The following is a 72089-nucleotide window of genomic DNA, read 5'->3' as shown; positions in this document are numbered from 1 at the left end:
ACAAACTGCTCATGGGCCAGCAGGAGAACTCACCTCCCTCTGGTGTGCAGCAAGACACAGAGAGGGGCTCTCCCAGCCTTAGGCCCCAAGACGGGGCACCTCTGATTGCTCCCTTCTCCTTGGAACATATTTCCACTCAGCCTTGTAACGACTGCACGGCTCGCTGATAGGAGGCCCCTGACGACTGCCACTGGAGCCATTTAACTGAAGCTGCTGCCAGCTGAGCTTAGCTGGGGGCCCTGCACTGTTGCTCCAGGAGGGGCATAAAAAGTCATTCTGTAAAATTGGCATATACATAGTCGTCGATCATAATCTGATCTTTAGTCAGCTCTCAAATAGGCTGTCGACTTATTTCTATGGTCACATTCTTCTTTATATTTTAGTTTTAAGAACTGTGTCTCTGTTTTTCTTTTCTCCACACTGACCCTCACGTTCCAGCCTCTGATACAGGCCCCGATCTGAGATAATGGCCCTTTCTTATCCCCTTTCACCCCTCTTGGGTCTGTAGTCCAAGCCCTTAATTCCAGCCCCCAGTCTGGACTCACCCACTGCTGCCGGATCTGCTGATACCCACGGCCTGCCCTCGTGGCCCTACGCCTGTTGCCAGGCCCCTGGGAATCCATTTGCCAATCTCCCTGGACATTTTTTGCTTTATTGCCAACTGCTAAGTCTTGTCGCAGTGACCTTCTCTGCCCCAGGGGTTCTGGTGTGTTTCTGCTTATTGTTCTTTTGTAGCCTGACCCATCCCAAGTGCCATTTGAGCTCGAGGTTTGTCAGCCTTGTCTCATCTGGAGCTGAGGTTTGTGATAAATTATCTGCCCATAGAATTTTGTTTTTATCGAGCTATATCACAGTTTTCCCCATTTGTCTTAGGATGGCTGACACAGATATCTCCTTTATTAAATGAGCAATTTCTAACATTGAAAATCCTTTATAAAACATTTAAAAACCTCCTTCGAACAGGGCATACCTATAAGCAGGTGCACAGTGTTTCTTAGGACGTCATTGGGCATCATTCCTTCCCATGCACTCAGCATCCCTCATCCGCTTCCGCCATCGTTGTCAGCCTCCACCCCAGGCTCATCCTTCCCTTCACCCCTGCCTGCCCTTCCTCACATCCCTCATCTGTCAGTTTCAATACCCATTATTCCGGCTGCGCCTGCATATTAGAGTCACCTGAATCAATTTTTGATTAATTCAGAATCTCTGCCAGCAGGGCCTGGGCATTGGTGGTGTTAAGGGCTCCTTTGGTGATTCTAATATGCCTCTAAGCCTGAGAACCTCTGACTTATGAAAATTTCTAAAAATTTCTGTTCTCTTATATGAACACCAAAAGGCTTTGCCACACAGAATTACACTGTATCTAATTTATCATTTTATTCCTAATATATAACATAGCATGTGGCATATCTGGGGAACAACGTGTGTTTGATGAATAAGGAAATGGATATTCTGAAATATGTTTATGACTTTTTCCTAAGGCTGAAGGCTATGATTTCTCTCCACTAAACCCAACTGGCTAGAAAATTTAAATAAACACATTCCAAGCAAGTTCACATCCAATTATAAAAATTTTAGATTTTGACGTTCTCGATCACTCTACTTTTTAAAATCCAAAATATTTTCCCCACTTATATATACTCATTGTAGGAAAAAATGGAAAATATTTATAACGAAAAAAAAAGTAACTAAAAAACATCTGTTGTGATACCACTCAGAAATAACCACTGTTAACCCTTTATCATCTCACATGAATTCTTGCCTATGTTAAATTGAATCATACCTTATTCATTCAGCAATATATTGCGTGAAATTTTAGTTTTATTAAGACATAACCTGTAGATAAGTCAGCTAAACATTAAGGAGGTTAAAACTTAAATGTGAAAGTTCCTTAGAAGGACCCAGAGACATTTCTGAGATTCAGCTACAATATCACTCTTGTGCTCCATCAGTGGTCGAATCCTTAAGTAACATGTGAGTTTGGAAGAATGAGCCTTAGGAGACTGGGAAATAGAGAAGTCACTCTCCAGTGACTACATATAGGGACAAAAAAAGAATTTTAATGAGAATGAAAACATTTCCTGAGAGTTTTGAGTCTTTAACTCATAACATTCTTTTAAACCTATGCTTGCTCTTTTATCTTGACAGAAGAAAATCACAATAATTAATGTTTATCAACCACTTTTTGTTAGACACTGAGACTGAGAATTTACATGAATTATTTTGTTTACTGCTCACAATAGAACCGTTAAGTAAGTATTACAATCCTCAGGTTATAGTCAAGAAAACTGAGGCTCAGACAGGTTAAGAAAGTCATCTGGGTTCTGCAGTTAGTAGGTGACAGAGCTGGGATTTATGGATAAACAGATTATTCCCTGACGACAACGTTCTGCTGTTAGTCTAGCAACACTTTAAAAAAAAGGGATACTTTGACAAAACTTGTTCTCACTAAAAACCTACGCTGATAATCTCACTCCCTTTACTAAGTCACTCTAGAATTTTACTGGTACAGGCCTCAAATTTATGGGTTAAAATGTCCCATTTTCCTTCTTGGGGAAATTGAGAATTTACCCATGTCTAGTCTGCATTGTTTTCCGTGGTCTTCTGATTTCCTAAAGATTTTCAGCAGTGGTTCTTCAGCCACATTGACTAAGTTAGCCTTCTTCATGCATTATGGTTCCACAGTCCACTGCTGATCTCCGTGCAGAACTGGAGGGGTCCACTTGAACAGCAGGACAACACAGCTGAGCCCCTTAACTTTCATAATAAATCCACTACCTGGTGGATACCTTGTGCCCAGAGCACACGAATCTCTTTCCAATCAACAGCAGAGATCACCTCATTTATCTCAATTTAGACCTGTTTCCTACAAAGCTCCTGTCCAAAGTCTGACGGGGACAACTGATATGCAGGGCTGGAAGTTTATGAGATATACATGGTTATACATTCTCTAAGCTTTCTCCTGTCAAGTCAAGTCACCAGAAAGCAGCACCCTGCATTTCATGATTCTGGTTCTCCGTACAAAGCATTTTATAGGGCTATGACTTGAATTACACCATAAGCTTGCATCGAGTTTGCTATCACCAAGGCGATATGCAGAATGTCCACTGCTAGTGAAGACACCGTGCGTTATGTACTTCAGCGTTTCTCATATAAAGACTAATGTGGTAAATTCCTCCCAAAGTTCAGAGCCAGAAGAAGACTGGTTTCTTCTGACATGCCAGTATGCCTCCTTTCTTTTTCAGATAATGAAGACTGCAATACTCCTTTATATTTTTCTTTTGGCCCTGACTCCCTCGTTGTCAGGAAGCTGGTAGCTAAACATTCTGCTCAGTTGCTGTAGCCTCCTGTAATCTGGGTTTGCTGGTATAAATACCTGCTCGGCTTTCTTTGTTACCAACCTCACGCCTCCATCTCCTCTCTTTCCTTCTTTTTGTTTTGTCATAATAAGTTTACAGCTTTTTGCTTGGTAATAAAGATAGTATGGGCTTAAGAGTCTGACTGCCTGGAATTTTGAGAAACAAACTAGCAGTTTTAGCTGTGCGACCTTGAGCAAGTTTCATAATACTCTCTATGCCTCCCTTTTTCATTTAAAAAACAAGGATAATAAAAGCACTTGCCTCATATGGTCATTGTGAAAATTAAATAAAATAATGCAAATAAAGTATAGTTCAAAGATGTTATTTGCATTTTTTTTCAGTTTTTAAAAATTGTGGTAAACTAAACATAACGTAAAATTTACCATCTTAACCATTTTGGAGTGTGCAGCTCAATAGTGTTAAGTACATTCACGTCGTGCAACCAATCTCCAAAACACTTTTCATCTTGCAAAACTGAGACTCCATGTCCAGTAAACAACAGCTCTCCATTCCTCCTCCCTGCAACTCCTGCAACCACTATTCTACTTTCTGCCTCTATAAATTTGACTATTCTAGGTAACTCACATAAGTAGAACCCTGCAGTATTTGTCTTTTTGTGATTGGCTTATTTCTCTTAGCATAATGTCCTCAGGGTTCATCCATATTGTAGCATGGGTCAGAATTTCCTTCCTTTTTTTTTTTTTTTTTTTTTGCTGAGGAAGGTTGACCCTGAGCTAACATCTGCTCCCATCTTCCTCTATTTTATATGTGGGACGCTGGCACAGCATGGCTTGATGAGTGGTGCATAGGTCCACACCCGGGAGTCAAAGCTGCGAACCCCAGGCTCCTGAAGCGGAGCACACGAACCCAACCACTATGCCACCAGGCCAGCCCCGGAATTTCCTTCCTTTTTAAGGCTGAACAGTATTCCATGGTATGTATATACAACATTTTGTTTATCCATTCATCCACTGATGGACACGAGTTGTTTTCACCTTTTGCTTATTATGAATAATGCTGCTATAAACATGGGTGTACAAATATCTCTTCAAGACTCTGCTTTCAATTCTTTTGGGTTGAATTGCTGGATCATATGGTAATTCTATTTTTAATTTTTGAGGAATTGCCATGCTGTTTTCCATAGTGGCTACACAATTTTACGTTCTCACCAACAGTGCACAAGGGTTCCAATTTCTTTACATTCTTGCCAACAGTTGTTATCTTCTGTTTTTGTTTTTTAATAGTAGCCATCCAAATGGCTGTGAGGTGGTATCTCATTGTGATTTTGATTGGCATTTCCTAATGATTAGTGATGCTGAGCATCTTTTCATATGCTTGTTGGCCATTTGGATATCTTCTTTGAAGAAATGTCTATTGAAGTCTTTCACCCACTTTTTAATCAGGTTATTTTCTTGTTGTTTGTTGAGCTGTAGGAGTTCTCTCTATAGTTTGGATATTAACCCCTTATCAGATATATGATTTGCAAAAATTTTCTCCCATTCCATAGGCTGCCTTTTCACTCTGCTGATTATGTCCTTTGACATAAAGAAGTTTTTCATTTTGATGTTGCCCAATTTGTCTATTTTTACTTTTGTTGACTGTGCTTTTTGCGTTATATCCAAGAAATCATTGCCCAATACCTTGTTATGAAGCTTTCCCCTCTATGTTTTCTTCTAAGAGTTCTATAGTTTTAGCTCTTACATTTAGATCTTTGATACATTTTGAGTTAATTTTTGTATATTTTATAAAGGTAAGGGTCTATTCTTTGGCATGTGATACCCAGTTTTACCAAAAACATTTGTTGAAAAGACTATCCTTTCCCCATTGAATGACCTTGGCACCCTTGTCAAAATTGACCACATATGTGAGAGTTTATTTCTGGGCTCTCTATTCTATTCCATGTGTCTGTATGTCTGCCTTTATGCCAGTACCACATTGTTTTGATTAATGTAGCTTTGTACTAAGTTTTTTTTTTTCCAGGTGTACATCATTGTACTTCTATTTCTGCATAGATTACATCATGTTCACCACCAAAATACTAATTACAACCCATCACCACACACATGTACCGAATTATCCCTTTCACCCTCCTCCCTCCCCCTACTAACTAAGTTTTAAAATCAGTAAATGTGAGACCTCCTACTTTGTTCTTCTTTTTCAAAATTGTTTTGACTATTCAGGGTCTCTTGAGATTCCATATGAATTTAGGATGGATTTTTCTATTTCTGCAAAAAACACTGTTGGAATTTTGATCAGGATTGCATTAAATCTGTCAATCACTTTGGGTAGTATTGACATCCTAACAATATTAAGTCTTCTGATCCATGAATGCAGGATGTTTTTCCATTTATTTGTGTCTTTTTTCATTTCTTTCAGCAACATTTTGTAGTTTTCAGTGTACAAGTCTTTCACCTCCTTGGTTAAGTATATTCCTAAGTATTTTATTCTTTTTGATGCTATTATAAATAGTATTGTTTTCTTAATTTCCTTTTGGAATTGTTCCTTGCTAGTGTATAGAAATATAAGGTAACTGATTTTTGTTTGTTGATTTTGTATCCTGCAACTTTGCTGAATTTGTTTATTCTTACAATTTTTTTGGAATCATCAAGTGTAATTATTTGTAAGCATAAATTATCTCCAATCTCTTATAGTAATTAATATGATATAAAAATATCCAGTATATAAAATTACATGATCTTATTCCCAAATTAGTGGACCTAGCTCTTGTCAACTTCTTGCTTTCAACATAGAAAGAGTCCTTTCTCTCTCTGTCTCTGTTTCTATCTTTTTCTTTTTCTTCTTTGCTGCGAGTACTTTTCACAAAAATCAATTTATTCTAGGTCTTCTTGAGATCACTATTCTTAGAAGTTTTTGTATCTGTTCTTATATATATCCTCCTTATAACTAAATGAATTTCTATTCTGTAGCAGAGTTCAGAATATTGATTCTATGTATCCTTATAGTATTGTGTGCCTGCCTTTCTTTGTTTTTCTCATTGTGATACTCTGCTACTATGTTGTCAGAAATTTAAATTTTAGAGCTTCTCAGCCCTCCTTAGCCAGTTTCTATTTTAGAAACTCTGACCAAGAGATCATACAGACCTTTCTAAATATCCTTAACCTAGTTTCTCGAAGCTTAGAATCCCTATCTGACTGTATGTAGCATGTCCTACCTCACCTCACACTCGGAGGTTAGAATACTCTTCTCAAGCTTTCTGTCACCCCCACCTCACCATCAACTCTTTCCTCATTGGTCAGAATTAAGAACAGAATATCAGTTCTCCCAGATACTTCTTCCTTCTCAGGGACAAAATTCTCAGCCAGGTGAAGAGAGTATTTACCATGTACTACGCTTTTAGGCTACATATACCTCAGTCAATGTCTAGTTAATACCCAACCTCTGACAATTTTGTAATCTTTTCTAAGGAAGACTTGATTATTGCACCCACTGACTGGCAAGATAAACTCTAGAACATTCCCATAAAAGTACCACTTGCCTCTTCTTTCACATTTATCCAAATACTTTCTCCCATGTTCCTACCCTCAAGAGTAGAGAGCTCTTCAGTGCTTCTCTTTCACTCGGTTAGCTTGCTTCTTTTCGAAAAGGGACCCTTTTCCAGTTCACTGTTATTTTCCAGGCGTGAGTATTGGCAACAAGTATCAGAAGACAATCCTACCTTCCCCTTTTTATATTTCCCAACATTCCCTATCTCTAGCGTCATCATTTCTACCTCACTGCCTTTGGGGAAGCTGTTCCCTCAGTGTGAAATAGTGGCCTTTCATTTCTACCTTTCCTTCTAGGCCCAGGTCACACCCTCCTTCCTCTATGCAGCATTTGTGGATCTGTCTTTGTTTGAACTTGTAGAACATGTCTTTTCTGCGTATGGATGTGGCACTTACCACCTTGCTTCAGGCTGTGGATATCTGTGTCCATTCTGCCTCTCCAACAAGAGGAGATTGGCAAACTTTTTCTGCAATGGGTCAGACAGTAAATATTTTCTGCTTTGAGGGCCACACAGTCTCTGTTGCAAATATACAACTCTGTCATTGTAGCATTAAAGCACCCATAGACAATATGTAAACAAATGAGCGTGGTTGTGTTCCAAACTTTTTTATTTTTATAGACACTGAAATTTCAATTTTATATGATACCTATGTATCATGAAATATATTCTCCTTATGAAAATGTTTCAACCATTTGAAAGTATAAAAGCTATTCCTTACTCATGGGCTGTACAAATACAAGTAGTGAACCATCTTCGGCCTGGGCTGTGGTTTGTGGACTCCTGAACTAGATTATGAGCTGCCAAATGCTGTGCTGTGTTTTTTGCCCTTGTGTGCATGCCACAGTGCTCTGCCCATCAGGAGTTACCTCTTAAGGGCAGGAGCTGGGTCTGTTTTTTCACCAAACTCCCAATAACAAGCACAGTCCTTGGTATACTGCAGACATCCATAAAGTTATTGAATGGAGGAATAAATGTTCATTTACTTTTTTGGTTTTCTAGCAGTAAGCAGAGATCTGAGGAATAGGGCCACTAAGGGTTTACGGGGTTGGGATGGAGGAGAAGGTCAGGAGTACTGGGAGTGCCCTGTGAGATCAGGCTTGTATTGCCTTAATAGGGGTATTTGCACTGGGATGGGGATTGGGAGGTGGATGGGTGAGGTAGAGTGGGTTGGGAGGATGGGGGAGTGAGGGTTAAAGAGGTATGGAGAAATGGTAGACACGAGGACTGGTGCAGTAGCAACAGATGGAAGAAGAACAAAGAGAGAGTTTGAAACTTTAAAGCTGAATTTCATCTTTTTTCAACCCTAACATCAATCAAGTATTATTTCAATTAAAATTCCCCTTCTCTGGCTCCACAGGGCTTTTCAATACATCCCAGGGAGACACTGAGAGAGCTAAGCTTTCCTTCTCACACCTCCCTGATTCTCTAATACTCCTTCACCTGTTTTGAAGAGTGTTGACTACTCAACACTCTTCCTAGGGCTGAGACATCCAGGGCAGCACTACTGCTCTCCATAGTAACATGTGTCCACATAGCACAAGGGATTGAATGTGGTGATACCAGACTCACTCCAGCCTCTAAGAAATCCTGAAAAAGCTTCTCTGGAACACCTGGGGTTAGGATTGGTGTGCAGCTTTGCTGCTAGCCTTCTTTGATCCCAATACCAAGAGCCAAAGAGATGTCTTCCATCTCTGCAGCTTCTATGCCATTTGAGGGCTGCCCTCTGTGACCCAAACCTTCCACCCATAGCCCAGAAAATCAGGCTCACAGATGTGGGCTATCACTCATACAAGGAGGCTTAGGTGGGCTGCAACCATTAGGAAATCTTCTTTTCTTAGGCTTCCTTCAATAGTCACAACATTACCCATTGCTTATCATTGCTTTTTGGGAATGCCAGACATTTTTTATATAATAGCATGAAACTGTTGCATTGTTTTTTACAATTGCTATAACAACATTCCCAGATGTTTGCAGTACCGTGTGGGTAGATGCTAGGGTTAGATTTAGACGTCCCCTGCATTTCCAACACCAGGTGTGGGTCAGCAGGTGGATTTCTGAATATTTACATTCTGAGATTTTATATTTCTCAGTTTTTATGTTATCTTGAAAGTCAATGAGAGAAAACAATGGCTACTGAATTCATATGAAATTTAAAAAAGAATTGGGGCAAAATTAGAAAAATGTAGGGTCTCTTAGTCTACTTGGGCTACCATAACAAAATATCACAGCCTATGTGGCTTAAACAACAAAAATTTACTTTCTCACATTTCTGGAGGCCAGAAGTCCAACATCAAGGTTTCAGCTGATTTGGTTTCTGAGAAGAGCTCTCTTTCTGGCTTTTAGATGACCACCTACTCACTGTGTGCTCACATGGCCTTTCCTTGGTGCGTGCATGTGGAAAGAGAAAGAGTGATCTCTCTCTTTTCCTATTCTTATAAGGCCACCAGTCCTATTGGATTAGGGCCCCATCCTTATGAACTCAACCATAATTACCTCCTAAAGACCCTATCTCCAAATGTAGTCACATGGGGGGGACACAATTCAATCCATAGTTGTAAGTGTACATTATAATACTTACATAATTATTTGAATAAAAAAAAACCTATGACAGTGGTGGGGGAGGTCAATGGACATAATGAGAATAATTTTCCATGAAATTTCAATACTTCTTTCTCAGTATCTGGAGAAATCACCTTGAATTGCAAACTTCTGTTGCAAAATGGGCAGGTGAGTATCCAAAAGCATGTTTCTAAATTTTTTTATTGCTGGACTTCCACGCCCACCTGACAGTAATGCAGTGGTATCCTCTATTCCCTTGCTGGAGAGATGCCAGCAGAGATTAACAAAAATAGAATTAAATTAGATTCAGAGGCTCATAACATAATACCTCAAATTTCCAGTTTTAATGGAAAATCACTCGTTATACCAATAACCAGTAACATTTCAACCTGAATGCAAAAAGACAATCAACGAGCATCAGATGGCAGAGATGTTACAATTATCTAACAAGAATTTTAAAGCAGCCATCATAAAAATGCTTCAACAAGCAATTAGGGTCACATTTTAAACAAGCCAAAAAAAAAAAAAAAGAGAAAAGAAAGTCTTAGCAAAGAAATAGAAGACATAAAGTAGACCCAAACAAAACTTTTGGAACTGAAAAATGCAATAACCAAAATATAAAACTCAGGGCCAGTCCGGTGGTGTAGTGGTTAAGTTCATGTTCTCTGCTTCAGCAGCCTGGGGTTCACAGGTTCGGATCCCAGGTGCGGACCTACACACTGTTCATCAAGCCGTGCTGTGGCAGTGTCCACATACAAAAAATAGAGCAAGATTGGCACAGAGGTTAGCTTAGGGACAAAGTTCCTCAAGCAAAAAGAGGAAGATTGGCAACAGATGTTAGCTCAGTGCCAATCTTCCTCACCAAAAAATTAAAACAAAATAAAACAATAAAATTCAATGGATGGGCTCAACAGCAGAATGGGGCAGAGGAAAGAATCAGTGAACTTTACGATACAAATACAGAAATTATCCAATCTGAACAACAGAGAAAATAGAAAAAAAAAAAAAAACCCCAAACAGCCTCAATGACTTGTGGGACTATAACAAAAGATTTAACTTTCATGTCATCCGAGTCACAGAAGGAGAGGAAAAAGGGCAGAATTGAAAAGAATGTGAAGAAATAATGGCTGAAAATTCCCCCAATATGGCAAAAGACATAAACCAACAAATTCAAGAAGCTTGGTAAACCTCAAAGAGAATAGGCCCAAAGAAATCAACACCAAGACACATCATAACAAAACGTCTGGAAACAATGAAAAAGTCTTGAAAACAGCAAGAGAGAAGTGACACTTGACCTACAGCAAAAAACAACTTGAATGATAGTGGATTTCATTATAAACCATGGATTACAGAAGGAAGTGGCAAAGCCTTTTCAAGCGCTGAAAAAGCAACAAAAACTACAACAAAAAATCCCTGTCCATCCAGAATTCTATATCCAGTAAAAATATCCTTCCGGAATGAATGAGAAATCAAGACATTCTCAGATAAAGGAAAAGTGAAGAGAATTTATTGCCAGCAGACCTACCCTAAAAGAATAGTTAAGAATGTCCTCTAAACAGAAAGGAAATGATAGAAAAAGGAATCTTGGAATACAAAAGAGGAAGAAATAACAACATAAAGAGTAAGAATATGGGTAAATACAATAGATTTTCCTTCTCCTCTTGAGTTTCCTAAATTATTTTTGATAGCTGAAGCTAAAATGAGAACACAGACTAATGTGGTTATAAATGCATGTAGAGGCAATACTTGAGACAATCATATTTGGGAAAGGTTAAAGGGACATAAAAGGAGGTAAAGTTTTTACACTTGACTCAAACTGGTAAATGTTGACACCAGTAGACTGTGATGAGTTATGTATATATAGTGTACTACCTACAGCATAGAAAAAAGATATATAAAGAGATACACTCAAAAACACTAAAGAAAAATCTAAATAAAATGCTAAAAAGTAATTATGTAACTCACAGTCAGGAAAAAGAAATTAGACAAACTAATAACAGAGAGATCAAAGAGAAAATAACAAAAAATAAATAAAATGGCCAACTTGAATCCTAGCATATCAATAATCGCATTAAATGTAAATGGTCTAAATACACCAACTTAAAAAGATTGGTAGAGTGGATTAAAAAAAAATGACCCAAATATATACTGTCTACAAGAACCTCAACTTTAATATAATGATATAGATAGCTTGAAAGTGCAAGGATGGACAAAGACTTGCCATGCAAACATTAATAAAAAAAAAGCAGGAGTGATTATATTACTATGACATAAAATAAACTTCAGAGAAAAGATAATTATCTGGGACAGAGAAGGACATTATATAATGATTAGAGAGTCAATGCATCATGAAGACATATCAGTCCTAAATATGCATTCACCAAGCAACAGAGCTACAATATATGCAGGACAAACACTAATAGAACTGAAATGTAAAATAGACAAATCCACAATTATAGCTGAAGACTCTCTCTCAAAAATTAATAGAATAGGTTCAGACAAAATCAGCAAGGAAATAGAACTCAAGCACATCATCAACCAACAGGACCTAATCAATGTTTATAGAACACTCCATCCAAAACAACAGAATATACATTCTTTTCAAATGCCCTTGGAACATATATCAACATAGATCATATCCTGAACCACAAAAAACCCTCAACAAATATGAAAGAATTGTAACCATGCAGAGTATGTTCTCTGACCATAAGGAAATAAAACTAGAAAAAAGGAAGACAACAGGAAAATCTTCAAACACCTGAAAACTAAATAACACACTTCTAGATAATCCATGGATCAAAGAAGAATTCTTGAAGGAAATAAAAAAACATACCGAACTGAGTGAAAATGAAAATATAACATATAAAAACTTATGGGACACAGCTAAAGCAGTGCTGAGAGGGAAATTTCTGGCACTAAATGCTTACATTAGAAAAGAGGAAAAGCCGCAAGTCAATAAATTAAGCTCCTACCTCAAGAAATCAGAAAAAGAGCAGCAAAATAAACTGAAAGCAAGTAGAAGGAAGAAAATGATAAGGGTAAGAGCAGATATCTATAAAATTGAAAATAGAAATAGGGGCCGGCCTGGTGGCACAAGCGGTTAAGTGCGCGTGTTCTGCTGTGGCGGCCCAGGGTACACCGGTTCAGATTCCAGGCACGCACCAACACACCACTTGGCAAGCCATGCTGTGGCAGCATCCCATATAAAGTGGAGGAAGATGGGCATGGATGTTAGCCCAGGGCCAGTCTTCCTCAGCAAAAAGAGGAGGATTGGCAGATGTTAGCTCAGGGCTGATCTTCTTCACACACACACACACAAAATATATATATATATATATATAATAAAGCAAATCAATGAAGCAAAGAGCTGGTAAACATCAGTAAGATTGCCCAATCTCTAACAAGACTGACAAAAAAAAAGGACAGAAGACAAAAATTACCAATATCAGAAATGAAACATGGGTTACCACTCCACACCCTGCAGACATCAAAAGGATAATAATAGAATATTATTAACAACTCTACACACATAAATTTGATAAATGAGGTTTATCAATTCCTCAGAAAACACACTGTTACAACTTACTTACAATTCCCTCAATATAAAATGGATAATTTGAACATCCCTATACCGTTAAATTAATTAAATTCATATTTTAAAACTCCTAAAAAAGAAGTCTCCAGGCTCAGCTGGCTTCATTAGAGAATTCTGCCAAACTTTTAAAGAAGATTTAAAACCAATTCTGCACAATCTCTTCCAGAAAATAAAAAAGGAAGGAACATTTCCCAATTCATTCTATGAAGCCAGTGTTACCTGGATACCTGTAAAGGAAAAACACACTCCTGTATATCTCTCTTTTACTCTCACACTACTACCACACTCACAAAACTTCTGACACCAGGTGTCAGAAGCAATTCTCGGACATCAGTTTTGTGTCCTACAATTTAACTCAATTCTGATACTACCTGCCTGGAGATAGTGTCCGATCCCACAGGTTAAGGGCTCAGTCCCACAAGACTGCTCCTTCTCAATTTCAGATGCTAATTGCAAGTCTCACATTGTCACCTGAACATCTGACCTACTGGCTATACATCAGGGTTCCTGTGACCCCCTCCTTGGACTTGATAATTTGCTATAATGACTCACAGAACTCAGGGAAACACTTACATTTACTGGCTTATTATAAAAGGATATGATAAAGGATATAGATGAACATCCAGATGGAAGAGATATGTAGGCCAAGGTACATGGGAAGGGGCACAGAGGTCCCATACCCTCGGCAGGCACACCATCCTTCCAGTACTTTCATGTGTTCAGCAGCCTGGAAGTTCTCAATCTTGAACTATTGGAATTTTTATGGAAGCTTCATCACATAGGCAAGAAGGATCATTAACTTCATTTCCAGCCTCATCTCCTCTCTCTTGAGAAAAGGGGATGGGGCTGAATGTTCCAAGATCCTAATCATGGCTTGGTCTTTCTGGTGACCAGCCCCCATCCAGGAGCCCACCAAGAGTCACCTCATGTGAACAAAAAGCATTCCTATCAACTAGGAAATTCCGAGGGATTTAGGAGCTTTGTGTCAGGAACTGGAATCAAAGACCACATATTAGAAAAAAAGACGCTCCCTGTGTTCTTATAACTTAGGAAATTACAAGGGTTTCAGGAGCTCTGTGCCAGGAACTTGGGGCAGAGACCAATGTATATTTTCTGTTATTTTATAATAACAAAGCCAGACAAAGGAAGTACCAAAAAAACTTATAAACCAATACCATCATGAAGATAGACATAAAAATCCTTTAAAAATAACAGAATTCAGCAATACGTAAAAATAATTACACACCATGACCAAGTAGGGTTTATTTCAGATACTCAAGGTTGATTCAATATTCAAAAGTCAATCATTATAATCCACATTAACAGGCTGAAGGAAAAAAATCATATGATCATATCAATTGAAGTATGAAAAGTATTTGACAAAATTGAGCATCATTTATGATAAAATTTCTCAACAAGAATAGAGATATTCTCAAATTGATAAAGAATATCGAGAAGCTAACATCAAATTTAATAGTGAAAGATTGAATGCTTTCCCCTAAGACTAGGGATAATGCAAGATGTCCATTCTCATCACTGCCATTTTACGTAGTACTAGAAACTCTAACCATTGCAATAAGGCAAGAAAAGGAAATATAAGGCATACAGGTCAGAAAGGAAGAAATAAAACTTCTCAAACAACATGATTGTCTATGTAGAAAATCCCAAGAAATCTACAGACAAACTTCCTAAAACTAATAAGTGAATTCAGCAACATTGTAGGTTTCAAAATCAACATACAAAATAAATCACATTTCTACATACTAGCAATGAACATATGTAACTAAAAATTAGAAATACAGTACCATACACAAATGTTAAAAAAAAAAAAAAAAGAAAGAAATGCTTAAGTGCAAATCTAACAAAACATATACAGGATTTATATGCTGAAAACTGCAAAATGCTGTTGAAAGAAATCAAAGAAGATCTAAATATATGGACATACTCTCTTCACAGATTCAAAGACTCAACATAGTAAAGATGTGAATTCCCATCAAAAGTCCAGCAAGGTTTTTTGTAGACATAGACAAGTGTATTGTAAAATTTTTACGAATTGGCCCAGGCCCTAGAATTATCTAAAATAATTTTGAAAAAGAAGAATAAAGTGAGAGAAATCACTCTATCTGATTTTAAGACTTACATAGCTAGAGTATTCAAGACTGTGTGGTATTGGAGGACAATAGACACATGGATCAAGGGAGCAGAATAGTTCAAAACGTCAAATAGAAAACCATAAAACTTTCAGAAGACATAGGAGAAAATTTTGAGGACATAGGATTTGGTGAAGAGTTGTTAGACTGGACATGGAAAGTATTATCAAAAAAGGAAAAAATTGATAAATAGGACTTTATCGAAATTAAAAACTTTGATCAGTTTTCCTGGTTTTGATTTCAATTTGATTTCTCAAATTCCTGGTTTTGATTTTTTTTTTTAATTACTGTAGTTAAGATGTAATCAATGGGAGAAACTAGGTGAAGGATACACGGGACCTCTCTGTACTATCTTTGCAACTTCCTGTGGGCTATAATTATTTTTTTTAACATAGAAAAAAAAATAAATTCTATTTTGGCTTGGCTAACCGTGGTCCACATTATTTCGTAAAAGGAGAAACCGTGAGACTGTGGACAACCCCAATACTCAGCTTTACGCCTAAGCATGACCTGGGACACGAGGGGTTGGGCGGCAGAAAGTGGGGAGCCAGGGATGGGGGTATGGAGGGGTGGGTGGAGGGTGTTCCTTCGCGCAGAGAGCGCGGGAGGCGGAGTCGGCGCCACTGAGCGGGGAAGTGAGCGGCGCGCGGCCGAGTTCCAGCCCCACCTTCCGCCGCTCGCGGAGCTGGGGCGGTGACCGCACCGCGTGGCCAGAAGGCTGGGGAGCCAGAGGCCGGGGACCCTCGCGCGGTGCCGCGGCGTTCCGGACGGCTGCAGTGCTCGGCCTTAGAGAAGTGCCAGAGAAGAACTTTCTTTGCACCGCGAACATTTTTGGTCAGTGGGATAGTCTCCCGTGCTTCGGCTTCCCGCTTCTTGATTGTAGGTTTGATCCCCTTGCTGCCCTCCTTCTCCCGAACCTCCCGGGGTGCAGCCGGGAGTCCTCCGGCGCACCCGAGTCTGGAGCAGAGGCTGTCCCGGCCTCCGAGGGAGGGAGGCGGCCGCCGGCCCGGTCCCCTCGCAGCCCGCGCCCCGGGCGGTGGACGCGGGGCGGTAGCGGGCGGTGCCTGGCGCTCGGGGCGCGCGCGGCATGCAGTCGCTGAACATCACCCCGGAGCAGTTCTCCCGGCTGCTGCGGGACCACAACCTGACGCGGGAGCAGTTCATCGCGCTGTACCGGCTGCGGCCGCTCGTCTACACCCCCGAACTGCCTGGGCGCGCCAAGCTGGCCTTCGTGCTCACCGGCGTGCTCATCTTCGCCCTGGCGCTCTTTGGCAACGCGCTGGTGGTCTACGTGGTGACCCGCAGCAAGGCCATGCGCACCGTCACCAACATCTTCATCTGCTCCTTGGCGCTCAGCGACCTGCTCATCGCCTTCTTCTGCATCCCGGTCACTATGCTCCAGAACATCTCCGACAACTGGCTGGGGGGTGAGTCCGCGCCTGCTCCTTCTCCCCTAATGCCCAGTTTTCCAGGGGACACTCTCCCCGCCACACACACCCACTCTATTCTTCTGACTTCCTTACATTTCTCTTTCTACCCAATATCAGTCCCCTTTCTTAGAACCTGCGCTCACTTGATAAGTTTGTTGCCGCTTTTGATTCGGTCCAGCGTTTTTTCTCCCTGTCGCTTAGAGATGCAGGTTAGGGAAACGCTTAGGACAGGTCCAGACAGAGAGACGAGGAGTCCAGTTATTTCAGCTCCCTTTTCCATAATTACCAGGATTTTTTCTATTTTTTTAATAAATGTAAGATAAAAATATTTCAAATAATAAAAACCCCAGCATCCCCTCGTTCCCCCAACCTCCAGGCTCACTCCCCAGTTGCCTGTGTGACTTCCAGACAAGTATTTCTAGTTCCAGTGTATATATGGACTTAAAACTTTTTAAAAACAAATGTAATACGTTTGCAGGAAAAAATATCATGGACTAGTCCTTCTTTTTAAAAATTGGATTAACAGAGTCACACAGGATGAAGGAACACAGAAAACCTATCCCCTCCTGATTGATAAAGGAGAGAGATTAATTTCTCCTCCTTCCTTAGAAGGGGGGCAGAAATGACGGAGAAGCCATTCGGAATCACTGAGTTGGAAGCAGTGTGTGGAGGTTGGGAATAAACAGACACTGCACTTCCAAAATGATCCAGTCTTTCCAGAGAGATACAGCTAGAGAGTGCATCCTTGTAATCCACATGCAGTAATGCGTTGTGTTCTCGCCAGTCTTCTGGTGTACCTTGGGGGGAAGCATGGGTGGTACCTGCATTTTCATGGGTGGGTGTATTCTGTGACCATGTCAAAATTCCTAGAAAGTAGTTGGAAATATAGAGAGAATGTGAGAGAAATGGGTCATTATATCTTCAAGCCCTGCCATTTCCACCTCTGCTAATTCCTTTTAATCTCATGGAGGGTGTTTCTTTCATCCCACCATTACTAATTTGAGATCTTCAAATTATTTCTGTGGCATTGCTTTTTTCCATTATTTGCACTAGGCTCATTGTTAGTGGATCAGGATGCTAAAATCTTTGATTCTCATCTCATCTATAATGTAAATATTTCCAAAAATGCATTAAATGTTAGAGTACATAGCGTTGACTTGAAAGTGACACATAATGCAGATAATTATAAATTGGTTTGTGTATTATAGACTCTCTTATGCACTCTGATGAAATCATTGTATTTAGGCGTTTTAAAGTTGCCCAGTGCAACTAACTCTATAAAATTGATGGGGAAACTTTTGATCATCATATATAAATTATTTCTTGAGAAAAAAGGCACAGGAGTTTTCATTTCTAAATGTTTATGAAGGCAGATTTGTGAAGCATATTTTTATTGCTGGATAATTATAGCTCCACTTGTAAAGGTGAACATATTTAAGCAAAGTGGGATCTTATACTGGGAATCATAAGACCTGAATTACTACTTTTGTTCTGATACATGTTAATTCAACATGTCTGGGCCTCAGTTTTTAAATAAAATATTAGAGATTCTGGAAGCTTGGAAGTGGAAGGAGGCCGATCTTGAGCACCTAGCCATATTGGAGAATGGGGCCTGGGGGAGACTGCCTGGTGGATCTTCCCTCCTGAGGACTTAGGTGGGCACTGCAAAGGTCTTTCTCAAACTTTCTGTTTTCCTTGCTTCCTAGTTCATGGAGTATGTTTCACTTTAGCTTCTAAGTGCTGAAAAAGGATAAAATGTTACGTATTTTACAGGGTCCTTGTGAGGATAAAGTGTATTAGTAAAAGTGCTTTGAAAAAAATTGACTATTCCATGAAAATGTAAGGTATTAATTCTATTAAGGAGTGTTTAATTGAAGGTAGCCTATGTTTATCTGGGACCAGATTTGTAGAATAAATGTTCTTATAAATCAAATAAACAACACAAAAATTGAAGTTCAGGGGAGGGGAGAGAGCTTGCAGAGGGACTGGAGACAGTGATGCAAAGAGAATTAACTTGTACTTTATTGGATAGGATAGTAATTACAAAACTCCTTTGATAAATTAACAAAAGAGAGTTCAAGGGACTGTAATCTAAGAGTTGAACATTAATTCACAATTTATTGTTTCCTGAAGCTATTAAGAGTCCCCTTTATGGCAAAGCGTTCTACCTTGGGAATAGAAAAATGAATAAAGTTCATCTATGCTTTTGTGTGTCTCAGAAAATAGGAAATACCTCAAAGGAGCAAAAATAGGATTTGACAGAAGAGGATCCACTCTGCTGTGGGATCATGGAAGAATCAGGAAGGCTTCACCAAGGCGGGGATGTTCGAGCTGGGTCTTGAAGAATAATTCAGACTTTCCAGCGGGGAAGGAAGGATGGTGGTGTCTAGGAACAGGGGTCAACCAAAGTTTGGAGGAAAGAAAGGAGGTCATTTATTTCAAGAACACTGTGTAAGTCATTTCAAGGGTATACAGTTTATATGTGGGATGGTGGGAAATGAGATGGAAAGATAGGTTATGCAACTGGGGAGGAAAATATATTTTAAAAGTTATATGAAACCTAAAACATGAATACCCCTCATATTCCTTCAGAGATGAAGTAGGAAACATAAAGCAGTGAAGATCACCAGGAGACAACAGTGGCAGAAGGGAGACTGGGTGCCCCCCTAAACGGGGCAGGATCACTGCAGGCAGGGTGCTGTCACATCTTTTGTTGTTGTTGTTATTGCTTTTATTTTATTTTTTTCCAGAGAAGCTGGGAATACAGATTTTTATGATGTTGGTATCTAATTCAAATTAAAAAAGTAAAATGCAGTTGGGTAAAAGAAAGCCTCTCTGTGAGTTTGGCCACAAATAATTCAGGACCACCAGTTTGTGACTTCTCCACAAAGCCTCTCTCTCAAACATTTTTGACAAGGGCAGGGCTGGAAATGGCTGCTTTCGCCTCCTTTTAGTCCACTAATTTCCGTTGCCAGGTACCAACAGCACCTGAGTTAGAACCTGCATTTTGGCAAGATCCCCAGGTGAATCATATGCACATGGAGGTCTGAGAGGTACCACTTTAAGTAATGGTTCTCAGACCTGGCTGCACAGAGAATCTCCTGAGGGGCTTTAAAAATGATGTGTGCCAGCCCCAGTCCTGGCTAGTTACACGTGACTCTCTGGAGCCAGCTTGCGCTGACTTACAGAGCCCACTGTGCACATCTCTACCCAGTTCCCCATTAGGGGACGTGTCATTGACTTGAAATCGGTCATGGCAGGAGTATCTACATGTGGAAATAAGCAGCTACAAATTAGGCCTTTGAAAAACACACACAGGGGTCCAGCCCGATGGCGCAGGGGTTAAGCGCTCGCGCTGTACTTTGGCGGCCCCAGTTTCACGGGTTCGGATCCTGGGCGCACACCGACGCACTGCTTGTCAAGCCATGCCGTGGCGGTGTCCCATATAAAGTGGAGGAAGATGGGCACGGATGTTAGCCCAGGGCCAATCTTCCTCAGCAAAAAGAGGAGGAGTGGCATCGGATGTTAGCTCAGGGCTAGTCTTCCTCACAAAAGAAATAAAGAGGAGGATTGGCGTGTTAGCTCAGGGTTGATCTTCCTCAAAAAAAAAAGACACACAGTTGTTTTCCAGCATACCACTGAGCAAAGACATTGAGTTTCCTTTTGTACAGTGATGGCACCATGAATGACAGGTGAGACAAAGTATATTCTTAATCATTTAGTTTAGTTACACGAATTACACTCAAGTCAGGAGTTACAGCTGATCCTCAGCATCCAGCTGTGGGCCAGCGTTGAGCCACGCGGATGTATAGTCCCTTTGATATACTTGCGTTACCATCCTGAGACCAACTGTCTTTGACCTACCGGTTGACTCACTCCCACACTACTCTCCAGAACTTCTTCTAACACGGAGCTAGCAGGAGTGGAGATTCTCTTCCCCCAAGAATAATAAATAGCATTTGCTTATGATTTTTCTTTTGTCACTAATATGAAGATGGGGTTGTGTTGCCATAGGAATTAGGAACTGGGCCTTGGAAGTTCCGGCTCCGTCCTACTGTCTGATCTGTTTGGTCAGATTCCAGCAGTGACCTTGCCGATTGCACTCTTTGGGCGCTGGAATTTACCTACCCTTATCTGCAGCCTATTCCTCCTCATTTGTCTCTGTCTTCCTCCTCCTTTTATCTCTTTCTTCACAATATCTAACTTTTCCTCCAAAATCACTGTCTGAACACGTTCTGTTTTTTCCAGCTAAATTCAGGAGAATCAGATTTTGCTTCCCAACGATGGTCCAGAACATTTTGCTCTCTTCCCTAGGTTTCCATGAAGTTCTCTTTTCCTTCTTTTCTTTATGTCCCTGTCTCTTTCTTTATGTTCTGCCTTTTGATGGTTCTCACACTTCCTGTTGTTTTTGGAGTGTGTGCCCACTTAAGCCTAGCATGCAGTCTCTTCTCTTTCATCATTCGTTTCTGAATAGATGCTACAGTCAGGACTCTCACTTTTTTGCTGATGATTCTGAAATCAATATCTAGTCATTATCTTAAGCCATAGTCTCTCACCTGATCTGAAGCCTGGGCATTTACGCATGGATATCTTATCAGCGTCCAGCATTCTCTCGCCCTATCTTGTTCCTCTGCCCAGGGTCTAAACTATTGTTAATAGTACTGTGAGTCAGTCTTGTATTCAGCGTTTCGTGGGTATCTGCTGTGTGCACTGGGATATTGTAGGTGTTGAGAAAACGTGTCCTTGTGGAACATCCAGGTTTCAGTTAGTGCAAGAAGAGGAAGGAAGCGTTCAGAGAAAAGATGGAGAATGCAGGGCACTTTGTTGATATTAGGGTTCCAGAGTGCACAGTGAGAAAGCACAGTGGAAGTGTTGGGGATTGGGGGGGGCCTGAGTCAGAATGGGGGGTGTTCAGAGCCTAGATTGGGTCCAGGAGTGAGGGATGGTCTAGGAAAATGGGACTCATGGTGACTCAGCTAAATGTGAATGTAAGGCATGGGGGGATTAATTCTGAAGACCTCTGAGAAGGAGGTAGAAAATTGGTTCTAATTCTAGCCTTCTTTTGGCTCTCAGCCTTAATAAGGTGAGATGGGGGTGTTTGGAGAGGAGTAGAGTGATGGCCTTGCTAGAAGCCTGCAGGGCTCTGTGCCCACTCTCCTGCCGTGGGTGCAGTCGCAGCGGGGGAAAGGATGGTCTCCCGAGGTGCACCCAGAGCTCTGTGGCTTTCCCTGCAGTCCTGCTGTGGACATTGAAAAGAATGTTTTAATGGTGGCAGGCAAATTGACTGAAAGCAATTCCAAAAATACCCTAAGTAATGGCAGCATCATTGGGAGAAGTGCATGTCCACATATACTGATTACATTTGAAGACTACTCGCTTGGGTAAGAAAATGTTAAAATTAATTTTCTCAGCAGCTGATATGAAAATTCCTCTTTGAGCATTGGTTTTCAATCTTGGTAACCCATGGGAATCGCCTGGGGAGTTTTGTTTGTTTGTTTGTGAGGAAGATCAGCCCTGAGCTAACGTCCATGCCAATCCTCCTCTTTTTGCCCAGGAAGACTGGCCCTGGACTAACATCTGTGCCCATCTTCCTCCACTTTCTGTGGGATGCCACCACAGCATGGCCTGCCAAGTGGTGCGTCGGTGCGCGCCTGGGATGGAACCTGGGCCGCCAGCATCGGAGCGCGCGCACTTAACCACTGCGCCCCGGGGCCAGCCCCTGGGGAGTGATGGAGTAGGCAGGCTCCCAACTTCATCAGAACAGCTCTCTTCTCTCTTTTTAATGGATAGGGTTTTAATAAGATTTCATGTGGAAAAAAAAAAAAAAGGGGATTTTGCTGGAAGGAAAGACCGGAGGGAGGGAAAGAAAGAGCACTCACCATACACAACAAAAAATTTTAGGTGAGTTTTTAGAGATTTCGAGCTGATCAATTGTGAAATGGGTTATTAAAGGAAGTTGTTGAACTATTATTTGGTGAAAAGATCTTCATTCTTTGGGCTAGTTTAGAGCAGAGGGATTAGACTGGAACTTCTTCAGGTCTATTCCATTATTTGATTAGTGGTTAGAAAACATCACTTACTCTTGTTATAATAATTTTCCCTTTTCTTTAACATTTCAGAAACTTCAGAGTTCCTGGGGAAATTTAAATATGGCAAAATTGTTATAAAATCAACAGTATTATGAGGCTTTTAAAAAATATTTTAACAGGAACGATGAAAGCTATTGATGAAGAATAGTCTCATTAAGGTAGAGAAGTATAAAAAAAATAAAAGAAATAAATCAACGGGAGGCCCAACAGCAACAGTAGTTTGGAAGTAAAATCAAAAATTGTGCCATGGGGCTAGCCTCTGGATAATCTTCCCTAGAATCAATTATGTACACACTTTGAGAAGAAAAGATCCCATGGATCAAGAAAATCCCTCAATTTTCTCAGGAGTTGGGAGCATGGCAGTAACAGCAACAGGATTTATGTAAAAGAATCCCTACTTAGGACAACAGCATTTTACAGTTAAAACAAGGAGAGGAAAGGATTTAGCAATGAGAAAATTTGAAAAACTTCATTGTGCACTTAGGAGATATAAAAAAAAAAATCCCCTTTTTAATTTGTTTTTCTAGAACACAGCTCAGCATGTTCTTTGACAGATGGTTGGTTCATTAGGATTTTTGTTTGCAAGTAGAGAAGCCCAGCTTAAACTAATTTAAGAAAAAGATTGAATGTTCTACCTCATGGAACTGAAAAGCTCAGGGTTAGTTCTAGCTTCGGGCATAGCTGGATCTAGGTCCTCCAATAATGACTCTAGGCCTTTGCCATTCTCCCTCTCTGTGCCTGACGTCACTTGCCTCTATATTGTGATTTCTTTCTTGGTCTGTCTTTTGTCAGGTAGTGTGAAAGATGGCCCCTGGAGCTATAGGTTCACATTCTTTAAAACTTTCTATCTCAACTCAATTGTGTATCCACAGACGAATGGATAAACAAAATATAGTATGTATACATAATGGAATATTACTCAGCCATAAAAAGGAATGAAGTTCTGATACTAAGCATTATGCTAAGTGAAATAAGCCAGACACAAAAAGACAAATTTTATATGATTCCACTTAATATGAACTATCTAGAATAGGCAAATTCATAGAGAGATAAAGTATTGTAGACATTACCAGGGGCTGAAGAGAAAGGGGAATGAGGAGTTATTGCTTAATGGGTATAGGTTTCTGTTTGGGGTGATGAAAACATTTTGAAAACAGTGGTGATGGTTGCATAACATTGTGAATGTAATTAAGACCGCTGAATTGTATATTGAAAAATGGTTAAGAATATAAATTTTGTGTTGTATATATTTTACCACAATAAAAAAATTTCAAAAAAATAAAACTCCCTTATCTCAAAAGGTGAGAAAGTATCCTTCCCAGTAGCTGCAGAAAATTCTGGAGGATTCCAGCCAGCTTGGCATCATGCTTTTCTTCATAGAACCAATCACTGTGGCCCAAGCTGTGAAATCCTCCGCTCTGACCTCAGTCATGTTCCCCATGCTGGTGGGGAGGCCGAGGTAGGGAGGGCCGGGGTCCCCCCACCGGGATGACTTGGACTGAGTAGCATCGCTATGGAGAAGTGCTGGGGGACAGCTCCGCCATGGCATCCTGGCAACCTTGCTCCTCTCCATGTAGGCCACGTGGGCCACGTAGGCAAGGTTTAACCGCTATCTGACTTGAGTCTTGGAAGAATGCCTGGAGACACCTCTTGGAGCAAAGGGGGAAAAGCCCGGTGAGTAGCTACGACAAGCAGTTTCTTCCCCGGTCTTGTGGGAGACTGACGTTTCTCATCCATCTCCCTAGTTCGGTTTCAGTTGAGCACAGGACCTCCCACCCTGCTCCCACTTAAGGTCTAGCTACGAGCTTTTGTGTAGATCTGTAAAATCGCCTGGTCGTAGTTTCAGGGGTGCTCCTCCCCAGCAGAGCGACTCAATGCCCATGCTGTGAGTCGTCTGGCCTTACAAGTTTGGTGTCTTCCTTTAGGGCTAGGGACACCATGTTGGCCTTGCCTTGCTATCTGAGTAGGTAACAAACGTCATTGGCTCTTGACTGACTCGGTCTGCGGTCTGAATCTAACAACTACAGTAGAAGTTGTGGCCCGTTAGCCATCACACTGTGACTTGGGGATGTTGACAAGCTTGACAGAAAGTTCTCCTGAAGGAAGGCATGCAGGGCAGATAGCATGTTTAACAGAGGTGCCCACATGTGTCTACTGAACTGAGTTCAAAGATGGGGACCATAAGCTCCCTGAACATATGTCCTCTGTCTTTGATTTCTTTGATGCCCTCCCACAGTGCCTAAGCCCTGGACGAGGTTTTTCGGGATCAAACAGAGCCAGAGTTTTGAATAGTCTCTCCCGTTTACCTCCCCTGGTCTGGGACGGGTATCGGCAACTCCTCCTGCTGCTCCCACAGCATTCACATACTCCCTGATAGAGCAGCCTCCACGCTGCACTCTCCTCTGGTGCTGGAGATATGCCTTCTCCCTCTGCTAAGGAATAAGTGCATGGGGTCTGGGAACTTCATCTCCGTAGTTCCCTCTCAGTCTGTCTCTAGAAAGGATTCAGCAGAAGCTCAACTTCTTGTTTCCTTTCTTGTCTTAAAACTAAGGATTTCTAATGATTAATTCTGAAGGAGTCAAGTGTTTATTGTTTTTATCTATCTAGGTGAAACTAAATTTATTCTTCCTGTGGCTGGGTTTCTGAGAAATATATCACCTATTGTACCAGAGAGATTGCAGATTATTAAGGACTAATGGATAAAGGATAGTGTGTTCTCACATCCTGGGAGAAATAGAAGACTTAGTTTGTTGCAGTAAAAATGAGCATGTATTTTTGAGTCAAACAGTCTTGGTTCTAATCCTATTCCTCCATTTATGAGTTACAGTATTAACTAGGTTGTCAGTTACAGTCCCTTGCCTTATACCTGCCCCTATTAGGAGACCAAGCAGAGATGTTATAAAATAATGCATGATGCTGCCCCCCAGTGGTCGATGCGGCAGCAGAAAATGCAACAAATATGCAAGTTTTACCTCATGCTGTATTTTAACAAAAATATTAATGCATATCCAGTTCCTACGATTTCTCATTTAATTACAGTATGAAGCATAAAGTATTTACATATTTTCACCTATAAATCTTGAAAGTCCCTTTCAATACATGTATGAAAAAACACTGACATTATTTTTAAAAAAACTTTTCCTTGTGAAATTGAGATACATTTAATATCTGCAAATTTTATAGGTTGGCAAACACAGTGTTTGATGTTGGGACAATTATTCAATTTCTCTTTGCTATAGTTTCTTCATCTGTAAACTTGGGAAAACCTGTGTCCATCTCATAGGGCTACTGTGAGAATGAATGACCCCCTATGTCAGGGACCTGGCACTTAGTGGGAACCCAATGAAAGGAAGGTGCTTGTTGTTCACACTTGCAGAGTATTACTATTTAAAGAGTTAGGTACGTTGGCGTGTAGAATAGATTTATAGCCAATAGAGATGATAGAGTTAAAATAAACTGTAATTACAATATTAGTAATATCTCAAATACAAATGATATGCATTTATATAAAACAACTGTAAATAATCATGTCCATTTATAGGATATTTTGCTTAACAAAATCTTGAATAATTACCATGAAAATATTTACTTCTGTACACAAACTGTGAAAATTCGAACTAATCATCTGTACTCAGAAAATAGAAAAGAGTACTTGCTTTCATTTATTTCAGAAGCAGTAGTACATCCCTAGAGGAGGATTAAGTGGTAAAACATTTGGGGGGGCTGATATGATATTTTGTAATTCCTTGCAAGGCTCATGTGTCTTTCCAGGCCACTCCAGACCTTAGGCACAATGTTACCACATCAGTATTAGTACAAACCTGTCAGTCTCGTACCCCCATCTTGTAATGCAGGACTTCAAGGTCCCTCAGCCTCTTTGTGCCAGACTCCCCATCCCACCCCAGTGGGTCTGTGCACAGTGTTGCCTACGCAGTTCAACCCCTAGAACTCAGATACTAGTTTGGGACCTGGAAGACAAATTTCTGAAATGGAAAAGCTGCCATGGTCTTTTCCTCAGAAAGCTTCTTGAAAACGGGCTCCTGAAAATTGAGTCTCAGTAGCCCTGCCCACCAGACCACCGACACTTGGGCCCCTAGTACACACACATATGCATAGAAGTCCATACAGTCTCAGATGTGGAATTAACTGTCAGGTTATTGTACCGGTGAAACAACATGCTTGACTTTTTAAAAATTTTCCTTTACTGCCATAGCCACAAACAATAAAGGATTTAGTTTTATGAGGAGGAGTTTTACTGGATCAAAATCTAATCTAAGTATCAATATAATTCTGATCCAAGCAGTGATATCTTCACTGGGTTCTGAGGAAGAAACAATGGTAATGTATTTTAAAAGAACAGTCTTACTTTTTTAAAGAGCAGAGTGATGGAGCCTTAGAAATTAGCACTGGTCTAGTGCTTAAAACAAATTAAGTGAAGGTTTAATGAAATAAAACAACACAAGAGGAGCGAGATGTAGATCCTGTTAAAATTTTATATTACCTATAAACAGAATCATTAGATATAGACTATAGATCTTCACACTGTGTTTGCAGGATGCTAAAACAGCTGGTTAATTCGGCCAGCACATTATGCAAATTAGACTTTCAGTGTGGAGGAAATGACATCTGAATTTTATGACTTTGAAGACACAATTTATCTATTTTTGGTCTCCTCCACTAGAATATAAGCGCCATAAGGTCAGAGACTTCATCTCTCTTGTTCATCCAGCACATAGGTTGTTGCTCAGCAATAGAATGTTCTCAAGAGCACATAGAAGGTTCTCAATGAATATTTTTTGAGTGAATTAATGGGTATCATCTTATTTGACATTGTACTGATTTTTTAAAGGAATCAGTTGTATTTGCAAAAGAATGAGACTGTGTTTATCTTCTATATACACTGTAATTTTGCTTTTATGGTTGCAAGGAATGGAGATTCAATATACCTCAAGTCATTGGCGTTATGGCAGGGCTATTTTGTAGCAATCAAGGAGAGGGGGACCTCTTGAATTTAAGGACAGTAGCAGGTAGATCTGATGGAAATTGAAGTGGGGCCCAAAGCAGCAGCCGTGTGGAGCTGGTGTGAAGAATTCAGGGATCTCCAGGGCTCGGCCGTGAATGTGACTTTGCTCCTCTCCAGCAGTGGGCAAAGGCCTGCTGATTAAGTCTGATTGCTTCTTGCTACCATAGTGTTTAATCTTTTGGTTTAATCATTCTTTTTACTTTCTCATATCTTCTGCCTTCCGCTTTACTCTTGGTAGGTTGATAAATCCTAGTTCTCCAAGTGGCCCAGGCTAGTACGGTGTCAGATTCAAAGAAACTTAGTCCAGTGACCAACTCTAAGGTAAAATAATTTTAATCTTTGCTTATGTGTCAAAGAAATTTTAAAAGGTTTCAATTCATTACTCACAAAATTGTTTCTTAAAATGCCTTTCTTCCATTCCATTTAGGTCTTTTCTATTACAGTTAGTCGTGTCCCACAATACTTTTCCCAATTGCAAGGCTTATGTGTCTTTCCCGGCCACCCCAGACTATAAACACAATGTTGCCACACTAACTAGTACTAATACAAAGCTGTCCCACTGACTCGTGCCCCTGTCTTGTAATGCAGGACCTGAAGGTCCCTCAACCTCTTTGAGCCAAACTCCCCATCGCACCCCAGTGGAGCCTCCCTTAGTGGTGAACACGGCTACCAGTTACCTTGTGCACATTCTTGCTGTCTAGTTCCTGCCCTCCACCCTAGTTAGCCTTTTCTCATTTTTCCTTCTTCACCGTTCACCCTGTTTCTATTCTCTTTCTCTCTGTCTTTCCCTCTTCCTCTCCCTCTCTTTAAATCTCAGATTTATTCATGCACGTATCCCATCTTGATATCCACCCCAACTTACTCCACACAATCTGGTTAATAAAATGGCCCACAGAGGGGAATCTCCTCAGCAAGATTGCCCTGATTAAGGAGTGAAGGGTAGAGGAGAGAAAGAAGCAGGGAAAACTCAGGCATTAGTAAATTTCCTCCCTGTTTTATTGGTTTGTCTTTTGGTTTTCTGCTTTCTCATAACTCTTGTGGCATTTCTGTGTATCCTTTGGCTTCATCTCCCACTGTATCCTTCTTCTATTTCCTTGTTCTTAGCCCAGAGAGGAGGAATCCAACTGGCTTAGACATTGTGTCCAGTATGGTCCGGTCAGCAGAGGGCTGTGGGGAAAGGTCAGGGTCAGGTAACCCACACTGGGCCTCTCCTTCAGCAGGGTTGGTGAGAATAGGCAGTGCCTTAGGCTGGCTTTTGAAGTAGGACGTAGTTTTGCTTCTTTAGGAAAAGAAGGCTGCAAAATGCGCTAGGCTTGCATGACTCCAGAGGTTAACTGACTGCTTTATTTCTTTCAGATTTATCTACGAAATTCTCAAGTTTTTGGAAGAATAGTTCTCTGTGATAATTTGCAAAATTATTTCAATAACAATGATGGGAATTTCATGTCAGATAAGTATGAACCTTGGTTAGTTATCTAAATTGGATTTGCTTTTTATCCTGGACAGCTTCATTTTAAATTGTCCCTCTTAGGGTAAACATACCAAAGAAAGACTTTCTCTGTAGTTAAAGCAATTCCATACATGTGTCCTCTTTTTTTCTCTTCATGGAGAAGGGTATATAGCAAAAAAAACAAAACAAAACCAAACAAAGAAACAAAACAAAAAACTTTTTAAAAAGGGAAATAACTGGAAAAAAACCACCCGCGTTTTTCTGTTATCGTCAGACAGTCTTGACTTACAGATGTTACTGACAGATGGGAAGCTGACTATATGAGAATGGGATTTGATTATCTGCCATAAAAAACCTCAAGGAAATCTCTAACAGAAAAAAAATTATTAAGTGAGAGGCGTAGGAGCCAAAATTGTACCCTGAGCTATTCGGGTTCTGCATGACTTTGCTACGTCTTTTCAACATGTTTCCGTTCTAGGCAGTGGCAATGTAGAGGACTACAGGCAATTGAAGTTATTATTTTTTTTTAAAAGTTCCTGATATAAAGAGGTAAATAAAAATTGGCTGCTTCACTAGTAACTAGAAGATACTTTATTTCGGAACAAACAGTACTGGTTTCTTTTAGTTTGCAAAGGGAGAAGGAGCTCAGTGTGTGGGAAGGAGACTAAGGAAGAAGGGGCTGCTCCTTTGCTAAACAGTTCTTCCTCCAGCATGACAGGTCATTAGGTCAGCTGATCACAGGACCAACTTGTGGCCCAGTTACTTTGGTAACAAAAGTATTTTAGTCAGGAAAGACTGTTCCCTAGGAGCAAAACAGAACGTCTTTGATATATGGTACACTTTTCTTGCTGCTTAGAGTCTGCTTCATGGACCACCAGCATCAGCATCACCTCAACCTTGTTAGAAACACAGAGTCTCAGGCCTCATCCCAGACCTACTGAATCAGAATCCATATTTTAATAAAGTTCCCCTTGTGGTCCATATGCACAAGAAAATTTGAGAGCCCCTGATCTGTAATACACCATTGCTGTGTTCCACTTCTGCTTCTGAAGAACAGGGGATAAATTATTTTGAACAATGGTAATAGGCCACCACTGAGCACTTTTCCTCAGCAAATAGACTGGGTAAATATTTCTCTGTGATTGCCTATTATATCACAGAGGAGTTACTTCAGTAGCCAGGACTTCAGCTGTTAGAGCTTATTTTTCCAAATTATCATTATACCAAGGAAGGTACAGAATTTAATACACAGTCAACTTTACTTGTCTGCTTAATTGGTTGATGATCAAAATCCAGCTGACCCAAATTAAATAGGTGAAAATTTCCTCAAAGTAGATAAGCTTTTATGAGACTGTTTACTCTGGTTTTCAGAAATTACAATTTTCTTTAATAAACCTCTATTGAGTGCTTTTTCTCCTTTCTGTAGCTTGCATCTGGGTTTTCAGAGTGAAAACTATAGAATGTTATTGTCAAAGTGCATTCTTTGAATAGATTTTGATAGAGGTTTTTTCATGTGTTCATTTATTCATTCATTTACTCGTTTGACTAATATTTCTTGCGTGCCTGGTGTATGCTAGCCACTGTGTTGAAGTTGAGATACAAGGGTGAACAGTACACGTGGATGTCGTGTAGAGATCTTGAGGAGAGACAGCAGGTTTCCTGGAAAATGTGAGTAGTTCTGTATGCCTGGAGTTTAGCATTCAGAGGGGAAGTGGTGAGAGATGAAGCTGGAGGGAAAAGGAAGACAGATCATGAAGAGCCTTCTGGTGCTATGTTAAGGAGTTTGAACTTCATTTTGGAGCAGAGCCATCACTATTCTGAGGCAGTGAATTTCAAACTAGGAGTTGCAACCTATTAATGAGTCATGAAGTCTTTTGATGAGTCAGGATTAGCAATTTAAAAAAACTGAAATAGAATAGAGAATATCAAAGAGCATTTACATAGTAGAACTTTTGGTTGGTATATATATAAATATATACATAGACTACGTGTGTGTGTGTGTGTGTATAAAAATATATAAACACATGCACAGTATACACTTTTAAATCATGTGTATATGTAATGTAAAGGTATTTGTTATTGTGGGTTGTAGTCAAAACTGCTACTGTAAGAGGAGTTGAGTTAGAGCAAATAACAGTTGACCAGAAGCAAATTAAACCCATCGGAACTCAGAAGTGCTGTGATTATGTTCCATTGCTACCCAGTGGTGATACTTTGTTTCAGCCAACTCTCAGAATTGAGTTGCTAAACTGGAGAAATTGATTGTGCAATTTATAAGGAACATAGATAATTGAAAACTTGATTTACCTGTGGTTAGCTGCTAGTTAGGTGTGGTTAGTAGTAAGTTTTTATGCATCTTGGAATGTGTTGGTGTTGATGAGACTGTGACAAAGGCAAACTGTTTAGATTACGTCAAAAGATGTCAGTGGTGGCTGAGTGGAAGAAGGCTATCTTAGATATGATTTTTGCCTAGGGCCTCCTAGCTCTCTGTTTTCATTACTGCAATAAAAATAGACCTGTTACTTAAAATAAATGTATTTTGTACTCTTTCTGGATAATATATTTTAATTTTTGGATTGTGTTAAGTGCAGAGATTACTAAATTGTAACATAAGAGCCCTAGTACTCAAAGAAATTTTACAAAAATATTACCCCAACAAGTAAAAATAGTGTTTAGAAAAATAGGGTGGGAAAGAAGCAGGGATGTGAAGGATATAGAGGTGAGTTGTAGAAAAGAAGGAAAATGGTCATAACCAGCTGTCTTCCAAGTCTAAATATATAGACAAGTAGAGAATAGAGTTGTACTAATTTGGCAAGTAGTGTAGTAATTTAAAAGAAAAAGCATCGATGCTTCCAAACTATTCAGACATGCTGAATACTTGCTTCTTTTGTAAGGCCTGTTCTCCACTCTGGTTATGGAAAACCTGCGGCTCGGGAGGCTTGTTTTCATAGTGACTAAGAACATGGACTCTGGAGCCACGCTGCTTGCTCTATTACTGATGGAATGTGAACAACCTTGGGGAGGTTGATTTATTCCTCATTTCTTCCTACAGATGGAGATGTAACAATAGCTGCCTACATAGTGTTGCTATGAGGATCTTATGAGTTTATGGAGTTAATGCTTATTAGAACAGTCCCTAGCATGTGGTAAATGCTCAACAAATGTTACTAGAATGGAAGTTAGTCTTTTAGCTTTGAACAGCATCATCAGTGTGGCCCAGCCAAGACCAAGGACACTTCTGGCAGGAATAAGGCATAAACAGGGAAAAAAGGGGAGAGAGAGAAGGAGAGAGCAGAGAGAGACATTCATGATGTTGCAAAACTACAGAAGTTAATGAGAGCAGAGCAGAGAAAGAGATGAAAGATAAGCATATTAGTCAGGGTTCTCCAGGGAAACAGAACCAATACAGTCATGCATTGCTTAACGATGGGGATACATTCTGAGAAATGCGTCATTGGGCGATTTCATCATTGTGTGAACATCATGGAGTGTCCTTACACAAACCTAGATAGTATTACACAACTAGGCTATATGGTACTAGTCTTAGGGGACCACCATCATATATGCGGTCCGTTGTTGACCAAAATGTCATTATGTGGTGTGTGACTGTGGTATGTATCTATATCTGTATCTATGTCTATGTCTATATCTATATCTGTATGATTTATTATAAGGAATTGGATGACACAATTACGAAGGCTGAGAAGTCCCACAATCTGTTGTCTGCAAGCTAGAGACCCAGGAAAGCAGGTGGTGGTGGTAGTTCAAAGGCCTGAGAGCCAGAGAGTCAGTGTTGTATAGATTCCAGTCCAAGTCCGAAGGCCTGAGAACCAGGGGCCTTGAGGGCAGGAGAAGATCAATTTCTCAGCTCAAGCAGTAAGGCAATAAGCAAATTCAACCTTCCTCCACCTTTTTGTTCTATTTAGGCTCTCAACAGGTTAGATGATGCCCACCCACCCTGGGGAGCGCCGTCTGCTTTACTCTGTTCACCAATTCAAATGTTAATCTCTTCTGATAACACCCTCACAGACACACTCAGAAATCATGTTTAACCAGACATCTGGGCATCCCATGGTGCAGTCAAGTTGATAACATATAACATATGTGATAACACTTACAATTAACTATGATAATAAGTCATCTGTAAAACACAAACTTCCTTTACAACTAGTCTGTCAAGGAATAAAGAGTGATTCAGATACATGGAGAGAAAGAACAGAGAAGAAAAAAACAAAACCAAAAAAGAAGGCATAAAACATGTATCAGTTGGCATTCTTTTTCGTTATCTTTTATTTGTTTTTATTTACGTTTTTTTTTTTTTTGGTGAGGAAGATTGGCCCTGAGGGAACCTCTGTTGCCAATCTTCCTCTTTTTGGTGAGAAAGATTAGTCCCGAGCTAACATCTGTGTCCATCTTCCTCTATTTTGTATGTGAGATGCCACCACACCATGGCTTGATGAACAGTGGTAGGTCTGCACCTGGGATCCAAACCCATGAACCCTGGGCCACCAAAGTGGAGCCTGCGAACTTAACCACTACACCATTGGGCCAGTCCCATGTTATCATTTATTTGAACATTATTAGATATCCAGTGGGATGCTAGAGCTAGTTTGTAGCAGCTCATAAAAACCGGTTGTGTGTGGGGCCGGCCCTGTGGCCTAGCGGTTAAGTGCTCGTGCTCCGCTACTGGCGGCCCGGGTTCAGATCCTGGGCATGCACCCACGCACCGCTTGTCGGGCCATGTTGAGGCAGTGTCCCACATAGAGCAACTAGAAGGATGTGCAACTATGACATACAACTATCTGCTGGGGCTTTGGGGAGAGAAAGGGAAGAAAAGGAGGAAGATTGGCAATAGATGTTAGCTCAGGGCCAGTCTTCCTCAGCAAAAAAGAGGAAGATTTGCATGGATGTTAGCTCAGGGCTGATCTTCCTCACAAAAAAAAAAAAATGGTTGTGTGCATCTCTTCTCAACTTCGCATTCATTGATATCATGTTGGTAGTTTGGAATTGGCCATGGTGAGAGTATTTACACCAGGGAAATTAGGAAACACTACAAATGAGGACCTTTTTTTTTTCTTTTAACTTGGAGAGTTGGTTGTTAACATTTCCCAGCACACCATTGCTCATATCCCTTGTAAGGTAGACGATAAGCAATTGACAACACTCTAGGTACGACCCACCACATTGCTTTAGTGCATATTTTCTTTGGTCATCTCTCAATCAACTTTAATCTAGCATTTTACTTTCACTTTTTAAAATATTTTGACTCCTTTATCCTTGTCCATATTCAGACAGAAATGCTTGGAATACTACTTTGTAATTATATGTTTATTTGTGGGATATTGTTTAATGTCTGCTCTCCTTCCATGAAGAAGAGCCAGGGAGTGGGTATATTTTGTCTCAGTCTGCATTCAAAAAGCCTCAAATAATGTGTGACCCATAGGTGAATGAATGAACAAATGCATGAATGAATAAGAAAATAGAATACGGAATAAAATACAGTGTGATAGACTAAGAATATCCTCCCAAGCCCTCCCCAGGCCCTCAGAGCTAGAAGCAATGTTAGAAAGATAGGCCTTGAAGTGAAGGCTGGCTCTCAAATCCATTCTCCAGCCCAGTGGTTCTCAAACTTTACTGCATCTCAAAGCCACCTGAAAACTTTTTAAAACCCAAAGGCTCAGTCATTCTCCATAAATCAGAATCTCTCCAGTGAGATCTAGGCATTAATTTCTTCTAAAAATCTCCTAGTTACTCCAAGATATAGCCAAGTTTGAGGGCCACTGCTTTCCAGGGCCTGGAATCTGGGGCTAGGTCTTGGAATTCCCAGCACACACATTGCCCTGTTCTTGGGAAGAGAGTCTGAATATCCACCTAGAAGTAACTGCTGAGTAAGTAACTGATGGTGACTGCTTCCATCTTCAGATATGACCTTGTCTGAAGTCTTGGTGATGGCTTGAAAAAAATTTCCTATTTCACCTTATCTCCCTTGCAAAACAGATGTGTCTGCTTTCTCTGCCTCTCTTTCTCCTTCCCACCTCCAAATTTCTCTCTCATTCTTGCTTTCAAGCCTCTCTTTTGATCTCAGGTTCATAGCGTTGTGTTAACAATATGCTATTGTTATCATTCTGGGCAATGATCTTCTCTCATTTTATTATGTTTATATGTATATATATATTTTTTTTTAATCCTCATTCCCTGCTTTCATTCATCTCCCCCTGAATAGGTGGCTACAATAATGTGTTTGATGTGTATCCTTTAATTTGTTCATATCTTTGTTATATATGATGTATAGGTAAGCATTGTTACTTTGCTCAGTGCTGTTTTCAACACCTATCCATGTTGCTATGTTTATCGAATGCTTTTGTTAACAGATAATTTAACTATTTAGAGTCGGCCTTTATATATGTTGTAAGAGACCCATCTGGGTTTATTTTTCTCCATGTAGAGAGCTAGTCGTCTTTACACCACCTATAAACAGCTTATAATTTCTCCATTGATTGGTGGTGCCATTTTAATTATAAATCCATTTCCCACCTTCTTCTTTGCTTTCTATTTTGAATCTTTGTCTGATTGTCTGTGCCCACACCAGTGCTATAGTGTTTATTCAGAGGCTTTTAGCATATCTAAATATTGCATAGGGAAAGTCCCTAGTTTCTTTGACCTTTTTCAGAGCTGATTTAGATATGTATGAACTTCTGTTCTTCCATATATATTTAAAAATAATCTGTCAACTTCCTAAAAAAATCCCCCTGGACTTTTGATTGGTATTGTATTTAATTTATATATAGTTTCAGAAATAATTGACATCGTTGCAATGTTAAGCCACTGTGCAATATTAAGTCATGCTAATTCTGTGTGATAAGACAAAATAGTGGTCCCTTAAAGATGTCCACATGCTAATCCCCACAACCTGTGACTGTGTTACCTTACATGGCAAAAGTTACCTTATATGGCAAAAGGATCTGGAAATGAGATTATCCTGGATTATCTGTGTAGGCCCAATTAATCACAAGGGTACAGTCATGCACCGCATAACGATGTTTTGGTCAACCACTGACCACATATACGACAGTGGTCCCATAAGATTAGTACCATATAGCCTAGGTGTGTAGTAGGCTATACCATCTAGGTTTATGTAAGTACACTCTATGATGTTCACACATGATGAAATCACCTTACGAGGCATTTATCAGAATATATCCCTGTCGTTAAGCAACGTATGACTTTACTTATAAAAGGGAGTCAGTAGTGTCAGAGGCAGGGAAGGAGATGTGACAACTGTATCAGAGGTCAGAGTGATGCAGGGCCATGAGCCAAGGAATGCAGGCATTCTCTGGAAACTGGAAAAGGCAAGGAAACAGATTCTCTCCTGGAGCCTTCAGAAGGAATGCAGTCCTGTGGACCCATTTTAAACTGATTTCCAGAACTGCAAGATATAAATTTGTGTTCTTTTAAGTTCTGAGACTGTGGTAATTTGTCACAGCAGCAATAGGAAACTAAGACAATCATCCTATGCGTATAGAATAACTCTCCATTTATTTAGGTCTTATTTGATGTTATTCCTTGCTAACGGAAACCTGCTATGTTCAGGTATTGGATGGACATGTTCTTCAGGGAAGGTTAGGACCCCTTCTCACCTCTAGGAGTTGGGTTTTATTAATTTAGGCCAATATTTTAAATTTCATTCTCCTTGTCAATGTTGAGTTTTAAAATGGGTGTGCAGCCCATTTTAGCCATGGGGTCTGAGGTTTTCTTCACTTTTTTAGAGAGCTTGAGAAAATTATGTACTTTCCTTTCCTCTTTTGGTCTTTGAATGTTGTTTGAGATGCGATGCTTAGAGATACTGCAGATATCTTATTTGCATAAGGAATAATCCTAAGAATAAACGCAAAACCACTCTGGGGAGCACAGAGTAACCCAATGGAGAGAACCCCAATGCCTGACTGTGGTGCAATCATTCAGCTGTGGAATTTACCGCTCTGCTGTTACCCTACCTCTGGAATCCCTTTTATGTGAAATAATACATTTTCCTTATTGTTTCAGCCAGTTGAGTTGAGTTTTCTTTTACTTGCAGTCCATAACATCCTAATTAATAGATAGAACAAATAAATACAAAAAAATAAAAATTATTTATTCCAACATCCAGAGATAATTACTGTGATCACTTTAGTATGTCACATTTTAGTTTTTTCCTGCATATGTTTTTAGCAAAATAGAAACCTTTTCATGTTTGGGTGTATGTGAGTGTGCACATATATATCATTTGTTTACTGCTTGATTTCAGTTAGTTTTCTGTTTCATTTTAAAACATCCTTTGCCAGATGATTTAATGATTTAATAATTTACATTATATTGAGATACCATAATTTATTTAGCCATTCCGCTATTTTTGACATCAGTTTATACTAATTTAAGGTTATTGTATGTTTGGTGAACAACTGAGTACATAATACATAAGTTTTCCAGAATTTTATTAAGCATTTCTGGGGAAGGACACTTTATAGTGCATTTTGTTGCCTGATAACCTTTACATTCAAGAATTTTCTTCTCACGCTTCACCTGACCATCTGTATTTCTCTCCTAGTATACAAAAATAAAAATAAAAATTCCTCCTTTATTACTTGACAGTGAGTTATTTTGACATTTTGAACATAATGAAACCAAATTATTTCTGCTTTCTGCTTTTTTGCCCAGTGTTTAACCTGGGCTCATTTTATTCTATTTTTTGAAAGTCTGATTATTGCTATTAGAGGAGAATAAAAAACCAATTCAGTTACTTTTCTCAGATAGTATTTCTAGCTATTAGAATAATGAAAATTAGAAGAAAAACACCAGAAAAGATATAATTTTACTCTGGTAAACTTATTTTCTGGCACAAATATACACCCAGAAGATTCTTCTTATAAAGTAATTGAAGGACACATTCTGAGGAGAACTATAGAATTAGTATGAGCTTTGGCTCCATAAGAAAAAAACCTCAAAGTTTTGCAATTTGTGAGGCCCACAGTGGAGGCCTACTCGTCCCAAATCGAAGTCTGTCTGGGGACAGCTCCAGCACATGCACACAGAGAAGCCAGTTGTCTTTCATGTTGCCCCATTCTTAAATATGTAAAGACAATCAGGGATTGTCAGACAGTTGAAGAAAGTTTGTAGAATAAAAGGGAAAATCTAAACAGATAAGTGAAACCTATAAGAAATGGATTATTTATAGATTAAGTTAGAAATGAACTTTAGGTAGTATTTTCATATTTACAGACTACCCTGAAGGTCTCCTCATTTGATATTTTCCCAGTGGAATTCCTATTGGTTTTTAAGTCTCAAACTTCTACAATAAATGTATCACTCAACAAAATAATTTTTAACTGATGTTTACATATGAAAAATTTATGTCCCCAAAGTTAATAAACCATTCTAAACAAAATGATATATAGGAAAAGTCTCGAGCTATAGTCCAAATATAGTTGTGTTTGTGTAGAACATCAAAATCACAAGAAGATGTTTTGAAAAGCATGTCTAGTGTCCACAAAGGGATGTGTATGCTGAATGGTGTTGACACTGAGAGAAGCATCCTGTCATTTTACTCATTCTTTGCAATTGTTATTCTTGCAGAGAAGACTGACTTTGAGAAAAGGTCAATGAAAAGATGTTGAAGGCTTCTTTAAATGTCACACTGAGAAGTTAACAAGTACTAAACTTGTTCAGAATATCAGTCTGAAAAAGTTAATCACAGTGCTAACCTAGAAAGCATTCAGTTAAACCACTAGACATTGCTTGCTGAAAATAATTTGTAGGCTATACAGATACCATGATAAACGTTATCCTTGAACTTTGTGGCGATATTATTGCCTGATATTTCTTATAGCACCATGCAAGGAATTCTGTAAACCAGAGGAGAGTAAGTAAAGCTCCATTCTGCAATTTTTCATCCTAAAGGGTCAACTACCTCCCCTGAAGATACATTCAGGAGTTCCTACCCCAGAATGAAAGTGATAAAGAATCTCTGCTAGTTTCTGAGTTTTGTAGTTTACCTGAAACTGTTGTCCTTTTGCCACTCAGCTCACCTAGGATATCACTTTCCACAACCAATGACAATGATTACGCTTCAACCCTCCTCCGCTTTCAACTTTCTTGAAGTTTCCAGTCTGCTCCTTTCTTTGTGAGTAACAGGTCATCCCAGATAATTGTCCTGTTCTTGTTGCACATTTTACTTGCATTTTTCTAACATATTGATTAATTTCTGTGTGCTGGTTGCTATGCCTTGTTGGAAAAAAAATATTCATGATGCACCATGAAAACGCTGCATACAGACCAGCATGCATACAAATCACTTGATAACAACCATTCTAATTGTTTTGCAATAGGGAGCAATATTTTAAGCATTTTACATCTAACTGATGATTTTGCTGTGTTTTAGTTACACTTAAGAAAATCTGCTGGGAGTTTAATTTGGCATTTTAAATAATGGGAAATAGGCTACTAGTGCACATTTTCACGCAGAATGTCTTCACTTTCATGAATGGATTACTGATGTTAAGTGGCAGATGTCTCGATTTAAGAAGATACTGACTTCATAAATCAAGAGCAAGCTTCTCTGAAAAGCAACATTTTGAGAATAAGGAAAAGCTCCTAAAAGTGAAAATATGATTGCTGAAGTTATATATAAATTTATAAGAACTGGAAGACAAAGACAAGAAAATCTCCATAATGTGGAGCAAATAGGCAAAGAGAATTTACAAAGCAAAAAATATATATAAACAAAAGATATAAACATAAGAAGATCAATCCAGAAATTCCACCATCTGATTAATAGGAGATTCACAAAAAATGCACAAAGAAAAGCATAAAGATAAAGGAATCAGAAGTCCTCAAATTCAAAAGGCACACACAGGGCCAAGGAGAAAGAGTAAAAAATATGCTTCAACATATCCCCATAACATTTTAGAATTCCAATTACAAGGAAATCAATAAAAGTTTCCAAATAGTAAACCAGGATAATTATAAGGGAACAAAAATCAGACTGATAATATAGACGTTAGCACAAAAATGGATGCTAAAAGTCAATAAAGTGGGTCGTCAACATTCCAAAGGAAGCTGATATTGAATTTAAAGTTAAATTATAATCATTTTCAGATATGCAAAAATTTAAAGAGCTTACTTTAAACTCATTATTTTCAAAATGTTAACTTGAAAAAGATTCATGCAGAACAAGAGTGAAATACAAGAAATAAGAAGCCATGAAATTAAAGAAACAGTGGAAAAGGAATTCATTGAAAATGAATTTCAAGATGACAGCTATAGAGCAGTCTTTTACAAAAAACAAAACAAATCAAAAACTGCCGTCATAAAAATTGAAAGTCAATAGTCTTCTAGAAGAAAGTCATAAAAGAACAAATACTGGAATTGATTTCAAGTGGTAAACATGTTATGTGAAAAGTTGAGATGTAATAGTAAAAATAATGACAATGATGATGAATATGACAATGATGATGATAACAGCAATAACTGTAGCTAGCATTCATGAATGCACTTTCACGTGGTGCCTAAACACTTTATACTTATTATCTCATTTAATCCTCTAAGAGTCCTACGGGACAAGTTCTATTATCATCATCTACATTTTATAGATAAGAAAACCGAAGACTCAGTGAAGTAAGGTAATTTGCTTTAGATCACAGAGCTACCGAGTGGTGACTCCAGGATCCAAACCCAAGCAGTCTAATTCCAGAGCTCATACAGTAAACCGCTATAGTGTATTGAAGAAGGTACATGTTTGTTCTTCCAACTAGAAAAAAGAAATGCAACCCAAAACTCCAGGAAAAAATTAAATAAACAAAAAAACTCTATACAAAAGTTATGGCACAGGTATAAAGCATATTAAAATATGACATACTTTAGAGCAATAAGTAAATTCACAAGGATCATGACTATAAAATCAGAGAAAGAGAAATATATTTAAACATATATATTGGCTTTGTAGTTATAATAGTTAAATAGTCATAATGATGAAAATGCTTTTTATAGTTTTAATCTTCTATAGTTGAAATGTAGACCAAGTACAGAAGACTTAGTATGGCTGTGAAACAGAATGAAAAGTAATCAGTCTTGAAAAAGTAAATGTAAAGTTATAGCTGATAGAACTTTGGAGGAAGAAGAGAGAAAGAGAAGGAGGAAGGAGATGAGGTATCATCTTACAAAGTTGGGGACAAGATAAACTGATGGAATTTGATAGACCAAGGAATATGGGTTTAGGTATATTACTTTATAAGTCAAAGGTAGAGTAAACTACACGCAAGAATTTAGAAAATACATCTCCCAAAACATTTCCAAAGAAGTTATTGAAGAGAGTGTTATAACTATAAGAAAATTAGAAGCTGTAGGGAGAAGCAGAGGTTGAAGGTAATAAAAGTGAAACAGAAGCCCATTTATCCTAGAAGGAAGTCAATATATATCATCTAAAATCAGTAAGTCAAGAATAGGCTATATAAAGCAGGTTATTTAGAGATGTGATGGTACCTGGCAGAAGAGTTAAAAACAAGTAGGTGTCGGGGAGTGGGATGGCAGGTGAGTGGGGCTGGCCCAAGACCTATTCTTTTTAATTGTAGCCCTTCTGATTTTGAACCATTTGCTCATAATTCTTTGATTTAAAAAAATATTTTTTAAAAGGAAGAGATAAAGAAATTGAATTTGTAATCAGAAAGCTCCCAAAAAAGAAGTCTCCAGGCCCAGGTAATTTCACTGGAGAATTCTATCAAATATTTAAAGAAGAATTAACACCACTTTTACACAAATTCTTCCAGAAAATAGGAGAGGGGGGACCACTTCTCAACTTATTTTATGAGACCTTTATTACTCTGACACATAAACCAGACAAAGACAGTACAATAAAAAGAAAACTGCAGACTAATATCTCTCATGAACTTAAAACATAAAAATTCACAATATATTAGCAGACAGAATCCAACAATGTAGAAAAAGAATTATATACGATGACCGAATGGGATTTATCCCAGATATTGGCAGAGGGACAGACAAAGATGAATGGGACAGAATAGAGAACTCAGAAATAGATCTACGTAAATTTGCTCAACTGATTTTTGACAAAGGTGCAGTCCAATGGAGAAAGGATTGACTGTTCAATAGTGCTGGAGCAACAGACATTCACAGTCCAAAATAAACAAACAAAAAACACAAAAAACTCCTCAACTTAAATCTCACACTTTATACAAAAAGTCACTCGAAGTGGATTGTAGACTTAAATGTAAATGTAAAACTCTAAAACTTTTAGAAAAAAACAGATGAGAAAATCTTCAGGGCTAGGTGGAGAGTTCTTAGAGTTCTTAACTGACACCAAAGCACAGTGTATACAGGGAAAAATTGATAAATTGAACCTCATTAAAGTGAAACACTTGCTCTACGAAAGCCCACGTGAAGAGATGAAAAGACAAGCTACAGACTGGAGAAAATATTTACAAAGCACATATCTGACAAAAGGCTAGCGTATAAAGAACTCGTACAACTCAGCGATAAAATGACAAACAATCCAATTAGAAAATGGACAAAGGACATGAGATATTTCATCAAAGAGGATGTACAGATGGCAAATAAACACATGAAAAGATGGTCAGCGTTGTTGGAAATCAGGAAAATGAAAATAAAAACCACAATGAGATATCACTACACAGCTATCAGAATGGCTAAAATAAAAAATAGTGACAACACTGAACGCTGGCAAGGATATGGAAAAACTGGATCACTTATACATTGCCAGCAGGAATGCAAAATGATACAGCCACTCTAGAAAATAGTTTGGCAGTGTCTTACTGAACATGCAATTACCATGCAACCAGGAAATTGCATTCTTGGGCATTTATCCCAGAAAAATGAAAGCTTGTGTTCACATCAAAACTTGTACATGAATATTCATGACTGCTTTATTTGTAATAGTCAAAAACTGGAATAGCTCAGGTGGTCTTCAGTGGATGAATGGTTAAACAAACTGTGGTGCATACATAGCGTGGAATATTAACAAATATAAAGGGACAAACTATTGATAAGTGCAACAACTCTGATGAACGTGCAGGGAATTGTGCCAAAGGAAAAAAGCCAATCCCAAAAGGTTATGTACTACATTACTCAATTTATGTAACACTTTGGAAATGAGAAAATTTTAGAAAGGGAAGACAGATTAGTGGTTGCCAGTGGTTAGGGACAGGGAGGGACAGAGGCAGGAGGGGCATGGGTGTGGTTATAAAAAGGCAAGAGAAGGGACCTTTGTGGTGTTGGGACTGTTCAGTATCTTGACTGGGGTGGCAGATACGTGAACCTACACAAGTAATAAAATTGTATAGAACACACTCCCACACACACAGAAATGAATACAAATGAAATTGGAAAATCTGAATAAAATCAGTAAATTGTATTCATGTCAGTATCTTGGTTGTGATATTTTACTGTAGTTTTGTAAAATGTTACCATTGAGGGAAACTGGGCAGAGTGTACAAGAGATCTCTCTGTATTATTTCTTACAACTGCATGTGAATCTACAATTACTTGACAAAATTTTCGATTAATAAAAAGAAAGAAAAAATGAAAAATGAATCAAGAAATATCTGTCACAGTGATGGTGACATACCAAGCAATCCTCTTGTCCTTTAGGCAGCATCGTTTCAATCATGCAAGCCCAGCTGTCCCCAAGGGTTCTGTGCATCTGGGTTGAGCGTCTCCCTAAGCAATAGGCAGCACCCACATGGAATAGTTGTGTGCCCAGTCCGGAGAGGGGCAGGGTGCTGCTGCTCCCGGGCAAGGCAGCTACACTGGGCTGCTCTGCTGCCAAGGCCATCCGACCACTGTTGGAGCCCTGAGCTTCAGTCCCATCTGTATTAGTCAGGGCTCTCCAGAGAAATAGAATCAAAAATATATATACACAATAATCTCAAGAGAGATATTTACCATGAGAATTGGCTTATGCAGCCATGGAGGCTGAGAAGTCCCAAGATCTACAGCTGGAGACCCAGGAAAGCTGATGACACAGTTCCAGTCTGAGTTCAAAGGCCTGAGAACCAAGAGAGCCGGTGGTGTAAGTTCTAGTCCAAGTCTGAGTCTGAAGGCAGGAGAAGACCACTGTCTCAGCTTGAAGACAGTCAGGCAGAGACAGAGAATCCTCTCACACTTGGCCTTTTTGTTCTGTTCAGACCTTCAACGAATTGAATGAGGCTCATCCACATTGGGGAGGGAAATCTGCTTTTCTCAGTCTACTGATTCAAATATTAATCTCTTCCAGAAACACCCTCATATATAGATTCAGAATAATATTTAACCAAATAACTGGACACCCCATAGCCCAGTCAAGTTGACACATAAAATTAACCATCACAAGTACACCCCCTTGTCAACTGGGCACTCATATGCATCTTTTTAAACCATACTTCATCTCCAAATAAACACAATAACATGGTCTTAATTCAGCCTAACATGATACAACTATCCTGTATACAACCAAAAACTCACTAATCTCTTCCCCAGAAGATGAGGTAAAGTCCTTGAGTGATGTTTACTCTTCTCCTTGATATCCCATAACTATGTATTTAAGACATAGAATTAGCAATACTTAGATACTATGATATAGAGTCAATACATCTTCTGTTACATGATAGAGAATAAGAGAGGGAAGAAAATAAATATATTTGCTTGATATATATATTAATAGATATGCACACACAAACATATTCATAAAAAATAAGTAGGAATACACATGACAATTACACTTCTTGTTTTTGTAACTGGTCACATGGTTGGAGCTGGTATTTATATCTGCCTTCTTTCACTACCCATTCTATATTCCCTTTACTTTCAGCAATCACCTCTCCTGGTCGTGGTTCTTCACCTGTTGGAGTGACCCAGACTTTCAGGTTTGAGCCACTAGTAGTCCTGCCTGGATTGGGTTGTTACAATTTTCCATTGACCTTAATCACAGGGCATGGTTCTATTAAGAGGTGCCCTAAAGGATCTCTTATATTCCAGACATACTCTTCCTGTCTGATTTGTGGAGTGGCGGTCCAGTTTCCCTTTGGTAGTCAGGATCAATTACCCCAGCCAGCAGAGTAACTCTCTTCTTTAACCTCCACTTCAGTGGAATCATTGTTGTGTCTCCTTGTGGAAGCATTTCTCCCTTTGGAATTAAGACCTCTAGGCCAGCAGAGGATAAGGTTGAGGGAGACAGGGAGGAAAATTTTGCTAGTGGGTCTGTAGGGGTAATAGTGAGAGGTGCCACTTGCATTTCCACCCCTTGCTTCGTGGACCTGTGAATTTTGGCTATGAGAGAAACAGCCCATGTATGAGATGCTGATTCAGAGCATATACAGGGTTTTGAAGAACACTGCTCAAGCCCTGCAAAATATTGCCACCTAGCTGGTGCTCTTACGGAGTCTTCAGAAGACCGTTTCACCATTTTATCAAACCAGCTTCTTTAAGGATGGTGGGGAACATGGTCAAGACCAGGGAATTGCATGAACATGGGCCTGTATCTGCACTTCTTTTGCTGTGAAGTGAGTTCCTTGATCAAAAGCAATGCTGTATGGAATACCATGGTGGTGGATAAGGCATTCCGTAAGTCCGTGGATGGCAGTTTTGTCAGAAACGTTGCATGCATGGAAGGAAAATCCATACCCAGAGTAAGTATCTAGTCTAGTGAAAACAAAACATTGCCCTTCTGTGATGGAATCAGTCCAGTGTGATCAATCTGCCACCAGGTAGCTGGCTGATCACCCCCAGGGAATGGTGCCATGTTGGGGACTCAGTGTCCGTCTCTGCTGCTGGCAGATTGGGCACTCAGCGGTGGCTATAGCCAGATTGGCTTTAGGCAGTGGAAGTCCATGTTGCTGAGTCCATGCTTAACCCCCATTCCTGCCACCGTGGCCACTGTGTTCATGAGGCCATTAAGCAGTGACAGAGGTGGCTGGGGAAAGAGGCTGACTGGTATCCACAGAACAGGTCATCCTATTCACTTAATTATTAAAATCCTCCTTTGCCGAGGTCACTCTTTGGTGGGCGTTCACATGGGACACAAATATCTTCATGTCTTTTGCCCATTCAGAAAGATCTCTTTACACACCTCTTCCCCAAATTTCTTTGTCACCAATTTTCCAATCATGTTTCTTCCATATCCTTGACCATTCAGTCGAATCATTGACCACAGCCCATGGATTGGTCTGTACAAGTTGACATAAATTTAACCATCACAACACCTCTCCTTCTTCCTAGATGCACTTCTCACTCTGTTTCCTGCACTCTAGACAGGGCAGCAGTGTTTCATTTCATCGAGTGTCTCTTCAGTTTCACTTGGGGGAAGTGTCTTGCTAGGGTCTGAGTGTTTATGTTCACCCCAAATTTATATGTTGAAATCCTAATGCCCAGTGTTATGGTATTAGAAGGTGGGGCCTTTGGGTGGTGCTTGGGTCAGGGGAGCCCTCATGAATGGGATTGGTGTGTTTATAAAAGAGATCCCACTGAGCTCTCTAGTCCCTTCCACCAAATGAGAATACAATGAGAAGTCTGTGACCTGGTAGAGGGCCTTCATGCAACCATGCTGGCACCTTGATCTTGGACTTCCAGCCTCCAGAACTGCAAGAAATAAATCTCTGTCGTTTGTAAGCCCCCAGTACGTGGTCTGTTGTCATCTGGGCAGCTTCTCTCTTCTTTCCTCAGTCCAGCAAGAATTCTGGAGAAAAATGGCTCATCTTCTTCACTATCAGTTTCCTACTGCAGTCTCTCTACTGAGTCTTCCTTTGGCACCTGGCAGCTATAGGACCCTTCTCCCTGTCCCTCCACTCTGCAGGAGCTAGGACTTCTTCTGCCTCCCCCTAGCTTTCTCCTTTGCCCTGAGCCAGAGTTTCCTTCCCCTGGGCTGTTCTTCCCTCTTTCCTGCTACACAAATATAGCAATAGTGGAAAGTTCATAAGTCATAGGATAATTACCAGAGTGCTTTGTACTGGTCTTATGCTAAATAGGAATAATTATCAGGAGAGATGAGATTCTAGGAGAGATGGACCACACATCACTTTTGAAATATTTAGCAACTATGGTTCTCCTCTTCAGTCTATATGATTTAAACAGGCTGGATATCCCAGTGTATATTGTATAAGTCCGTTTTGGGGTTTTATAACTTCTTTAAAATTGCAGATGACTTATATGCTGGAACTCCAACAAATTAAACTAGATACAGTTGAAGCTGCTCCAGTTGAAGCAGGGCTGCAGCTTGGAGCCCCCTCTCCCTTCCCACTCTGGGCCTGCCCCTCTCTCTTCTTGGCAGCTCCTAGAACACCTCTGCAGAAACACAGGGCTCCGTGCAACATTGATAGAAAGCCTCAGCCTGGGTCATCTCTGGGAGGGCCTTCCAGCCAGGGCATTCCACGGTTCTGTTCCTCTGTCATTCGCAGCCACAGCTTGTATAGCAATTCTGATTTGGGCTATATTTAATTTGTTCACTACTCTCCTACTATAGGATGTGGTTGAGGGGAATGAGGTAGGATTCAGGATTTGGTGAATTTGCTCATTAGCAACTGCCTGAGAAATATGTTGGACAGAACTAGAAATTTACAGGCTATATTGGGGCGAGGTGCATGGATTGTTTGAATATGGCTTGTTTATTTGGTACAGGAAATTAAGGTAATTATATGCCAGATCATTTTATAATATGTTAGACCACTGTTTTGAATAGTGTTTGTGTAAAGTAGCCTTTCCTTTATAAAACTGCAAATGTCTTGTTTACCAACCTTACAATAAATTCTTCACAGAGTGCTTATCTAATATCTAGCTATCTTGCTAATCTAATAGTGAAAAATCTAATAGTGAAATTTAGTGAAAAATTTTCACTAGTGAAAATTAGATACTTTCATGTAATTATTAATTATTGCTCATTATACCATTATCTAAATTAATAAAAGAATTCTTTTAGTCTTTTCTACATATGAATACTCTGTTCTTTTCCCTCTTTTCTTTCCACTTGGATCCTTTTTAAAGTCACTATTACACTAGGGTATAAACATATATTGGCCAAATTGTTTTCAATTTCCAAGCGTCATTTTAAGCGATGATGAGATATCATTTCTATTTGAATCATTGAGACCTGCACTGTGTATGGGAGATAGGGACGGGCATGGGAGGATAAGAGAGTGGACATGATTCGTGTCCAAAGCAAAAAATTCATGTTCTGGAAAATAAAGTTGTATAAATAAGTTAAGGTTGGAAATAGAAGGCAATAAATGTTAAACCATAGCATTTGTTCCTAATCCAGTAGGCAAAGGGGGATTATTGTAGCTTCTTCTGCAAGAGGCAGACATAGTAGAAATGGAAGCAACAATGGAAGCCAGTTGTAATGGTGAGATTTGGACTGTGTTATCTTAGCATTAACAATATACACAGAAGGAACGTTGACCAGAGTATTCTACATTTTAGGAAATCTACCTTCCAGGGAAAAGGTAATAAAAAGAGAAGTATATCAAATAAGTTTACAGTCGGCTCTCCATATCCAGGGGTTCTGCATCCCTGGTGTCAACCAACTGCAGATGGAAAGGCCTACAATGGTTGCATCTATACTGAACCTGTACAGACTTTTTTTTCTTGTCATTGTTCCCTAAACAATACAGTATAACAATTATTCACATAGTATTTACATTGCGTTAGGTATTATAAGTAATCTAGAGATGATTTAAAGTATGCAGGAGGATGTCCATAGGTTATATGCAAATACTAGGCCATTTTATATAAGGGACTTGAGCATCCATGGATTTTGGTATCCACTGGGGTCCTGGAACCAATCCCCCTCGGATACGAGGGAGAACTGTACCTGGTTATAAGCAATAGTTGATAGCTAAGTTGCTTGAGAAGGGAATGTACTGGAAGGATGTTGGAAGCTCACAGGATCAGTGTGAAGCTGGAAGAGTGGGCCTGCAACAGGCAGGGACCGAGGGTGCCCAGAGGTCAGTAACTTAGCAGTGGTCTGTTAGCTCTCATGGTCTGGTGAGCACGGGACCATACCACCACACGCCTCCCTTTTATCTTCTTCGCACTGTTTCAACAGATTAAAAGAATTGAGGTAAATTTGGTAACTTTGGAGCTGATAGAGTCTTTGTGAGAATCTGTCCCGTTCCTGCCTTGTCTTCCATAGTGGGGCCTCTTACCTAACCTGCCACATAGGGGAGAGTTTATGCGCCAGAGGAAATGGTGTTACTATTAGGAAACGCAGGTGGATGCTGGACAAAATATAACAAATAGCCATTCTAGGCAGGCTCTAAGAAACACAACTCTGGTACTAAAATCAGATAATCCAGTAGGAAAAAAAGGAAGGACATCTCAAGGAAACAGGGCCCTATATGGGGAATTCTAGGATTATCCCAGTTTAAAAATGTCATTTATGGGAAGAAATGTCACAAAGGACACATTTCTTGCAAAATAGCTTAGACCTGTACAGTTTACATTGGGCAAGCTAAAGTGTAGACGAGCTGACTGACGAGTTATCAGAGAGATTACCAGAATAAGGAGCGGCAAAAGAAAGGGAGGGTCAGTGATAGAAATTTAATGAAGGGCAGAGAAAAAACAAAACTCTTCAATGCCTATTTTCCTGCAGTCTTCCAGACCTTGAAAAGATCTCCAAATATAAACGGCAACAAAGATGGTTAGAATGAAAATAAAGATCCAAGATAAGTGAGTAGATAGCAAGAGCATCTACCTATTTTGAAAAGAACTCAAATCTTCAGCCTAGGTAAATTACATGCCACAACACTGAAGAAACCTGGAGATGTGATCAAGTAAACACTGTCAGTAATTTCTTAGAAAGTTGATTGGAGAAATGTCAGAAGTAATGAGTTGGGCAAATGCTGTCTGGATTCATAAAAAGGGTAAGAAGACAGATTATAGAACTACAGCTTGGTGCAGAATTCTCAAGTGGATTATTAAATAAACAATTTATGAGCATGTAGATAAGAAAACTGCCACATAGCATGGGTGCATTAAGATAAGTGAGGGCGATATAGTGGAAAGAACTGGATTCATTCAACCTGGGCTCATGCCCTCATTCTGTCACTAAACAGCTGTGTGGACATGAGCAAATCACTTACGTCCTTTGAGCTGCAATATCCTTATCTGGGAAATAGGTTATTGTATTAGATGTCTTTTGATGGGCAGTTTAGCCACGAAGAATCTATCAGCTCCAAGTGAGCAAAATTTACCTCAATTTTTTAATCAGGCTGTCTGATGATAAAAGAGCTGCGATTTTTTAAAGACAACATTCTATACTGGATGCTTATGTCATTTTATGAAGTACTCATGTTGGTCCTATGACAGGTGAGTATTATGAATCCCTTTTTACAAATGATGAAATTGGGGTTGACTTATAAGTATCACCATGTTTGTCCGCTTGGTGACCCTGGGAAACCAGCCACACTAAAAGAATGCAGAGCAGCTGCTTGTGGTGGGAACCAGCCCTTCTCCCACAATACTAGCTGCAATTATTTAGGTTATAAAGCTCCCGGGATGTCAAGGACAGGCACAGACCGGCCATGTGTGTTGGTCTGAGATAAGTACCGGGAGTTACAGTGCACGTACACACGCGATAACAGTGAGAAGGAAAAATACCAAAAGTTCCCATACAGATGGTCTCTAAGTAGAAACATGCATAAAAGCAACTCACAATTCTGTTTGGGCGAGAGTGTCGCCTGTGAGGGGGGGACGCCTTGCCCAGGACCTCTTTCGATGGGCACTCCCGCTTAGCCGTGTCAATTAAAGGGACTCTCCCCGGCGTAAGGTCGTGGATGTTCTAAGTACCGGATCTGATGTTCTCCTCTCTGTCGATCTGATGTTTCTCTTTTTCGATCAATCTGATGTTTTCCTCTCTTGATCGATCTGATGTTTCTCTTTTTCGATCGATCTGATGTTTTTCCTCTTTTGATCCACACTCCTGCCTAGCCGTGTCAGTCAAAGGGACTCTCTCTGGCGTAGGGGCGCAGATATTGTGAGTGCGAATCTGTTGTCTCTCTCTTTCTCTCTCTCTCTCTCCCCCCGCCCCCCACCATTTCTTTCCATTGTTATTAAATTATTATTTGCTTATCCTTATGCTGGAGTATACCTGTATGTATATAGCCTATTGTCTTCCTAATAAGTATATGCACTATTTCTCACTAAAACCAGCATAGTGGTGTCTTATTGAGCCGAAAGAATCCATTCCATAAGTCAATCCAAACATTGTGCCCCTTCTTCCCTCCCGTGACACAACAGGGGTTCAGAGTGGCTAACTAATAGATGAGATGAATCAAGATCAGCGTGTATCCTGATATCAGGAAATCAGTTGACCAAGCTCCCATGCTATTGTGATGGACAAGATGAGTAGATTTAGGATGCATAACACTACAATGAGACAACTCTACAATGAACACTACAACAATAATTCTTATTTGTTTGGATAGTGATACCTAAAATGTGTTGCTAACGGATCCATGTCCATTTCCTGGAAAGTTTCTTCTGGTGTTCCTTTAAACTTGGCCTGTCCAACTTTTTTTTTTTTTTTTTTACTTTTTTTAAAATCTTTTTTTAAATAAACAATTTGGCTGAAAGAATAGAAGAAATTCTCATCAAATTAAAAAAAAAAAAAAGAACAGGAGAAACATCCAGATGAATAATTTATTCACATATTCGTTTATTCAAGTATCACATCCAGAACAGGATTGGAGGTAAGCTAACTCATTCACACTATGATCAGTATTCAAACAATGAAATATATTAGTATTGAAAGGAAATTCCTGCACATAGCATCTAAACTATCTTGCTGGACAAAGAAGGGCCTTAACTTTGAACGGAGTTGGGATTTGGGGAACTGGAACAAAGGTTGGGAGTGGGTGGGATTGGCTCTTGGGTAGTCATTTGGAGCTTCCAAGAAGGACTGGAAAAGGAGTATCTAGAAAAATATCTAAAGACTTTTTTTTCCCTAAGTCACAGGATGGGAAGTAAGGGAATCTTGGGTTAACAGAAATTTTCTATTAAATGGACCCAATTCATCTTAAGTTGATTTCAAGTTCAGAAGAAACCAACCATTTGAAAATTCTAGCACAAAAGGCTGATGTAAGTTTTGGTTACAGTCACAGAAGAGGGTGTTCAGACCCAGGGAGGCAGTATAATCCTCCCGTCTCTGCCTTAGCCAGAGCGTTCTGTCGCATCCTGAGCACAGCAGGTTCCCCTCTGGACCACGTAATTACCAACTGGAGAAAGTGCAACAGAAGGCATCCAGGGAGTTGACAGATCTGAAAAGCAGTCAAATGAGGAACAGCTGGGGCAACAAGAAAAGACAGAAGTGACATGAAAGCTTCCTTCAAGTATAAGAAGAGCTGCTGTTTGGAAAAGATAGTTGGTTAATTCTGAAACTCTCAGAAAGCAAAACTAGAAGAAGTGGATGGAATTATTGAAAAGCACTTGTTCTGATGAGCGCCTCTCTAAAGTTGAACAGGGACAGCTTTAGAGGTTAAGAGCCTCCTAGTCACTCATTGTCTTCAATTCAATGAATGTTGGTTGAGAGCCTTCTGTGCGTGTTCTAAATGCTCGGAATACATCAGTGAAGAATACAGACAAAAATCCTCACTCTTGGAGGTTTACATTCTGGTAGGGGTGCGGAAACCTTCAATAAACAGTAAGACAAACCAATCAGTAAATTATAGAGTATGTTGGAATGTGAAAGAGTGTGGAGAAATAGAATAAGAGAGATGAGGAGTGAGAGGAGGTGGGAAGGGAACGGGACAGGCTGCAATTACAACTATGGTTGTCAGAGTAGGTCAGCTCATTGAGAAGGGGACATTTGAGCAAAGACTTCAGTGAAGGGTGTGAGGGAGTTATCTTGGAGAAGAACAAGGAAAAGCCATGTGAAGGCCCAAGGTGGGAGTGTGCCAGCAAGGAGGCCTCCTCTGTAGGTATTTAAGCAGAGCGTGGCAGAGCGTTTGTGAGAGAAGGTGAAGAGAGGATTTCTGCTTTTGGCGAGAGCTTGGACTACGTGATTTCTGAGGTCTCTTCTAGCTTTTTATATTCCCTGAGCTTGTGATTCTCTGAGAGTTCAGAATAATTTGGTAGCAATGAGCAGGACGGATTCAAGAGCAGAGATGTCAGACCAGGCCTTACAAATACCAGTGGTGAGGGGGCCACACAGATAGTGTAAACATTTAAAAAATATTGACAGTGTGTTCAGATACTTCAAAAATATTATGTAAACCAAATGAAGCATGTTTTCAGGCCAAATCTTGCCCAGGGGCCAAAAATTTGAGACCTTTGCATTAAAGAAAGTGAAGTCAGATAAGAGTGTAATGGTGTAATCCAGATATAAAGTCTAGGACAGGAAGTCAAAGGAGAATAAAAGATAAAAGAAGAAATTTGGGAGTCTTTGATGAGAATTATTCCTTAGTTATGATTTGACAGGGAACCAAAAGGGGAAAAAAATCAAAAGTTACTCTGTAGTTTAGGCCCTAGGAGACCAGCTAACGCTGACTTTTCTCTTTCTCAAGCAAGGGTCACATTGATTTTTGTCTGCCTGTTATCAATAGCTAGATACTTACTTGTCCTCTCATTGTCTTATTTTTATACATAATTACATATAATTTAGGAGCTTAGAATCCATTTGGGGAGAGAAAATATCAGCCAGTGCAACCTTTCTCGATTATTTTGTGTCTATAATGTAATTATAGTCATAAAACTTTTAAACATTGGCTCAGAATTAACTGAAATAGTTAAAAAGAGACAGATAAAGCTTTTATTCTTTTTGATGATTAACTTGTCCTGTTTCCTTGCCGCAGGTGCCTTCATTTGCAAGATGGTGCCATTCGTCCAGTCTACAGCCGTCGTGACAGAAATTCTCACTATGACCTGCATTGCTGTGGAAAGACACCAGGGCCTTGTGCATCCTTTCAAAATGAAGTGGCAGTACACCAACCGAAGGGCTTTCACAATGCTGGGTGAGGCCAGTGGCAATGTTAAAGCCATTCTTCATTACAGAACAAAGAGAATTTCTTCAGAATGAACCATATTTATAAACAAGAAGAGGAGCTTCTCATCTGGCTAGTAGGCGTTTGGGTGTAATTTGAGGGTTTCAGTCCCCTCCCATTTACCTTCGCCCTTACCCCCTCTCTCCTTTAGGGCTACCCCAGCATGGAAAATCTCTCATTTCAGATTTATTTCTTGAGTTAAGTCTTAAACTTTCAAGCACTACTTTCAGCTGATCTAAGATAACCTATCAAAGGCGTCGCCACATTCATGTTCATTAGATTAGTAAACTGTCATCCTGAGAGAAGAGACCTCTAAGCCAAGATGCTCTGGTTAGGGCAGGTAGATTTTGACGGGAAGGCAGAAAAGGTGTTTTTAGAAAAGCAGAAAACAGGGGTGCTCCCCAGAGATGAGTACACAATAGCAGAAGGCTGCGGGGAGAACACTGGGTACTGGGTACTAGAGATGCTGACAAGACAAATTCCATGCACGTCATAATTTCACTTCAGCTTGCTTAACAGTTCTTGGGTCAGCAGGTCGTGGTGAGTGTGTACCTCATGTTAAATGGTTAATTTGAAGCAGTGTCCTAAAGCCTATCACAGTAAAATGGAAGAATTTCTCTATTCAGTAGTTATAATTGAGCCATTTAAAACCTTAATGTGCTTCACAGTGGTCTGAATGTGTTATAGCTAAATAATCAGACGTTTAGAAAGCGACTAGAGCAATAATCAAAGAGAGCAATTTTTACTAATATCTCACTTGAGAGGAGTGGGTAAAAATTTATTTCTGCAGTTAATAATTTAGCCAGCGTGGGATAGTGGAATTACGGAAAGGACTCCTGAAGGCTTTGCAATGCCAAACTCATTTTAAATAGTTTGAAATGAATAGGTAAACCAATAGGGAAAAAACTTGTTAGGTTTAGTTAGTTATTTTCAAATTCATGTCGCATCCTTCCTACAAAGAATTCAAAGACCTCTTGGCTTTTAATAATTGACGTCCTTCTGCCATCAGAACATCTGAAAACAGCATGTGGGTGTGGAAAGAGTTGGAAAGGAATATGTGGAGGAGGGAAGTCATTCAAAAAAGAAAGAGAGGTAGAGGGAGCCTCAACATCTGAAAGCGAATTTGATAATAGGCAGTCAAAGCAGTTCCTCCACAAAAAGTAGTAGGAGACAGGAAGGTTTCCTTAATCAAGGAGATTCATCTCCCCATGGGGGCTTTAGTGCAGGGTTGCCTGACTTCCCCCTCCAGCTCTGTTACACAGGGGCCTAGCCATGTCTTCATGCCCAGTACCTCCTTCTAGCTGAGACTGCCTTACCCCACGCCCCAGCCAGCAGAGACCTGCTAGACTTTCTTGCCCAGAAGTGCTCACAGATTCTATCAGTATTGTTCATGTAACCCTAGTCCTTCTATCCCTGAACAGGCAGTGGATCCAACAGGACTGGCGATGAGCTAAGCCAATTAGACTCAATTCCTCCAGAATTTCTACTAAAGATTGAAAAAATGATGAGACGTAAGATAAAATGATTGGACTTAAGATAATATGAATATAATTGGACTAGAATAAAATAGATGTATATGGTGATGTGGAGAAAAAGAGAGAGAGAGATTTGTGAGCCTTAGAACTATCTTGAATCATTGAATCGTAATGACTTTCTGTAGGCAGTGCCAGTTCATGTGTTTCTTTATAATAAACACCAATTATGGCTTAAGTGAGTCTCAGTTCCTTGAAACGGAAGGCAATACACTGTTTTCCTAATGGTTCCACTCAATACAGAAAGAACAAGTAGAGTTTGAGCTGGGAAATTTTCCTCAAAATTGATGTCGGGGCTCTTGGTTCTGGCCTTGTCCTAGTCTGTTAAGATTCTCTTGTTCCTTGCTAAGGACACTTCATTAAAGCAATTTTTTCAACAAACTCATGGAAGACAGGGAATTTGGAAAGAGCACCCTGGTTTCTGATGTTATGTTTGTTTTTTTAAATAATAATGCCCATATTATGATACTTAAGATAAATGTACTTTCAATTTTAAGAAGAAATTATAGGAAGTAATCTATATCCTGTTTAAGTTATTCATCCATTCAACAAAGAGTAGGTGCTTGATCAGCACCTACTGAAGGCCAGGCATTTTCCTTGGAATCTTGCTGAGGAAACAAAAAAATAAAAGGCACTCTCCTTGCCCTCAACGAGCTCCGAGAACATTGAGAAGAAACAAGTGAGGACAAGAAAGGTGCCACTCTAGAGGGCACATAGAGACAACAGGGAATTAGTGGTCGGTTCTATCTGGAAATGGTGGGGGCCCTCAGAGATTTCCTAGAGAAGGTGACTTTTGAGTCAAGTCCTGGAAGATGAGTCCACAGGTAGACAGTGGGGATAGGGTGCCAGTACAGAGTGACAGTGTCAAGGCATGGAGCAGCACAATGCATTCTGGGGTATGAGGACTGAAACCAACTCCGTAAATTCCTCTTAGAGGACTCAGTGTGAAGAACATGGATGGAAATATAAGAGGAGAGAGAGAGGCAAGTGAGATCACAGAGAACCTCGGGGACCATGTTAAGAGGTTTGAGTTTTATCTTATAGGCAATGGGACACTTAAAGAGTTTTAAACATTTACAACATATTTCAGGAAGACTATTCCAGCAGCAATTTTGAGGGTAGGGAAAGACTGGAAGTGAGAACCTGTGAGGAGACCTGCACTGCTCCAGGGCAGAGATGACGGGGCACATTGAGTATAGGGAAGCTTTGTGGTTAGAGAATTAAGCACAGATGTATTTTGTCTCACTGAGTCATATTCTGACAATCATAACGTTTTTACAGGTGTGGTCTGGCTGGTGGCAATCATCGTAGGATCACCCATGTGGCACGTGCAACGACTTGAGGTAGATTCGGGGCTGGGACTGGTACTCAAATTATTGAAATGTTTTCCCATTCCTCTTAAGTATAATCATTTTCCTTCCTGCAAGAGCCTTACAGCAAATTTGTATGATCTCGATTATTTCACTGGAGATTTTACAAGGGGACTAAAATAATTTATTTAAAGATGTTTTTCCTTTACTTTATCTAGCTCTTCCTTGATCTTATATTGTTAAGACTTTAACGCTTAAAATAAAATTTACCAGGGTCACTTTCTACTTTTTCCTGCCAGCTGAACATACGTTTCCTAGTGTCCTCTGGTGTCTTGTTACATTTTAAGAGTTCAGTGGTCCTTCTAGATTTTTCTTCTGTTTTTAAGTCACAAAAAATTTGAAATTGATTGTCTACTTATTACTTGATTCTCCTTCATAAGTCCTTTCTTACCTGCCTCCTATTCATTGAGAAATTGAAATTCGAGTTGGAAACATGTGAGATCATCTTATTCCAGCCTCTCCCCTTCCCCCTACCTTGTCAGATGGGCCCAGCCTTGTGTGGTGAGTTGCAGTGAAGGGAGCACCGTGCTGTTTTTTTTTTATTTATTATTATTATTATTTTTTGTGTGTGTGAGGAAGATCAGCCCTGAGCTAACATCCATGCTAATCCTCCTCTTTTTGCTGAGGAAGACCAGCTCTGAGCTAACATCTATTGCCAATCCTCCTCCTTTTTTTTTTTTCCCCCCAAAGGCCCAGTAGATAGTTGTACGTCATAGTTGCACATGTGGGCCGCGGCCTCAGCATGGCCGGAGAAGCGGTGCATTGGTGCGCGCCCGGGATCCGAACCCGGGCCACCAGTAGCGGAGCGCGCGCACTTAACCGCTAAGCCACGGGGCCGGCCCTACACAGTGCTGCTTTGAGTGACCCAGTCTATCCATTGGGGCGTACATTAACACGTCCTGCATAGGTGGTCTAATGCAGACAGTAGTCTTTAAAGACAGGAGGCAGTTGCACACATACCCCTAAGATAATTTTTTGAACTATGTATCCTTTTGTACCTTTTTTAAATTCACGTAGTCAAATGTGAAACTTTACTGGGCACGCAATGTCCCTTGGCAAGGATATCAAATGAGCCCTCAGGGAAGGATACATTTAATGCCTGGCTTGATTTTTAATGTAACTGGCATATTGAATGAGCTGGACTCCATAGGTGAGAGCAGAAAGCAATTTTATTCTATCCCTTGCTACCTATGAAAATGCAATCTGACGACTTCCAGTCCTCTAATGAAATGCCACGGATGAAGCCTTGAGCGAGCCCTACGACTCTTCCAGTCATTCAGATAATAAAATTCCTCTGGTCGCTTTCAGTCACAAGAACAGTGACTAGTCACAGAACAGGGTTCGTTCCATTATTAAAACGTCCATGCCCGTGTCACAATCATATAAATCCATATTCTCAATCGATTTAAAACATCTTCCTTCCACCAGCTTGAGCCATTCGGGAGCCTAGAATCCTGCAATATGGAGAGGGGATGTGATTCCTTCTTCTCTGCTTCTTTACCTGGTGTTTCTCTTGCTCTGCCCCCTTTCGGTTGGCTGCCTCTGGCTCTTTGGGAGATGCTGAGGAGAGTGGGGAGGGGCAGGTGTCCTCTGGTGTCAGTGCCCTCTGCATGTGACTTGCCCACGATTGAATCTTTACTTTGTGGGTTTCTCGAAGACAACACCACTGAGGCTTCTGACCGCTGTTCCCTTCTCCAGCCAGCGACTCATGGAAGACCCTTCAGCTTCCGCACGAAACTGGATGCGGCCAGCTTCTCTCTCTGAGGCTGTGCTGGTCTCCAGCAGCAAACTCATACTGATGGAGCCTTTTATAAATGACCCAACGCGGTTCCCAATTGTGGGGGCTAATTCTCACCCAAAGAACACAAAATTATTTGTCCATTTTTTAATAAAATTATTTTATCATATGCTCTAAATATATTTTAAATATATAACTCATTGATATGCATAGAAAATGCTATAATCTAACTGGCAAAGCCAGTCCTCACTGTCAGACAGATCAGCTAAATCAGATTTGCTTTCTGTCAGGAAAAAATATGATTTCATTCATCAAATCAAATAAGTGTACTAAGATGCATCCCCACGGCCAGCTTCTCACTCCTAAATTCTACTAGAGTGAGTACGAGCATGCACAGAGCCTAGATTTCACACCTGGATGAAATAAAGCACCACTGACTTCATTTCCACTGATGTTTTTTGCTTTGCTCTCACTGAACTGTCTCTCAGGAGTGGTGCATTTGACAATTTTCAGGGGATGGAAGCAACGAGGTGGTTAAATTAAAATTGTGATCACTTCTGCCCCTTCACTGTATGAAAAATTTGTATTCACAACATCCTAACACCGGTCAAAATACCTCTTCTCTAATGCCAAGCTTTACCCTGAATAGAAATATATTTAATACAGGGGAAAGCACAAAGCCCATGGATTTATGGTGCCTTGATCAAGGTGGCTTCCTTGACATCGGTAATTTGAACCATCTCTTTCTTTGGTGCCCCATAGTGAGATTGGGGTTGGGTGGGAGACATGACTTATGTAAATTGGAAGAGGTGATTATGAGAGAGAAACTGGGAGTGTATACCCAGCATGACACTACAACCTCAGGCATTCTCTCAGGCAGTGGAATTTTTGAGAAGTGCACATTTGGAAATAGAAGGTCTGAAATTGGTTCCCATAAAGCCATCTGGGCGTATCCTCACAAAGTTTTTGCTTGTCCCCAGGACAACGTGCACCTGTTTGGAGAATGCCGTATGTGTCAATATGTGGCCCCCATGGTTGTTGGCCCTGTTGGGCTCTGCCTACATGGAGTCAGAATGCATTTCACTTTAATATCCTATTCCCGGGGAGTTTGCATCTTGAAATCATTATTCAATATGTGTTTTCATTCCTAGTTGTATCTGTAAATAACGCCTAGATCAGAACTTGAATTTTCTTACCTTTGATGAATATACCAGAAAGCTTTTCTCCCCAGTTCAACTGACTTTCAAGGTTGATGATAAAATTTGCTGGGAATGGAGGCAGAAATATGTCTAAGATCTAAATATTGTACATCTGGAAATCTTTAGAGTGACTAAAATGACAATAGTTTTGACAAATTCTCTAACTTTTATTCCTATTATCTGGAAAAATGGCTTCTGAATCTACTTTAAATCTTTAGTTTGTCCCTTACTAGCATGTGCTATTATTATTAATATTGTTATTAATAATTTTTTGAATTCGTAAGATGAGTCTGTCAGAAATAGTATTAATAGATAGACATGGCCTTTCTGTAAAATATATACCTCAAAGTTGGGGGTCTGAATATTTTGTAGATTAGATATCCTTGTAGATTGACAATAGTTTGAATCCCAATTTCTCTTTCATCTCATAATCTAAAAGTCACCAGTTGCCTTTCTGAAATCTTTGCAAGCAGCCTGATCATTGCAATCTGAAATCACAGCAACATAATACAGACTTTTAGTGCTTATCAGTTGGAAGAAGTCTGACGCCTTGTCAAAATTTGTGTCTTCAACAAGTGAGGAAGCAAAATAATGTAACACTAAACTAGCCGGCCTGCAGTACAAAATATTTTTTTCATGCCTGATCTGGTCATTGTAGTGCTCTTTCACCCAGTTGGAAACTTACAATTATAGGATAAAAGTTGAGATAGACAAGAAAATAACAGGCTGTGGTCCTCAATTCCATTTAAAATAGGAAAGAAAGTATAAAACTCTTAAGAATTTAAAGTAGTGAAGTGTAAAAACCACACTCCACAACAAAAGAACAATCAAAAGTTTATCTCATTTGAAGTATGTACCCATGGTTAATATGTAAGGATCTGAAAAATGCTGCATTACAATAGTACTTGGCTATTTTCTGTTCTTTTGATGCTGACTACTGGCTCTTCCAACTGAATTATTCTTATTTTAAAGATTAAGTATGACTTCTTATATGAAAAAGAACACGTCTGCTGCTTGGAAGAGTGGACCAGCCCTGTGCACCAGAAAATCTACACCACCTTCATCCTTGTCATCCTCTTCCTCCTGCCTCTTATGGTGATGCTTATCCTGTACAGTAAAATCGGTTATGAGCTCTGGATAAAGAAAAAAGTGGGAGATGGCTCGGTGCTTCGAACTATTCATGGAAAAGAAATGTCAAAAATAGCCAGGTCTGTTTAATGAAATATTCACCTCTGTTTAAAATATTTTTAATTAGTCGTGCTGGGAGGGGCAGTGGCCAGAGATCTCAGAATTCCTGGGCAGTTTAGTCAAAGTGTCATTTGTAATTCATGTTTAGCACATGCGCTGACTTTAAACTTTTGAGATTTTATGTATGGTGGGAAGAAGAAACATGAACAGCTCCCAACTCAAAGGGGAAGCCACCATTATAGATAGAAACTTACTTGGAATTTGGAAAATTGTTACATTTTCATCTATGTGTCAGTACAACATGATAGGAAGAACTGTGGGCTGATGTCAGGCCCCAGTGGTCCTGGGTGCTCTCCTCTCTCTGCCACTCAACAGCCACCTGATGTGGATAAGTCTCCTTGCTCTAAGGCCCCTGCTTTCCTCATGTACACCAGGGAGCATAATCTCCATCGTTACTTCCTCCTGCCCAAGGATGATGCTAAAATACATGAGATGATACGTATGAAAATCTTTTGGAAACCAGAGTATGCTGTTTACTTTAAATTATTATTAGTGATATATTTTATTTTTACCTAAGGGCTTTCCTTTCTGATCATATTCATTAATAGAAATTTTAAAATGCAATCTACTGCTTATGGTACCTACAGTCCATGTGGTTTATTTTATAATCCACACTGAATGGCTATTAAAAACAAAAACAAACAAAACGTTATAAGGAGAAGACTAGTGGTTTGATGAGATTTTTATCATTTCTTCGAGTGTGCAGCGACCTCTAGTGCCCAGTTTGGATAAAGAAATCCTCGCTCTACAGGGTGCTGAACCCTGTAGCACCCTGGGACTTACTGCTGATTTAACTCTCCTACTTCCTCGGAAGAAAGGGCTACCATGTTGAAATAAGAAATAATTTGAATTTGAATTTTTATAAACTTAAAGCACCATGCAAATATGTAAATCTCTTGCAAATGTTAATCTCCCTTACAGGAGTAATGGAGAAAACTAGTTTGAATCCCTGGTTAATCATATTATTTAAATATATAATAAAGGATTACATTTTAATTCTATCCTGAAGGATTTCCATATTTGTCTATCTCAGGCATAAGTGTCTTTCCATATAAAATGAGTAAGAGCTTAGGCACTGAAGTTAGACTGCCTAAGTTTAAATCCAAACCGGCTCTTATTAGTTTAAATCCCTTACTAGCCATCTGACTTGGCAAATTACTTAACCTTCTCTGTGCTTCAGTTTCTGCATCTGTCAAATGGCTTATTGGGAAGATTAATGACATAATCCATGCCAGGCATCTAGCAGAGCATTAGATCCATATGAGCGTATATCATAAGGATGTTTATAATATGAGAAATATAGGGATGAGGGTAAAAGCAATGGGAAAAGATGATAAACAGCCCACAGTTAACCCAACATGAGTTTCATTAATATTTGAGAAGTTATGGTTGAGAGATCTAGGCTCAAACTTTATCTAATAGTTTTGCTATCAATCTGACACATTTGCCAAGGAGAATTTAACCAATACAATGTATATCCTTGTGAGTCCAGGAAGAAAAAGCGAGCTGTCATTATGATGGTGACAGTGGTGGCTCTCTTTGCTGTGTGCTGGGCACCTTTCCACGTCGTTCACATGATGATTGAATACAGTGAGTGCTTGTCATTCTCATTTGATGGAAGTCGTAGTTCATTTCCTGCTAGAATGGACAATGAATCGTTGAAATTTGTTGCTATTCACTTGGGTAATCAAATATTTAATAGGTTTCTTTCGTGTTTTCAACACCACCAGATCATTATGCAGTAGATAATTATGTATGACTATGACTAAATCTTTCATAATTACAAAAGATAAAGAAAAGCTTTTGAGATTCTTCTCCCATGCTACGCCTTCTGTCCTCCCTAAGTTATTTAAACCTTGGGAGGGGTGTAACATCCTATGAGTGTTCCTATTTAGAACTCTGACTTGAACCACATGAATTTAATAATAGCTAGGATTTCAGCCAGATCCTCGGTGTATTCTGTCTGATAATCTGAGACATAGCATGGTTCTCAGATGGTTGTGTTTCTGTAACACAAGAACGTTTGAAGAGAACTGCTGCTTCCAATTTACATCAAGCTTGGAATCAAGTTGAAATGCACTGAGCCCCCTAATGTGTTCTGGGCACTGGGCTGTGCTTGGAAGCCTAGATTCTTTAATAACAAACGTTATATTTCTTTAGACATCAGATGGCTCTAGCCAAAATGGTCTTGAGAATTTTTCACACCTTTAACCCCTTGCCCAAGTGTAAGGATTTGGTAAAGACAAGTGATAAACAGAAATTTTATTTTATGCTCATTAAAACAAATATACATTCTAAAGTATTACTTTTTATTTCAGGCAATTTTGAAAAAGAGTACAATGATGTCACAATCAAGATGATTTTTGCTATAGTGCAAATAATTGGATTCTCCAATTCCATCTGTAATCCCATTGTTTATGCATTTATGAATGAAAACTTCAAAAAAAATTTTTTATCTGCAGTTTGTTATTGCATAGTAAAAGAAACCTTATCTCCAGCACGAAGACATGGAAATTCAGGAATTACAATGATGCAGAAGAAAGCAGTGTTTTCCCGGAGAGAGAACCCAGTAGAGGAGACCAAGGGAGAAGCATTCAGTGATGGCAACATTGAAGTCAAATTGTGTGAACAACCAGAGGAGAAAAAACATCTCAAACAACCTCTTACCTTGTTTAATTCTGAACTTTCTGAAAATTCTGCTGTAGGCTGTGGGCATTAATTAGAACATTGTCTTCATAATTAATGCCACTAATATCTTAATCTGAAGAGAAAATTATTTTGAGCAAAAGTCAAAGACTTTTTTATTCTTAGAATGATGAAAAGAGGGAAACTTAAATCATTTTTCCATAAAAAAATGACATTATATGTGAAAACAGAATTTTGAAAAATTAGCAAACCATCCTTGTAGATTATAAAAGTGAATTTTAAAAAAATCTTGTGCATAAATAAATGTTCTTGGCTAGTCATTTTTCCCCCATGCAGTCAATGGAATGTGACTTTCTATGTCTTGCTAAATTGAATCAGAAAATAACTTAAGAATTATATCTTTCTTCTGGAATAAGTATAATAGTTGAACACTATAGTGTAATTTTTAGTACACTGTTGAAGCTTGGTGATACAGTCTCTTGCAAATGAGGTCTGTCCAATAATCATAAAGTCGAAGAGGATGGAGAAGCAGCAAAATAACAGATGAGATGAGATTAAGAGGCAGAGAGATGCCTGGGTTTGAGCTCCTGATAGCCCAGCCAGTTACCATTGCTGTGATGACTGGCAAGTCATTTAACCTCTTTAAGCCGCCATTCCTTCCTGTGTAACCTGGGGGGTTCCTCCTCTTTTTCACAGAGTCATTGCCAGAACAAGATGAGACATGAGCAGGAGAGCACTGCGTTCTCTCAAGCACCCTCCAGTTCTGAAGCATTATAGTAGCTCCTTGTGACTCAGGCCTCCCCTTTCTGCTCCCTTTTCCTTTCTGAGACTTGCCCTCAACCCTGCCAACCTTTCCACTGGTGCCTATTTTGGAACTGGTTTCTCTAATCAAAAGAAGAAAGTTTCTGGGATCCCCATTTATAGGTTGACTGTAATGTATTTAGACCAATCTAACTATCTCAAGTATTTATATTTTTAAGCCCTTTATTTTCACTAGAGGGATGACAGACTTTTTGTCATGTAAAAGGGCTTCTAGGTGCAGTTAGACGAGAAAGAGAATCTACTCCAAACCCGTGAAGTTTTACTGTGCCTAAGACTGACCTCCAGGAGAGCTGGGTCAGGAGAAACACTAGAGTTCCCCACCCATATTCCTTACCTAAATCTCCCTTAAACTCAACTCTCTCTTCAGTCTTCTGCTCCTACTCCCAAATGTCATGGATGCAGAGGCCACCATCCTAGTGCCCTGTCACTTCCCTTTCAACATCTGAGATTCCCAAAAGTCAGATCACAGCCTCATGGCCAAAGTGTTTCTTCTGGCTCCAGTTTTCCAGCACTTGTTTTCCAGCCAGGTAATAGAAAGGAAGAGAAACTGAAGAACTCGCAGTGTATTCCACTTGTAAAGCTTTCAAGTTTGGGAACCAGAGAACTGGGGCCATTTCAAGATACAGACATTTAATTTTATTTGTGTGTTAATGTAAGCACAATATGTAATGTAAGTTAATGTAATGTAAAGATGAAACTGTGTGGTATTAGCAAAAAACATCAATATGACACAGGAAAGTTAACAAAGTCAAGAAAGGAGAAGTCTCTGATGATTTGGTTTGTGTTGAAACAGACTCACTATGGATTGGTTTTGTACACTGTCCTCCTGTAATGCCTGGTTACCCTGTAGCAAAACAATGATTATCATTAATCATTAAACCATTAAAAATGAATCAGACTCACTGTTTTTGGTTATCCTTATTTAATCAGCAAATATTCATGTGACTGTTCATAAATTTGATGTACACATGCTCCAAATATGACAATGAAAAACAGATAAATCACGCTGTTACTGACCATTTAATTATTAAGAATAGAGTTTTTAAAAAAAAAATTCCTAAACATTGCAGAGCTTGATATAAAAACAGTTAGATTTTAGATAATAATTTAAATATTTACCGGACAGCCTGTGAAAGCTTTTCTCTTTTTTTGCTCGCATTGCATTAATGCTGTTTCAGAAACAAAAATAGTTATAGCACATTTTTTGTCCTTTAAACATATAAATCTTCTGCTCTGTTATAAAAGTTTGGAAGAGAAATCTGTTCCAATCCATTATTAAGAAACTCCGACTGTCATCCAAAGAAGCTCTGAGTCCAGTCTGGACACCGAATCCTGACAATGGTGTAACACAGCTTAGGACTCCATCAAGAGTTCATCTTGGATTTGCAAAAGGAGCCCTGGTTATGGCCTCTCTTTCTCTTTCCCTAACTTCCCAGTACCCTGAATCTCTTGAACCTCTTTGTCCTCCCCCTAGGCATCTGCTCTTTCCCTCTTTTTTACTCTGCCCTAGGCTGTCACTGATTTTATTCCATCTGGTTTTCCCTTATCTGGTGCTTGGAGTGAGAACTGAAAAGTTCTCTTTGGATCCAGGAGGTAGGGTTGAGGAGGGGTACAGAAAACTAGTCTTCCATTTATTAGCATTTGGGTAAATTATCTATGAAATCAGTGAAAAGATGTGTATCATTGCTTAGACCTCTAAACCGTTTATTTTGTTATGAATTATTATGCCAAAGAGAGTTCTGTGTCTTTTTTTCCCACTCTACCAAAGAATATGCACCTTCTCTTATAGTTTGGTATGGGTCAGGACACCAGCATTATGCATGCTAGTTTGACTAAAGACTAATTTCTAAATCCAGAACAATTTTAAAAAGAAGAACCAAATTGCAAGACTTATACTACCTTATTTGAAGACTTATTATAAATTACAACAATCAAGAGAGTGTAGCCTTGGCCTGAGGATAGACACATAAATAAATGCAAAAGACTGGATATGCCAGAAGTAGATGCACACATATATGGTCACCTTATTTTGACCAAGGTGGCAACATAAGTCAATGGGGAAAGGAAAATCTTTCAAATAAATTATTCTGGAACAATTGGATATCCAAGTACCAAAAATAGGGCATTGATCCTTATACTATATATAAAAATTAACTCATAATGCATCATAGACTTAAATATAAGAGCCAAATCTATAAAACCTCTAGAATAAAACAGAAGAAAATCTTTGTGCCTTGGCTTAGGTGAGGCAAAGATTTCATAGACAGGGCACTAAAGGCAGAAAGTCTCAAAGGAAGAATTGATAAAATGAATTCCATCTAATAAAAGACTTGTGCTTGAATGTTCATAGCAGATTGATTCAAAAGAACCAAAACCTGGAAACAATCCCAAAGTTTATCAACTAGTGAATGAATTAAAAAATTGTGGTAAAGCTATCCAATTGAGTATAACTCAGCAATAAAAAGGAATTAGCTATTGATGCATCCAACAACAAGGACCAATTTCAAAAGTATTATGCTATGTGAAAGAAGCCAGGCAGAGAAGACTATATACTCTATGATTCTATTTACATCAAATTTCAGAAAAGACAAAACTATAAGGACAGAAAAGAAGCAAGTGGTTGCCAGGGGCTAGCTAAATTTAGATAATTAAATGCAAAAGGCATGATAGACTTTTTTGGATGATAGAAATGTTCCAAATCTTGACTCTGGTTGTGGTTACTTGACTTCAAACATTTCTTAAAATTCATAGAATTGTACACATTAAAAAGATGAATTTAGGGCCGACCCGGTGGCTTAGCAGCTAAGTGCGCATGCTCCGCTGCTGGCGGCCTGGGTTCGGATCCCGGGCCTGCACCGACGCACCGCTTCTCCAGCCATGCTGAGGCCATGTCCCACATACAGCAACTAGAAGGATGTGCAGCTATGACATACAACCATCTACTGGGGCTTTGGGGAAAAAAAGGAGGAGGATTGGCAATAGATGTTAGCTCAGAGCCGGTCTTCCTCAGCAGAAAGAGGAGGACTAGAACGGATGTTAGCTCAGGGCTGATCTCCCTCACAAAAAAAAAAAAAAAAAGATGAATTTATTGCATGCAAATTATACTTCACTTTTTAAAAATACATAAGGGAGTTTCATTTTGAAACACAAAAATGCCAAATGCTTATATGGTTCCTTGATCTGTAGAATAAGATCTGCTATAGTAGGAAAAACCTAGTGGAAGCCTTTGAAATTCCCCTACCACCCCCACCAGCAGCAGCCAAGAGAGTAAATCAAAAACAATATTGCTTCCCAGAGTGAACAACAGAGACTCGTGCCACTCTCAAAGATTTAAATGATGTAACATACGTACCCATCATATCCCCATTTAATTCACCAATTGAACCCCGCAAAACCGGGATAAAGCGTAATGAATGACAGTGAACTACCACAAACTTAAGTCAAAGCTCCAAGTGCTGCTGCTGTGCTGGATGTGGTATCTGTACTAGAGCGGATTGCCACAGCCTCTAGTACATTGTATGCAGCTATGGATCAGGCAAATGCATTGTTTTCAGTGCCTACTAAAAAGGGGAATCAGCAGCAGTTCACAGTCACATGAGATAGACAACAGTATACATGCCATTGTTTTAATAACCAAGATTATGTTAATTTGCTGTTACTTTACAATATAGTCCCGAGGGATGTGAACTGTCTGGCTATCCCACAGAAAATCATTTTTGTCCATTATACATATGACATTATATTACTTTGATCTGATAAGCAAAGAAATGGCAAGAACTCTACTTTCGTATCTCCTGTGCTCCAGAGGGTGGGAGATGACAGAGACAAAACATAAAAAGATTTAGAGGCTGCCACACTGGTGAAGTTTGTAGGGGTCTTATCTTCTGAGAACTGGCAGAACACAGCTTCCAAAATAAATGATAGGTTTTTGTACCTTGAAACTCCTATCACTAACAAAGTACAATACCTAGTAGACCTCTTTGGGCTTGGAAGGCATTATATTCTGCCCTAGGGAATACTGTTTTGACCCATTTATTGGTGAAATGGTATGTTGATAGTTTTGAGTGGGCCCCCAGAGCAAGCAGGGGCTCTGCAGCAGTTTTAGGTTACAATACAAGTAGCCCTGTCACTTGGACCCTGTGACCTAGAAGATCCAACGGTCTAGGTTGCACTATGAGAAATTCTGTCACCTGGATCACATGACCCATGAAATCTCATTGTACTAGAAGAATCTATGTTAGGTAAAGATGTCATATGGATCTTCTGGCAAATTGCAATTAAAGAGTTGCAGTGCATATCCCTGGATTTCTGGAGCAAGCCCATGTCATCTACAGCAGAGAACTATTCACCACAAAATGTAGCTCCTGACATGCTACTGGGCCCTATGAGAGACCAAGTGTCATACCATCCAGTGACCACGTGGTCAAAACTGCCTATCATGAGCTGGGCACTGTCACATCCACCAAGTCATAGGTTGGGCAGTCTCAGAAACAGTTCATATTAAGATGGAAGTAGTACATCCAGGATCAGTTAGAGCAGGTCCAGGGGGCACAGATAAGCTGCACAAACAGATGGCACATTCCTCCCTATCACTCACCAACCTTGCACCAATGTCCGTTCTCTAGCTCATACCCATGGTCTCATGTTTGTTTGGATTATCAGTTGCTGAGAGAGATGTGTTAAAGTCTTCCACTATGGTTTTATATTTGTCTATTTCCTCTTTTACGTCAGCTAGCTTTTGCTAATGTGTTAAGGCTGTATTATCAGGTACATGCACATTTAGGATTCTCATGTCTTTCCTTATGATTGGTCATTTTATCATTATGAAATGTTCCTTTTATCTCCAGTAGAAACAGAGAAATTTTCAAAGAAAAAAAAGAATTATCAAAAGATCTTCTTTAAATATATTTAACAAAATGTTGAAATGATGTGTACTGCTGTTCATAGATAGAAACAACAACTCAAAAATAGAAAAAATCTGAGTGCCTACCAGCAGAGGAATCACCAGATATATTACATTACATCCATATAGTCTTTATTTTCAAAGAATGTTTATTCCCATGTGTGGCAGGTGAAGTAATGCTAATAAAATGTGAAAACTACACATTCAGGAATTTCCTTCTAATACTCAACCTGACCCTTTCCACTCCCCATATAGTCTGCAAAAATGAAATTCCTTTCTTTATCACTCCATAAAGAGTTATTCTTCCATTCTCAGCTCACTAACGTAGCCTGAACATGATTATCTGCTTTATTGCCCTAAAATTCAACCTGGAGCCATTTAATTCCATTATCTGTAAGGCTAGCAGGTTCTTTGAATACCATGCTGAGAAGTTATTGCTATGAGCAATGAGTAAAAAAGCAGTTCAGCTACTTTTCAAATGTAGTATTTGTAGGTTTTATGTGGAATACAGGAGTCCTTGAAATGATGAAACAAAGACAGACTCACTCATTACAAAGTATAGACTGGCAGTGTGTTTTTCTCCTTCACTTGCTCAACAAATATTTTTGGAGCTCCCACTGTACGTCAAACCTAGACACCCTCTTTCCATTTCAAGATCAAGAAAATCCTTGTACTCTGAACCAGATGAGTCAGTAAAGGGTTGGTTGGCAAATGAGAGAATAAGGGAAAGAAAGTTATAAAAATCAGGTGACTCCATAAATTTTAAAAACATACATAGCTTTCCTGGCTTAAATCTCAGCCCCTTTTTCCTCTTGTTCACCAAAATTTTTGTTTTCTAGAATTGAGATTACAGTTCATCTATAAAAGAAAAAAAATCTGAAAGAAATGAGATGACAATGACATAAAATATGCTCCTATTTGAATCAGGAGAATTGTGAGAGGACAGAACAAATGAACTATTGTTCTGACTCCACTGTTTTCTGGTTACTAAGCCAGATTCCTTAACTGCTGCTATGTTTACAATATTGTGTTAACTCAGGAAAACCTAGCTATAAAGAAACTGTTTTAAAATTAATTTTTAATGAACTGGCAAAGGCAATTTTCAAAAAAGGGGATTTCAAGAAAAAAGAGCATCTGAGAAACCTACAATTATATCTCTTCTCTGTAGGGAGTAGGCATTTCAAATGTAACAGTTTTTCTCTAAACTCCACAAGCCTGAGTGGGTTCAAAAATAATTAAGGAATCATTTCTTGTTCAAGATAGCAGGCTATGTAAACAAATTTATTTTCCTTCCTCCTGAGATCCTACCAGAATGATAATAAAGGAATAACAAAATATATAAACCCACAACAATGATGAAGAAGAGAAGATAGTCACAGTGGATGAGAATTTTAAATAAATTTCTTGAAAACAAAAACTGGGTGTTAATTATGAACATCATAATCATGAAGAAAAACAGAGGAAGTCACAGGTTAGAGTATACCCAGAGTAGACCACAATAGTAGGAGGGAATTATTCTCTTCAACGGAATCCTAGAGAGACTTGGGATCTTTTACATGATATCTGCATTGGAGAGTGAGAGAGAGTTGGGTGGAAATAGGAGAATTCATTGATTATATGTCTACAGAACAGTCAGCCGCTCCAGTCCATTCCATCATCTGCCATGAACCAAATGGCCATCAAGAAAGTGTTTACCTCTCAGTCCTTAACACTTCCTCCCTTCAGACACACACAGAGTTTTCTTCCTGAAAGAAACCAAAGGAGAACTATAGCAGTTATTGTGAATATTTGCAGAAACCTCAGTGTTCTGGAATGCTAGAGTGCCCAAGATTGATGACCAAATCCACACCCAATTACCCTAAATCAAAGGCAGCCACTTGACACCCTCAGCCCATGTCCGCAGAGCTCTTGATCAGCTTCACGTTTCTGCATTCTTAAAGGATTGGAAGACATTTTAGAAAACCCTGAAAAATGAAGGAACAAGACTGAGATAGATAGAATATCTAGAATAATCAAATAGTTCAAGGTAACAAAAAAGAACTTAGAAATGAATTTAATTCGTATTCTCATAGAGATTTAAGCTGTTGCTTTTATAAAGCCGTAAATAAAGCATGCTACAAAAAGGAACAATTGGATTAATAAACCTCTGGGAAATTCAAAATAGATTGCTGAAATTTAAAGTAGATAATTTACTCATCCTTATTTCCCATACTTAATAGGATCCTCCACAAAACTTCCTTCAAAAGTGTTTTCTGACGTATGTTTTCTGGCAAACCTCTGGAGGCTATGTTCATCATTCAGAGTGCTGCCTGGAGACAGATGGCACATCCAAACCGACTAATCTGAGACAAGATTAATAAGGGGATCCTTCACAGAGTGAGCAGGGTACAGAAAAACAAAAGGGTTAGTGCAGTACCAGCTACTAATACCAGCAAGGTCCTCTTCCAGTCACTGGACCTGA

The 72089-nt window shown here is 39.4% G+C and overlaps 1 protein-coding gene across 1 annotated transcript; it reads left to right on the top strand.

Moving 5' to 3' along the window:
- The first annotated feature begins 15916 nt into the window (after positions 1–15916).
- Positions 15917–65623, top strand: QRFPR (pyroglutamylated RFamide peptide receptor). Its single transcript, XM_058549989.1, has 6 exons — positions 15917–16595; positions 53982–54140; positions 56984–57045; positions 60982–61217; positions 62750–62847; positions 63576–65623. Exons 1-6 carry the CDS (start codon positions 16256–16258, stop codon positions 63974–63976), a joined length of 1296 nt encoding a protein of 431 aa, XP_058405972.1. The 5' UTR covers positions 15917–16255; the 3' UTR covers positions 63977–65623.
- The last annotated feature ends 6466 nt before the right edge of the window (positions 65624–72089 follow it).

The sequence above is a fragment of the Diceros bicornis genome, chromosome 11 (genome assembly GCF_020826845.1).
Source record: "Diceros bicornis minor isolate mBicDic1 chromosome 11, mDicBic1.mat.cur, whole genome shotgun sequence".
Classification (NCBI taxonomy): domain Eukaryota; kingdom Metazoa; phylum Chordata; class Mammalia; order Perissodactyla; family Rhinocerotidae; genus Diceros; species Diceros bicornis.
The sequence above is the reverse complement of the archived record's forward strand: the minus strand, read 5'-3'. Positions and strand labels throughout refer to the sequence as shown.

What these genes read in the sequence shown, in the direction of transcription:
- QRFPR (XM_058549989.1), top strand. Translation starts at nt 16,256, where the DNA reads ATGCAGTCGCTGAACATCACCCCGGAGCAGTTCTCCCGGCTGCTGCGG. An exon ending in CTCCGACAACTGGCTGGGGG is followed by an intron (nt 16,596 to 53,981) that starts GTGAGTCCGCGC and finishes TCCTTGCCGCAG; the next exon opens with GTGCCTTCATTTGCAAGATG. An exon ending in AAGGGCTTTCACAATGCTGG is followed by an intron (nt 54,141 to 56,983) that starts GTGAGGCCAGTG and finishes ACGTTTTTACAG; the next exon opens with GTGTGGTCTGGCTGGTGGCA.